At 39.6% G+C, this 72,089-nt stretch overlaps 3 protein-coding genes and 1 pseudogene across 3 annotated transcripts; all 4 read right to left on the bottom strand.

Moving 5' to 3' along the window:
- Nucleotides 1-14,934: 14,934 nt before the first annotated feature.
- On the bottom strand, nt 14,935-16,126 carry LOC135230616 (olfactory receptor 7G2-like). The gene has a single exon (XM_064280548.1). It carries the CDS (start codon nt 15,884-15,886, stop codon nt 14,966-14,968), a length of 921 nt encoding a protein of 306 aa, XP_064136618.1. The 5' UTR covers nt 15,887-16,126; the 3' UTR covers nt 14,935-14,965.
- A 10,116-nt stretch (nt 16,127-26,242) lies between these two features.
- On the bottom strand, nt 26,243-26,929 carry LOC135230498 (olfactory receptor 7G2-like). Its single transcript, XM_064279851.1, has one exon. The coding sequence runs from the start codon at nt 26,927-26,929 to the stop codon at nt 26,243-26,245; it is 687 nt and encodes a 228-aa protein (XP_064135921.1).
- Nucleotides 26,930-37,161: 10,232 nt separating this feature from the next.
- Nucleotides 37,162-41,528, bottom strand: LOC135230615 (olfactory receptor 7G3-like). Its single transcript, XM_064280547.1, has one exon. It carries the CDS (start codon nt 38,331-38,333, stop codon nt 37,395-37,397), a length of 939 nt encoding a protein of 312 aa, XP_064136617.1. The 5' UTR covers nt 38,334-41,528; the 3' UTR covers nt 37,162-37,394.
- Nucleotides 41,529-58,108: 16,580 nt separating this feature from the next.
- Nucleotides 58,109-60,634, bottom strand: LOC135230871 (olfactory receptor 7G3-like; annotated as a pseudogene).
- Between the last annotated feature and the right edge of the window lie 11,455 nt (nt 60,635-72,089).

Here is a 72,089-nt window from a genome sequence, read left to right as displayed (position 1 = left end):
CCGTCTTCCCCAACCTCCGAGTCCCCGCCCAGTACGTTCCCAGGAGGAACCGGAAGTGGAAGTGCGGGTTCGCCAGGCGGCGGCCTTCTCACGTGAGTCTTAGGGGCGGTTTGAGGTAAGTTTTCACCTCTCCGGGCGTCGGCCCAGTCCACCTGGAGCCCTGAGGGAGCGGGAGGATCTGGAGGAGCAGGTGCGGGTCAGAGGGCACCGTTCCAGGCCCGGCGGCGCGCTTTGTCGGCAGCACCTTCCTCCTGTGGAAGCTGCTCGGCCCCTCAGAGAGGCCTCTCGGCTGAGCCCGCGCCCGTCAGGGCCGCCGGTGCAGGCGCCGCCCGGAGCGTAGGTCCCTTCTGGAAAAGGCGGGATGGGAAGTGGGGTCAGGGCGCCTTTGGCCGGTCCTTTTCGTTTGCCGTGCTTTACACTTCACCAGTTGCCATCGAGTAGATTCCGACTCACAGCGACTCTATAGGACAGAGTAGAGCTGCCCCAAAGCGTTTCCAAGACTTCCACATCTTTCTCTCGTGGAGCGGCTGGTGGGCTCAGCTGCAGACCTTTCCATTAGTAGCAGATCACTTTAACTCCTGCGCCACCAGGGCTCTTTACCGCTGTCTTTAAAAGCCGGTAGAGCATTTGTGGCCTTTCTCCAGAGTAAAAACCCTCTCGTCGTTTGGATCACCGACACTCCGGCCCCAGCTTCGAGTTGTTCTGCTGACCTGGCAATTCTGGCCTGTTGCAGTGAACACAGAGTGGAATCGCTTTGGCTGTGGTATCATTTACTGGCCCTAAAATCCCACCACCCACCTCAGTCTGGCGCCGCCATTCACCTTTGTTTTCTATGCTGCTTGAATGGCTGTTAATTGTGGATCCAAGTAAAATGAAATCCTTGACAACTTGAGTCTTTTCTCTGTTTCTCATGATGTTGCTTGTTGGTCCAGTTGTGAGGATTTTTGTTTTCTTTATGTTGAGGTGAGTAAAGAATGAGCATAGATGTTTGATTTTTAGGAGCTCCCTGTTATCTAGTTTTTCTTCTCCATTGTTAATAATGTTTAGTATACAGTTTATGACATGTATTAGGGCTCCTAGCATTGTTACTATTTTTTCTTCCATGATCTCTATTGTTTTAGATTTTATATTTAGGTCTTTGATCCATTTTGAGTTAGTTTTTTCAATGATGTAAGGTATGTATCTTGTTTCTTTTCTTTTTTTTTTCCAGATTGATACCCAGTTATGCCAGCAGCATTTGTTAAAAACATTGTCTTTTCCCCGTTTAACTGACTTTGGGCCTTTGTCAAATATCAGCCGCACATATGTGGTTGGATTTATGTCTGGATTCTCAATTCTGTTCCATTGGTTTATGTATCTGTTGTTGTACCAGTACCAGGCTGTTTTTACTACCGTGATGGTATAATATGTTCTAAAATCAGGTAGAGTGAGGCCTCCCACCTTGTCCTTTTTCAGTAACGCTTTACTTATCTAGGGCCTCTTTCCCTTCCTTATGCAGTTGGTGATTTGTTTCTCCATCTCATTAAAAAATTGTCATTGGTATTTGGATCAAAATTGCATTGTATCTATAGAAAGGTTTTGGTGGAATAGACATTTTTACAATGTTACGTCTTCCTATCCATGAGCAAGCTATATTTCTTCACTTACGTAGTTCTCTTTTGGTTTCTTGCAGTACTGTCTTGTAGTTTTCTATGTATAGGTCTTTTACATCTCTGGTAAGATTTATTCCTAAGTATTTTATCTTCTTGGGGACTACTGTAAATCGTATTGATTTGGTGATTTCCTCTTCAGTGTTCTTTTTGTTGGTGTAGAGGAAGCCATCTGATTTTTGTATGTTTATCTTGTATCCTGATCCTCTGCTGAACTCTTCTATTAGTTTCAGTAGTTTTCTTGAGGATTCTTTAGGGTTTTCTGTGTATAAGATCATGTCATCTGCAAATAGAGATACTTTTATTTCTTCCTTACCAATCTGGATGCGCTTTATTTCTTTATCTAGCCTAATTGCTCTGGCTAGGAACTCCAGCACAATGTTGAATAGAGTGGTAATAAAGGGCATCTTTGTCTGGTTCCTGATCTCAAGTGGAATGCTTTCAGACTCTCTCCATTTAGGATGATGTTGGCCGTTGCCTGTTGGCTTTGTATAAATTTCAGCTATTATGTTGAGGAATTCTCCTTCTGTTCCTATTTTGCTGAGAGTTCTTACCATGAATGGGTGTCGAATTTTGTCAAATGCCAAAGGCATTTGACAAAATTTGACACCCATTCATGATAAGAACAGTTGATAAGTTGATAAGATCATGTGGTTCTTGTCTTTTTTTTTTTATTTATATGACGGATTCCATTAATTGTTTTTCTAATGTTGAACCATTCCTGCATACTTGGTATGAATCCCACTTGGTCATGGTGAGTTATTATTATTATTTTGATGTGTTGAATTGTATTGGCTAGAAGTTTTTTAAGGATTTTTGCATCCAAGTTCATGAGGGATATATTTCTGTAATTTTCTTTTTTTGTGGCGTCTTCACCTGATTTTGGTATCAGGGATATGCTGACTGCATAGAATAAGTTTGGGAGTATTCTGTCCTTTTCTATGTCTGAAATACCTTTAGCAGAAGTGGTATTAGCTCTTCTCTGAAAGTTTGGTAGAACTCTGCAGTGAAGCTGTCCAGCCTAGGGCTTGTTGTTGTTGTTGCTGGGAGTTTTTTGATTACCTTTTCAATCTCTTCTTTTGTTATGGGTTTATTTCGTTGTTCTACCTCTGTTTGTGTTAGCTTAGGTAAGTAGTGTGTTTCTAGGAATTCATTCATTTCTTCTAGGTTTTCAGATTTTGTTAGAGTGCAATTTTTTCTAGTAATCCGATATAATTCTTTTATTTTCAGTTGCGTCTGTTGTAATATCGCCATCTCATTTCTTATTTGTGTGATTTGCTTCCTCTCCTATTTTTCTTTTGTCAGTTTGGTCAATGGTTTATCAATTTTGTTGATTTTTTCTCAGAAACAACTTTTGGTCTTCTTAACTCTTTTGATTGTTTTTCTGTTTTCTATTTCATTTAATTCTGCTCTAATTTTTATTATTTCCTTTCTTCTAGTGCCTGAGGGTTTCTTTTTTTGTTCTTTTTCTATTTGTTCAAGCTGTAGGGATTATTCTTTGATTTTGGCCCTTTCTTCTTTTTGTATATGTGCATTTATTGACATAAAGTAACCTCTGGGCACTGCTTTCGCTGTGTCCCAAAGGATATCAGAGGATGTGGTTTCATTCTCATTGGATTCTGTGAATTTGTTTATTCCATCCTTCATGTCTTCTATGACCCAGCCATTTTTGAGCAGGATATTGTTCAGTTTCCAAGTATTTGATTTCTTTTCCCTGCTTTTTCTGTTACTGATTTCTACTTCTGTGACCCTATGGTCAGAGAAGATACTTTGTAATATTTCAGTGTTTTGGATTCTGCTAAGGCTTGCTTTATGACCTAATACGTGGTCTATTCTGGAGACTGTTCTGTGAGCACTAGAAAAGAAAGCCTACTCGGCTGCTGTTGGGTGGAGTGTTCTGTATGTGTCTGTGAGGTCAAGTTTCTTGTTGGGGCATTTAGATCTTCCATGTCTCTAGTGAGCTTCTTTCTCGGTGTCCAGTTCTTCACCAAAAGTGGTGTTCTGAAGTCTCCTTCTATAATTGTGGAGCTGCCTATCTCACTTTCCAATTCTGTTAGAGTTTGTTTTACGTATCTCGCAGTCCTGTCATTGGATGCATAAATACTTAATATGGTTATATCCTCCCAGCATATTGTCCCTTTAATCATTATTTGGTGTCCTTCCTTATCCTTTGTTGTGGATTTAACTTTAAATTCTAGTTTGTCAGAAATTAATATTGCCACTCCTGCTCTTTTTTGATTGTTGTTTGCTTGATACACTGATATCTTCTTTTCCATCCTTTGAATTTTAGTTTATTTGTGTCACTAAGTCTAAGGTGTGTCTCTTGTACTGAGCATATAGACAGATTTTTTTTTTTAAATCCAGTCTGCCACTCTCTGTCTCTTTACTGGCGCATTTAGTCCATTTACATTCAGCGTAATTATGGATGGGTATTTTTATGAGTTTAGTGCTGTCATTTTGATGTCTTTTTTTGTGTGTTGTTGACAGTTTCTATTTTCCACTTTTTTTGTGTGCCGAGTAGTTTATCTTTATATATTGCCTTTTCCTCTTCCTCGTTGTTGATTTTGTTTCTGCTGAGTCTCTATTTTTTTCTTGTATTTTATTTTGATGAATAGGAGAGTTAGTCACCTTTTTGGTTACCTTAATATTTACCCCTATTTTTTAAAGTTTAAACCTGTCTTTTCTTTCCTTGTATCGCCTTGTCTTCCTCTCCATGTGAAAGATCTACGACTACATTTCTTAGTCCCTCTTTACTGTTGTATTGTTGTCCTCTTTTACACAATGACATCGCTGTGTCCTTGTTTTGAACATTGTCTTTAATCCTGATTTACTCCTGTCCTTTCCCTGTCGGGATGGACATCTGATTGCTCCGTCCAGTTTCCTAGTCTTGGGTTGAGATCTGATATTATTTTCCAACCAAAGAAGTCCCGTTAGTATTTCTTGTAGTTTCGGTTTGGTTTTTACAAATTCCCTAAACTTCTGTTTATCTGGAAATGTCTTAATTTCACCTGCATATCTGAGAGACAGTTCTGCTGGATATATGATTTTTGGCTGGCAGTTGTAAGTCATCCCAGTGCTTTCTTGCCTGCGTGGTTTCTGCCAAGGAGTCCGATTTTATTCTTACGGACTCTCCTTTGTAGGTGACTGTTTGTTTATCTCCAGCTGCTCTTAAAGTTCTCTCTTTATCTTTGGTTTTGGCAGGTTTGGTTATAGTATGCCTTGGTGACCTTCTTTTGAGATCTGCCTTATGTGGTGTTCAATGAGCATCTTGGACAGAAATCTTTCATGCTATCGGGGAAGCTTTCTGCCAAAAAATCTTCAACAATTCTCTCTGTTTTTTCTATTATCCCTTCCTGTTCTGGTACTGCAGTTACTCATAGGTTATGTCTCCTGATAGAGTCCCGCATGATTCTTAGGGTTTCTTCTCTTTTTTTTAATTCTTTTATCTGATTTTCCACCAAATATATTGGTGCCAAGTGCTTTATCTTCAATCTCACCAATTCTGCCTTCCAGTTGCTCAGTTCTGCTCCTCTGTCTTTCTATTGAGTTGTCTCATTCTGTAATTTTATTGTTAATCTTCTGAATTTCTGATTTCTGTCTCTCTATGGATTCTTGCAGCTTATTAAATTTTTCATTATTTTCCTGAATAACCTCTTTAATTTCTTCAAGTGCTTTACCTGTGTGTTCCTTGGCTTGTTCTGCATATTGCCTGACCTCCTTCCTGATCTCGTTCCCGATATCTTGAAGAGTTCTGTATATGAATCTTTTGTATTCTGCATCTGGTAATTCCAGGAAGGCACCTTCATCCAGAAAATCCCTTGATTTTTTGTTTTGAGAGCTTGTTGTAGCGATTGCAGTCTGCCTCTTTGTGTGATTTGGTATTGACTGTTGTCTCTGAGCCATCTATAACTTATTGTATTAGTTTCTTTTATGTTTGCTTACTGTCTCCTAGCTTCTCACATTGTTTTGTTTTGTTGTGCCCAAATAAGTTGCTTGAATGAGCTAGCTTGATTATTTTTGCCTTTGAAGCTCCAATGTCCTGTCACCAGATGGGTAGAGCTTTTATCAGGTGTATCAGTCTAGGAGTCCATTCACCCTTCTTGTATGCATTCAGTTCATGTGTCCAGGCAGCTGATTATCAAGTGTGTGGTACAGGCTCTGTCCTACAGTCTTAAAGGGTCAGGGGTGGTTAGTGTATTTACCAGTATCTGATTGCAGCAGGGGGTCACATTCTGAACAAGGCCTAGGGCTGACAACCATCCCCTGAGGGTCTGTGAGGAAAGTGCATGCCTGTTCCCTAAAGCACATATGTAGTTGGTTCTGCAGAAGGACCATGGGCACCCAGTGCTTTGGTTGTAAGAACTGGGAGATACCAATTATTTTTGGACCTCTGTCATGGGTGGCTGGATTCCCTGGGTAGAGCCACCAGTCCTTAAGGCCCTGATGTGGGTAGGTGAGGATGCTGTTTAATAGGCAAAGTGGTGTCAAACATTAAACACCCACCTCTCCACCACACAGCTGAAACAGTTGCAATCTTCCAACAAGGACCTGTTCTCCTGAAATAGCCCCACACAAGTCCATGCAGGGTGAAAATGTGTTAGAAGTCCACGGATCATTTATGCCTGGACAGGAGCTGCTTCTGTCCTGAGCTCCCCAGGTTAGTGGAGCTGGCAGATTATCTTTTTTCCCAGTTGAGAATTTATCCCTTTTCCAAGGCTGAGAGAATGGCTCAGGTCACTCATCAGAGTCTATCTCGTCCCAGGGAAATCAACAGCCACTGAAGGCAGCTTGGGTCCTGGGAGCATGGAAAAATATATGCAAGTACTTAGCTTTTGCTGAGAACACCATTATTCTCTGGTTCCAGAGGTGTGAGTAGGCTCTGAGGCTAGCTGTTTCTTCCTGAGGAAACTGCTCCTGGAATGCTACCACCAGCCTGGTGCTGTCACTCCTGGGAATGGTGTCTGCAGGTTCCCAGTGATTCAACTCTGGCAACTCCTCTCCGCTTCCAAACTGTCTCTCCCTCCCCCTGCTACTCAGTCCATTTTCTAACTTTGCCTTTGATGTTCAGGGCTCCTAGCTTGTCAAAAATATAATTGTTTCACTTGTTTCTTCAGGTCTTTGTTGTCAGAGGATCACCGGGAGGTTCTGACTACTCCACCTTCTTGACCCCCAACTCATGGACAGTTTTATTTATAAATAAGTTGTATTACAAAGAATGGGTCCATATTCAATAAAAATAAAGACCTCATTGGAAATACCATAAACATATACTTCCCAAAGAAGGGAAAATAAATGGAATATAGTGTATGAAGGAGCTCTAAACCTCATAATAAATAGTATTATGTAATAACAATTTATTCCCTCTAAATTCCTATAATAAATGAAAATGTCTTGGTGATGACATGAAGCAACACGGACTTCTAATGGGGGTTTAAACTAGCTCATTGACTTTGGAAAACTCTTTGAAAGTACACGGAGAATAGGCTGAATATTATAGCATCCCAGTATAAAACTCTAGCTCATTTGCATCAGGAACATGTATAAAAATACTTAACTTTATTCACAATAGCAAAACATTAGTTACCAAAAGTTTCATTTACATCAGAGAGGGAACTATTTTTTTTTTATATCCTGCATAATGTCCCAATGTATCTGTTAATTTTGTCATACTGTGATGGCTGAAATGAACTGGTATTGGCCGTTTTAATCAATCATATGGTCTACCATGTCAGGAATGACAAATTGAAGAGGAATGGCATTGCATTCATCATCAAAAAGAACATTTCAAGATCTATGTTGAGGTACAATTCTGGTAGTGATAGGATAATATCCATATGTCTACTAGGAATTCCAGTTAATATGACTATTATTAATTTTACCCATCAACCTCTAAGGCCAAACTTGGAGAAACTGAAGATTTTTACCAATTTCTGCAGTCTGAAATTGATCAAAGATGCAATCAAGATGCATTGATAATTACTGTTAATGGACTGTGAAAATTGGAAACAAAAAAGAGGGATCCGTAGTTGGAAAATATGATCTTTGTGATAGAAATGATGCCAGAGATGGCGTGATAGATTTTTGCAAGACCAATAACTTCTTCATGGCAAATACCTTTTTTCAACAACATAAATGGTGACTATTCACATGGACCTCGTCTGATGGAATACACAGGAATCAAATCGACTACATCTGTAGAAAGACACTATGGAAAAGCTCAATATCATCAGTCAGACCAATGTCAGGGGACTAAGAGTAGAATAGATCATTAATTACTCATATACAAGCTCAAGTTGAAGAAAATTAGAACAGGTCAGTGAGAGACAAATTATGACCTTGAGTATATGTCACCTGAAATTAGACACCATCTCAAGAATAGATTTAATCCATTGAACTAATGACTGAAGACCAGATGAGTTGTGGAATGACATCAAGAACATCATACATGAAGAAAGCAAGAGGTCATTAAAAAGACAGGAAAGAAAGAAAAGACCAAAGTGGATATCAGAAGACACTCTGAACTTGCTCTCGAGTGTAGAACAGCTAAAGTGAATGGAAGAAATGATGAAGTAAAAGAGCTGAACAGAAGATTTCAAAGGGTGGCTCGAGAAGACAAAGTAAAGCATTATAAGGAAAAATGCAAAGACCTGGAGTTAGAAAACCAAAAGGGAAGAATACACTCTACATTTCTCAAGCTGAAAGAAGTGAAGAAAAAATCCAAGTCTTGACTTGCAATATTGAAGAATTCTATGGGTAAAGTAGAAGCAACGATGGGAGACTATGTTTCACGTACTTTGGACATGTTATCAGGACAGATCAGTCCCTAGAGAAGGACATCATGCTTTGTAAAGTAGAGGGTCAGTGAAAAAGACAAGATCCTCAACGAGATGGTTTTGAAATAGTGGCTGCAACAATGCACTCAAGCATAACAACAATTGTGAGGAAGGTGCAGAACTGGACAGTGTTTTGTTCCGTTGTACATAGGGTAGCCGAGAGTCAGAACTTACTTGACAGCACCTAACAACAACAACGATGGGGAAAATATTAAATGATGCAGGAAGTATCTAAAGAAGATAGAAGGAATACACAGAGTCACTGTAACAACAACAACAAAAAAAATCAACATTCAAACATTTCAGGAGGAAGCGCATGATCAAGGACCAATGGTGCTGAAGGAAGAAGTCCAAGCTGCACTGAGGACATTGGTGAAAAACCAGGTTCCAGAAATTGATGGAATACCAATTAATGTTTCAACAAAGGGGTATAGTGCAAGAGGTGCTCACTCGTCTAAGCCAAGAAATTTGGAAGACGGCTACCCTACCAATGGACTAGAAGAGATGCATGTTTGTGCCCTTTCCCAACAAGGATGATCCAACAGAATGTGGACATAAACAATATCATTAATATAACACACAAGTAAAATTTTGCTGAAGTTCATTCAAATGCAGTTACAGCAATACATGGACAGGGTACTGCCAGAAATTCAAGCCAAATTCACAAGAGGATGTGGAACCAGGGATATCATTGCTGATGTCAGTTCAATCCTGGCCGAAAGCAGAGAATACCAGGTAGATGTTTACCTGTGTTTTATTGACTATGTTAAGGCATTTGTCTATGTGGATCATAACAAATTATGGATGACACTGCAGAGAATGAGAATTCTGGAACACTTAATTGTGCTCATGAGGAATCTGTACATGGATCAAGAGGCAATCATTCAAACAGAACAAGGGAATACCGCGTGGTTTAAAGTCAGGAAAGGTGTGTGTCAGGGTATCCTTTCATCATACCTATTCAATCTGTATGCTGAGCAAATAATCCCAGAAGCTGGGCTATATGAAGAAGAAGGGGGCATCAGGATCAGGGGAAGACTCATTAACAACCTGTGTTATGCAGATAGCACAACCTTGCTTGCTGAAGGTGAAGAGGACTTGAAGCACTTACTGATGAAGGTTAAAGACTACAGCCTTCAGTATGGATTACATCTCAACATAAAACAAAAATCCTCACGAATGGACCAATAAACAACATTATGATAAATGCAGAAAAGATTGAGGTTGTCAATGGTTTCATTTTACTTGGATCCATAATTAACAGCCATGGAAGCAGCAGTCGAGAAATCAAAAGATGCATTGCATTGGGCAAATCGACTGCCAGAGACATTTTTAAAGTGTTAAAAAGCAAAGATGTCGCCTCGAGGACTAAGGTGCACCTGGCTCAAGCCATGGTGTTTTCAACTGCCTCATATGCATACGAAAGCTGGACAATGAATATGGAAGACTGAAGAATTGACAGTTTTGAATTGTGGTGTGGAGAAGAGTATTGAATATACCACGGATTGCCAAAAGAACAACAACAAAAAAAAATCTGTCTTGGAAGAAGCACAACCAGAGTGCTTCTTAGAAGCAAGGATGGTGAGGCTTTCTCTCACATTCTTTGGATATTTTATCAGAAGGGACTGAAGCCTGGAGAAGGGCATCATGCTTGATCAAGTAGAGGACCAGTGAAAAAAGGAAGACCCTCAATGAGATGGATTGACACAGTGGCTGCAACTGTGGGCTCAAGCCTAGCAACAATTGTGAGGATGGCGCAGGGCCGGGCAGTGTTTCGTTCTGTTGTACATAGGGTTGCCATGAGTCAGAACCGCCTTGATAGAACCTAAGAACAATGGGGAACAACAGTGATAAAAATATACTAGTGAATACTTTGAAAATGCCGGATTATAAGGTGAAAATGACCAACTTCGAAATTCCATAGAATCCAACCTAATAGAAAAACATCAAAGAAAAGGTTAAATACAGAATTCAGGATAGTAGTTATCACTAGACACAGGAAGGGTGATGTGATTAGCTGTTCTAATGGTATCTACGTGATGGTAATGCGTTCTTTCTTAACCCAGTGATGAGCATATGTGTTTTTACTAGATTACTACACTGTAAGAACTACAGATACATTTTATATACTACATTATACATGTTTTTTTATTAAAATAAACAACAAAACTTACACCATCTCAATAATTTCTGTATGTACAGTTCAGTGACATTGATCACATCTTTCAAGTTGTGCAACCATTCTCCGTATCCTTTTCCAGTTTATTCCACCACCTTTAACATAAACTTAACAGGCCCCTAAGCAAAACTTTCCCCTTCCCCTCCATGTCTGGTATCAACTAATAATTCTTCCTTTTCTGTATATTTGCTTATTTCATATACGTGAGATCATACAATATTTGTCTTTTTACAACTGACTTATTCCGCTCAACATGATGTTTTCAAGATTCATCCATGTAATGGCATGCGTCAAAGCTTCATTTCTCTTTATGGCTGAGTCATAGTCCACTTTATGGGTATACCACATTTTGTTTATCCATTTGTCTGTTGATGGAGGTTTTGTTTTTTTCCACCTTTTGGCTATTGTGAAAAGTGCTGGAATGAACCTTGGTGTACAGTTTATATAGATATCATACAAAGTAAAGTTGAGGAAAGTCCTTTTATATTCTATATTATAAATACATTCTCCCATGTTCTTCTAATATTAGCACCTCCCTTCTCAGACCTCAGAGTTCATAAGAATTTCCAGAAGTGTTTATTTCATCATCTCATCCTTCAGGCATCTCCCCAGAAATTCAAAGTCAGTATTTTTTGGATAACGTCCATGACCCTGCAGTATGAACAAGGGTCTCAGGTGATGCATGCCTGAAGGTGCTCTGTGGATGTCAACGGAGGGAGGTCTACACTAGAAGATACCTTGAGTCAGGGTAGGGATTAGTCCTCCAGCTTGCTAAAAACAATCTCCCTCCTTCACCCCAGTGATGACCAGAATAGAAGGCTCTCAACGGCTTCTTGATTCTCCTGCGAGACCTTCATTATTCTCCTCCCACACCCTTAGAGATGATTCTCACTGATGGCCCCCCTTTGTCTGTGTGTGTGTGTGTGTGTGTGTGTGTGTGTGGAAAATGTGGTCCCCCTAGCCCTACCAACTTTTCTTTTCTCCCACCATATTTACAACTCCTTTTCAAAGTAAAGTTCTCCTTCATAGAAAAACTGTTTTCTTCCCAAAGAAACATTAAAAGGTTTTCTTGAGAGACCTAAGACTACAGCCAACCCTCTAAGACATCAGCGATTTATTATTCAACTATGTTTCTGTGTGTGGCTTCCACATGAGTAAGAAACACAGCAAGATGAGATGACTAAGTAGAAAAGAAAAAACTCAGATGTATTCTTATCAATAAATCAGCGAGAAGGAATCAAAGCAAAAAAGTACAAGAGAAAGGTTATCAAGCTTTAAGTACAAGAGAAAGGTTATCAAACTTTGCAATGCCTACCCTACTCACTTGATTATTTTACTCAGATTTTGTTGTTGTTTCTGTTAGGTACCTTCGAGTTGGTTCTGACTCATAGCAACCCTCTGTTCAACAGAACAAAACATTGCCCAGTCCTGAGCCATCCTCAAGATCATTGTTACGCTTGAGGCCATTGTTGCAGCCACTGTGCCAATCCATCTCATTAAGGGTCTTCCTCCCTCTCACTGGCCCTCTACTTTACCAACCATGATATCCTTGCCAAAAAGAGGTACAAAGTATGTGAGATGAAGTCTCACCACCCTCAGTTCTAAGGAACATTCTGGCTGTGCTTCTTCCAAGACAGATTTGTTCCTTCTTTTGGCAGTCCATGGTATATTCAACATTCCTCGCCAACACCATAACTCAAAGGCATTAATTCTTCAGTCTTCCTTATTCAGTGTTCAGCTTTTGCATGCATATGAGGTGACTGAAAACACTATGGCTTGGGTCAGGTGCACCTTAGTCCTTAAAGTGATATCTTTGCTTTTTAACACTTTAAAGAGGTCCTTTGCAACACATTTGCCTGATGCAAAGTGTCTTTTCATTTCTTGACTGCTTCTTCCATGGGCGTTCATTGTGGATTCAAGTAAAATGAAATCCTTGACAACTTCAAACTTTTCTCCGTTTGTCATGATGTTGTTTATTGTTACCTTTGTGAGGATTTTTGTTTTCTTTTTGTTGAGATGTAATCCATGCTGAAGCCTGTAGCCTTTGATCTTCCTCAGTGCTTCAAGTCCTTTTCATTTTAAAAAAAAAAACAAGGTTGTGTCACCCCTGCATATCGCAGGCTCTTAAAGAGACTTCCTCCAATCCTGATGCCCAGTTCTTCATATAGTCCAACTTCTTGGACTATTTGCTCAGCATACAGATCGAATAATTATAATGAAAAGATATAACCCTCATGCCCACCTTTCCTGACTTTAAAGCTTGAAGTATCCCCTTGTTACGTTTGAATTACTGCCTCTTGATACATGTACAGGTTCTTCATCACCACAATTAAGTGTCCTGAAATTCCAGTTCTTCACAATGTTTTCAATAATGTGTGATGATCCACACAAAAGAACGCCTTTGCCTAGTCCATAAAACACAGGTAAACCTCCTTAGGATATTCTCTGCTTTCAGCCAGGATCCATTTGACATCAGCAATGACATCCCCAGCTCTATGTCCTCTTCTCCATCCAGCCTGAATTTCCGGCAGTTCCCTGTCAATATACTGGTGTAGCTGCTTTTGAATGATCTTCAGCAAAATTTTACTTATGTGTGATATTAATGACATTGTTCGATAATTTCCGCATTCTGTGGGCTCACCTTTCTTGGGAATAGGCATAAATATGGATCTCTTCCAGGCGGTTGGCCAGGTAGCTGTCCTCCAAATTTCTCAGTGTAGACGAGTGAGCACTTTCACCACTGCATCCATGTGTTGAAACATCTCAGCTGGTATTCCGTCAGTTCCTGGAGCCTTGTTTTTCACCAGTGCCTTCAGTGCTGCTTGAACTCTTCCTTCAGTATCATTGATTCTTATTAAGAAACGGTGATTATTCAGGTTAGAGGAATAAAAGCTGCTGAGAATTATTACAATGAGGGTAAACAAATACAACCACTGGAGCAAGTGGCAAAAATATGTGAGAGCCAAATGATTAGAATACTTATGAATATAGACAAGACATGGACTACAATGACCATTTAAAGTTTTATTGAACATTTACCACTGTGCCAGGCATTTTTGGTAGGTACTCCTTTTGGTCATAGTGGTTAACACCCCAGCAGGAATTATACTTCAAATCATCAGCCTAAGGTTCTCATGGTAATCTTCCCCCCACCCCAACACCAGGAATTAGGTTAAAAAGGGGCCTGTGATTCTACTCTCAGTAATGAGACGGGAAGGAACGTCACTTGATGATACTGATGCTGCTTCGAACAAATATGGCTTACCAGTGATATGTCTCAGTTATGACTAAATTAGGACATGAAAAAAGAGCTGTCTTGCCTCACAGGCAGCTTAAGTCTGGATTTCCAATCGTATTTCTCTATTCATAGAATCAGGCTAAATCTAATGTCTAGCTATGACCACAACTCTGTTTACATAATTTCCCTGCCCTATCCACGTTCTCCTGTTTTCATTCTTTCCTAGACCACTGCCCCGAAAATCATGTAATAAGAACACCTGCCTCAGGCTCTGCTTTTATGGCACCTGACAAAAAAACTGAGCTTAGAGAGTTTACCAAACAGCACAGAGCTACATAAAGAGAAAAACCAAGTTTCAACTCCAAGTTGAAATGTGTTGTTGTTGTTACGTGCCATCAAGTCAGTCATGCACAATAAATAAAATACTGCCTGGTCCTGCACCACCATCACAATTATTGCTATGTTTGAGCCCACTCTTGTAGCCACTGTGTAAATCCATCTCATTGAAGGTGTTCCTCTTTTTCACAGACCCTATTGGAAACCTTTTGGCGTAGAAGGTAAGTGCTATGGCTGCACTTCTTCCAAACAGATGTGTTCATTTTCTGGCAGTCCATGGTGTATTCAGTATTCTTCACCATCAGCACAATTCAAAGGCATCAATTCTTTTTCAGTCTTCCTTATTTATTGTCCAGCTCTGCCGTGCATATGAGGTGATTGAAAATAGTCTAGCTTGGATGTGGTATACCTTAGTCCTCAAAGTGACATCTTTGCTTTTTAACACATTAAAGAAGTCTTTTATAGCAGATTTCCCCAATGCAGTATGTCATTTGATTTCTTGACTGCTGCTTCCATAGGCATTGATTGTGGATCCAAGTAAAATGAAATTATTGACAACTTCAGTATTTTCTCACTCATCATGAATAAGTTGAAATGTACCTAGCCATTATATTATCTAATCATTTTAGAAGAACTTGCTCATGAAACAGTAAGGCATCCTTGATCAGCAGTATTCCTTCCACTTTGACCCATCCTAGAGTCCCAAGCCCAAAAACAGGTGACACAATCACTAAAATGATAGTATTCTACTGATGAATGTCCTCAAGGGTCCCCTTATGTCTCTGTTCCTCAGGCTGTAGATAAAGGGATTCATCATTTGAGGGACCAAACTGTACATCACTGAAGCTACTGCTATCTTCCTGGGAGAATGTGTAAATGCAGAACTGATGTACACACCAAAGATTGTTCCATAGAATAAGGACACAACTGAAAGGTGAGACCTGCAGGTGGGAAAAGCTTTATATTTTGCACCCACTGATGGCATTCTCAAAACAGAGGAGAAAATCTGAGTGTAAGAGAAAATGATTCCAGAGAGAGGAACACCACCCCATACAGTAGCCACAAAATACACTAGGATGTAATTGATGCGGGTATCAGAACAGGCGAGCTTGAGAATCTGAGCAAGTTCACAGAAGAAATGAGGGATTTCCAGGTCTATGCAGAAGGACAAATGCAGCACCAACAGACTGTGAAGGAGGGCGTTCACAATGCTAGTTAGTAAGGAGAGTAGGGAGAGCAAGCCACAGCAGTGGAGGTTCATGATGATGGTGTACCTCAGTGGGTGGCAGATGGCCACATAGCGGTCATAGGCCATTACTGCAAGGAGACAATTTTCCAAACCAGTAAATATCATTACAAAACAGACCTGGGTCAGGCAGCCTACATAAGTGATGATTTGATTCTGTGCTTGGATGTTCACCAGCATGTTCGGGAAACAGATATCAACGAAGGAGAGATTGGAAAGAAAGAAGTACATGGGGTTGTGGAGGTGGGAGTCAGAGCTGACAACCAGGACAATAAGTAGGTTTCCCAGGAGGGTGGCCAGGTACATAGATACAAACAAACTGAATAAGACAGGCTGCAGTTCTGGATCCTCTGTAAGTCCCAGAAGAAGAAATTCTGAAACATCTGTTTGGTTTCTAGGTTCCATATTGTTGGTGAATCTGATGGAAAAGATGGGATGACAGATAATCAAATGTGTGGCTCCTGGATGCCCAGCAAGAGCATCACCTGGGATCTTTTTAGAAATATAAGTTTTTCAAACTCACTCTGGACTTACTGATGATAAACTCTGGGATGAAGTTCAGCCGTTTGTGTTTCAACAAGACTTCCATGTATTTTGATGTATGCTAAAGTTTGAAAACCACCCCTGCTACAGTGTTCAGCATATGGGGCCTCACAATGACATGTCCTATTGTGATTGTGTGTGTGTGTGTGTGTGTGTGTATGTCATGGATTAAATCATATTCCCCCAAAAATGTGTGTATCAATTTGGCTGGGCCATAATTTCCAGTATTGTGTGATTTCCCTATATATTGTAAATCCTGCCTCTATGATGGTACTGAAGGTGGGTGGGTGGCACCTGTGTCAGTGAGGCAGGACTCAACCTAAAGACTGGATTGTGTCTTAAGGTAATTTCTTGAGATATAAAAGAGAGAAGCAAGCAGAGAGACAGGAGGACCTCACACCACCAAGAAAGCAGTGCTGGGAGCAGAGTGAGTCCTTTGGACCCAGGGTACCTGGGCAAAGAAGCTCCTAGTCTGGGGGAATATTTATGAGAAGGTTGACAGAGTGAGAAAGGCTTCCCCTGGAGCAGACACCCTGAATTTGAACTTTTAGCCTACTTTACTGTGAAGAAATAAATTTCTCTTCATTAAAGCCATCCCATCCACTTGTGGTATTTCTGTTATAGCAGCATTAGATGATGAAGACAGTGTGTGTGTCATGAACAATAGCACCTGGCATCTTTTACTTCTGGTACAGTGCTCAGCATATGGGGCCCTCACAGTGACATGTCCTGTTGTGATTGTATGTGTGTGTGTGTGTGTGTGTGTCATGAACAATAGTACCAGGCATCTTTTACTCCTAGGACAGAAGTGGTGAACAGTGCAGTTGAGGGAAGACAAAATGAGAGAACATTCCTAGCATAATAAATGCTAACTTCAGGGAAGAATTTATATGGGAATCCAGCTCATGTAGAGAAGCAGAAGGAAGAAATACCCTAAATGAACATCAGTGATATCAATATTCATTTGGTATGGATGGGTTGATGAAATATATAGCAATGAAAAAGAATAAATTAGGTCTAGATCAACACACATAATGAAATCCTTGCAGAGGAAAAAAAAAATTGTATGACAAGAAGTCTACAGCATGAATTTTTTTTTATTATTTTTTAAAATCTACTCAAGTGTCACGGATTGAATTGTGTTCCCAAAAATTATGTGTCAACTTGGTTAGGCCATGATTCCCAGTATTGTATGATTGTCTACCATATTGTCATTTGATGTGATTTCCTTATGTGTTATACATTCTATCACTATGATGTTAATTAAATGAATCAGTGGCAGTTATATCAATGAGATCTACAAGATTAGATAATGTTTTAAGCCAATCTCTTTTGAGATATAAAAGAGAGAAGGAAGCAGAGAGACAAGGGGACCTCATATCACCAAGAAAGCAGCACCAGGAGCAAAGCGCATCCTTTGGACCCAGGGTCCCTGAGTCTGAGATGCTCATCCATCAGGGGAAGATTAATGACAGGGACCTTCCTCCAGAGCTGCCCGAGAGAGAAAGCCTTCCTGTGGAGCTAGTGCCCTGAATATGGACTTGTATCCTACTAGACTGTGAAGGAATAAATTTCTCTTTGTTTAAGGCATTCACTTGTTATATTTGTTATAGCAGCACTAGATGACTGAGACACCTAGTGAGTTTTTTTTTTAATTGATAATTCAAGCACAATGAAAAATACAGAGAATAACAGTGAAAGGTTGGGCACCTACCAGTCCACTGGTAATTGCCACACGTCACCACCCTTGCTTTAGATATTTTTATTGCACAAAATAATGCAGAAATATTTGAGGCTCCCCACATCATGTATTTCGCACAATATTGATTCTTTTCCTTCTCCAGGGCTAAACAGTACATTAACTTGATTGACCTTATTCCTCTGCACTTTTTACTACATGTAGTATAATTCTTCCATAGAATTGCACAGTTTGTGTTTTTTAAAGCTTTATATAAACAGAATTGTACTGTATATGTCATTTTACATTTGGCTTTCTTGGTATGTTTTTTTAATGAATGTTGATACCTTTAATTGTGCTTCATTAATTTTAACTACAATAGGGTATTCCACTATATTATTACACCACAATATATTTCTTCATTCTCTAATTGACAGCTATTTTACTAATTGCTCTCCAACTGTCTATCCATCTACTGCCTTATGTGTATATCTATATCTATCTATATCTATATCTATATCTATATCTATATCTATATCTATATCTATATCCCAGTGACGTCGATTCAATTCTGACTCATAGTGATGCACTGGGTTTGGTTTGGTTTATATATGTGTGTGTGTGTGTGTGTGTGTGTGTACGTACATATACAGAGAGAGAGAAATATACATGTAGAATATAAAACCATGACTGGGGGATACCATAACATCCAAGATGCTGCTGATTCTGGGAGGAAAAGAGGGCAACAGAGAGGATTGCAAAGGAGATGTTTTCTGTATACATATTATTTTGTCACTTAAAAAAAATACTTCAAGCTGCTACAGCAGAACATCAACAATGTGAATTCTGGAAGGTGTAACAGGTGTTTTTATTTGGTTGGTTGTTTCATTATACTGCCTGTAGTATTCTAATTGAAAATATTTGTTAGTTTTATAAAGAGAAACAAATAACCTAGCGAGGCAGCTTGCTAAGTCTGCCTGGGTCTTTGCTTCTTCCCCCAGAGCTCTCAGAGCCTGGCACCAGGGATAATACCAAAACTTTCCTAAAGATGGTATATCAAGTACCAGGGATAGGAAGATAAAGTGAAGCTCAACAACTCTCCTCACCACCACCAGCACAAGAATACAAGTAAATGTCAGGGAATTTTCTAATACTCAATGTTTGAGAAGGGGTAGTTTTCTGCACAGAAAGAATTTGATCCTTGCCATTGTAGAGACACAGTAAGAGACTAGCTGAGTAAGAGCTGCCTGATTCGGGTACAAAGAAACAAGGAAACATGTTAGGAAGATGGGAGAAATGTAGGAGTCCATAGGTGACTTGGTTCTAATCATTTCATGCATGTACTGTCTTCACACCTTCCCCTGGATGAAGCTACAGAGAAACGTTTCTCCTCATTTCCAAACATTAACTAAGGGATTTAGGTTACCTGGCTGGCATCACTGAGGAATGATGCTTCACATCTGCCCTGGATGTTGGATGATGTAGCCAGAACGTCAGTACTCAGGAAAGGCAGAGGTACCAAGGGAGGCTCCAGGCTCCTGGCATGAGAAGCATCTCTGAATGGAGTCTCAGGGGCATTGCTTTTTGGCTGGAGAAGGACTTTTGAGTGAAGTGGTCACAGGTAGACTACTTACAGCCTCTGTGTCTCTAGGGACTCAATATCCAAAGCTCCTCATTAACCAAACCCTTTTATTATCATTCTATTCCCAGGGTAGTGTAAATCCTGAAAGACCAAGCCAATGCAAACCAAGCGAATCTACTGCTGACAAGTCAATTCCAACTCACAGCAACCCTGTAGGACAGAGTAGAATTGCCCCACAGGGTTTCCAAGGGTGTGATCTTTAAGGGAGCAGACCGCCACATCTTTCTCCTGTATAGCAGCTGGTTGGTGTGAATACCAACTTTTCTGTTAGCAGCTGAGCACTTAACCATTGAACCCTCAGGGCTCCCTGACAACGAAAATGTTGCAGATGTTGTTAGGTGCTGTCGAGTTGGTTCTACCTCACAGCGACCCTATGCAAAACAGAACGAAACACTGCCCGGTCCTGAGCCATCCTTATAATCGTCGTTATGCTTTAGCTTGTTGTTGCAGCCACTGTGTCAATCCAACTCATTGAGGGTCTTCTTCTTTTTCACTGACCCTGTACTCTGCCAAGCATGATGTCCTCCTCCAGGGACTGATCCCTCCTGACAACATGTCCAAAGTATATAAGACGCAGTCTCCCCTTCCTTGCTCCTAAGGAGCATTCTGGTTGTACTTCTTCTAAGAAAGATTTGTTCATTCTTTTGGCAGCCCATGGTATGGTCAATATTCCTTGCCAACACCACAATTCAAAGGCATCAATTCTTCTTTGGTCTTCCTTATTCATCTTCCAGCTTTCACAGGCATACAATGCAATTGAAAATACCATGGCTTGGGTCAGGGGCACCTTAGTCTTCAAGGTGATATCTTTGCTCTTCAACACGTTAAACAAGGTTGCCCACTGCATATCGCACTTTGTTGATGAGTCTTCCTCCAATTTTGATGCCCAGTTTTTCTTCATGTAGTTCCGTTACTTGGATTATTTGCTCAGCATACAGATTGAATAAATATGGTGAAAGGATGCAACCATGATGCACAGCTTTCCTGACTTTAAAGCACACATTATGCCCTTGTTCTGTTCGAATGACTGTCTCTTGATCCATGTACAGGAAAATTAACTTTTCTGAAATGAGAACAATTAACCATTCCAGGATTTCCATTCTTCACAATCTTATCCATAATTTGTTATGATTCACACAGTCAAATGCCTTTGCATGGTGAATAAAATACAGGTAAACATCTTTCTGGTGTTTTCTGCTTTCAGCCAGGATCCATCTGACATCAGCCATGATATCCCTGCTTCCATGTCCTCTTCTGAATCTAGCTTGAATTTCTGGCAGTTCTATGTTGATATATTGCTGCAACCACTTTGGAAGGATCTTTAGCAAAATATTACTTGAGTGTGATATTAACAATATTTTTCTATAATTTTTGCATTTTTTTGGATCACCTTTCTTTGGAATAGGCATGAATATGGATCTCTTTCAGTCAGTTGGCCAGGTAGCTGTCTTCCAAATTCCTTGGCATAGACAAGCAAGCACTTCTAAAACTGTATCCATTTGACAGACCCCCACATGTCTGTCAGTTTGTAGTACTGTGGGGCTTGCCTGTTGCTGTGATAGTGGAAGCTATGCCACTGGTATTCAAATACCAGAAGGCCACCCATGGTGGACGGGTTTCAGCTGAGCTCCTATATTAAGACAGGCTAGGAAGAAGGACTGAGCAGTCTCCTTCTGAAAAGAATTACCTAATGAAAACCTTTTGAATACCAGCAGAACAATGTTTGATATAGTGCCAGAAGATGAGCCACTCAAGTTGGAAGACTCTCAAAATACAACTTAGGAAAAGCTGCCTCTTCAAAGTAGAGATGGCCTTAACAATCTGGATGGAGCCAAGCTTCTGGACCTTCATTTGCTGATGTGGCACAACTCAAAATGAGAACAACTACAAACATTCATTTATAATAAGAACATGGAATGTATTAAGTATGAAACTAGGAAAATTGGAAATCATCAAAAATGAAATGGAACATATAAACTTAGATATCCTAGGCATTAGTGAGCTGAAATGGACTGGTATAGGCCATTTTGAATTGGATATGCATATGGTTTACTACGCCGGGAATGACGACTTGAAGAGGAATGGCATTGCATTCATTGTGAAAAAAGAACATTTCCAGATCTATCCTGAAAGACAATGCTGTCAGTGATAGGGTAATATCCATATACTTACAAGGAAGATCAGTTACTACTACTACTATTCAAATTTACACACCAACCACTAAGGCCAAAGATGAGGAAATTGAAGATTTTTACCAACTTCTGCAGTCTGAAATTGATCAAACATGCAATCAGAACGCATTGATAATTACTGGCCCTTGGAATGCAAAAGTTGAAAACAAAGAAGAATCAGTAGTTGGAAAACATGGCCTTGATGATAGAAACAATGCCAGAGATTGCATGATATAATTTTGCAAGACCAACTTCTTCATCGAAAATAACATTTTCAGCAGCATAAATGGTGACTATACATGTGGACCTCGCCAGATGGAATAGACAGGAATCAAACTGACTACACCTGTGGGAAGAGAAGATGTAAATGCTCTATATCATTAGTCAGAACAAGGCCAGGGGCCGACTGCAGAACAGACCACCAATTACACATATGCAAGCTCAAGTCGAAACTGAAGAAAATTAGAACAAGTCCATGAGAGCCAAAGTATGACTTGAGTATACCCCACCTGAATTTAGAGACCACCTCAAGAATAGATTTGATGCATTGAACACTAATGACCAAAGACCAGATGAGCTGTAGAATGACATCAAGGACTTCATATGCTAAGAAAGCAAAAAGTCATTAAAAAGGCAGGAAAGAAAGAAAAGACCAAAATGGATGTCAAAAGAGACTCTGAAACTTGATCTTGAATGTTGAGTATCTAAAGCAAAAGGATGAAATGGTGAAGTAGAAGAGCAGAACAGAAGACCTCAAAGGGCAGCTTGAGAAGACAAAGTAAAGTATTATAATGAATGACATGTGCAAAGACCTGGAGATAGAAAACCAAAAGGGAAGAATACACTTGGTGTTTCTCAGGCTGAAAGAACTGGAGAAAAAATTCAAGCCTCCAATCGCAATATTGCTGGTTTCTATGGGAAAAATATTAAATGATGCAGGAAGCATCAAATGAAGATAGAAAGAATACACAGTCAGTAATTGTTGAGTAATTGGTAGACTTTCAACCATTTTAGGAGGTAGCATACGATCAAGAACTGATGGTATTGAAGGAAGAAGCCCGAGCTCCACTGAAGGCACTGGTGAAAAACAAGCTACCAGGAACTGATGGAATATCTTTTTTTTTTTTTTTTTAATTGAGGGATAGCAAGTGGGAAGTTGGATATATAAGTCTGGCATTCGGGGAAGTGCTCCTTTCTACCTATAAATTTAGGATTCATTTGTCTTCAGATGAATTTTAAATCTATGAGTCTGGATGCTGTTGCAAAGGATTGAATGTAGCTGGAGAAGAAGAGGTCTGAGGACTAAAAGAGGAGGCCCTCCAGTGTTTAGAGACTGGAAAGATGAGAAGACACATCAAGAGAAATAGTAGCTGGTCAGGTAGGAATAAAGTCAAAACAATATATGGTGCTGAAAGCCAAGTGACGGAAGTGTGTCAATATGTAATAAACTGAGACAATGTGGTTGAAAAGAGAAGGACAGAGAATTAACTGACCTGGACTGGGTTGGACTTGTTAAGGTAGAGAACACTGGCAGCTCCTCAAAAGCACTCTCTGTAAAGTGTTGGGGCAAAGGCCTGACTGCATAGACCTCAAGAGTAAATAGAGAGAGAAGAATTGGGGAGAGTGAGTGGAGACATCTCTTTTGAGGAGTTTTGCTATATGAAGAGGGCAGAGAAATGAATCTACTGGTAGAGCAAAATGAAGGGTTCAGGGAACTTTATTTTTTCTTTCTTTTTTGTAAGATTTGAGGAATTCAAATATCTTGCATGCTATTGAAAATGAACAAGTCAAAGGGAGAAACCTGATGATGCAAGAGGGAGATGGGAGAATTACCAGAGTTATGTCCTAACATAGGCAGGCGAGATTGAATTCTATGCACAAGTGGAAGTGTTGGTCTTAGTTAAATCCACCTGACTGTAATTCTTTCAAGCAGAAGCAGAAAGCAAGTAACCTTGGAAACATTAAAAAAAAATGAAGTACTCATTAATATAATTTGTCCCAAAACACAAACTGAGATATGCAGTTTTACAGGAACATTCTTCAAAGCACTCAAGGGAGTTAATTTAAAGATTAAAGGAAGGTTTCAGAAAATGTTAGGGGCCGGATATTCTTTATCTCTCTTTATAAGGCCAGCACAACCTTAGTGCCCAAAGCAGACCAGGTTAGCACAAGAAAGAAAAATCCCAGGGTTCAAAAGTTTTGTACAAGAACAAGGAGAAACAACATCTACCTTGATGGCAAATAAGAACAATGGGGACTATTTGCCTTACCAACTATCAAGATATATCATGGATCTATAATGAGTAAAACAGGATGGTTCTAGTATACTATTGAAAGATAGAACTAACAGAATCTTCATCTATATGAACACTTATCAAAGACAGAAGCATCAGACATTTTATTTGTGACAATAGGGCATTGCAGAGAAAGGATGGTATCATTCAGGAAATAGTCTGAGATCAGTTTTTATCCATATGGAAAGCAAATGAAATTGGATTCTCCATCACATCATATTCAAAGATAATTCCAATGCCTTTTAAACACAAAAGTAAAAATGATTAAATGTTTACAAGACAATATAGGCGGACATTTTTATGAGATTGGAAGAGTTAATCACTTCGTAAATGAAGATACGACATGCACAATCCAAAAGGGAAAACACTGATCAATCCAACCAACTTAAAAATAAGCCACTAAAACAAGTACTTGAGAATGAAAATTTCAAGTTTTCTTTCAGGATAAGAAAGAGAACACAGCAGGACAAATAAACATCCAATGAAGTATTTCCAAATACAGCATTGCCTACACCACAAGTATCAATTGCTAATACATATTCAAACTAGTAAACTAGGATAATGGCTGAAGTAAGTGCTTAAAATATAGGAAAGAGAAGGAATTACAAAAGGAGAAAGAGAGTGCTACACTTGTAAATCAATTGTGCTGACTCACATTCATTAGGTAAATTCATTTAATTCTATGTGGCAGGCATTGTTCTAAACATTTGTAATCATTGTAGCACTTAACCCCACTTCACACTTTTCTAATCAGAGCATTCATTTTGTCCTTCCAAGGTAATGAAATTTCTCTTGACAGTAATTATTTTTAGAAGGGGCATATGCCCCAATTCAAGCTGATGATATAGGATGTTCTCTTGATGATTCCTAGGAAAGATTATCTCTTTATTGTTACTCTTGTTGTTAGGGGTCATCAAGTCAATTCAGCAGAATGAAACACTGCCCAGTCCTGTCCAATTTTCACAATCATTGCTATGTGTTGAAGCTCATTGATGCAACCACTGTCAGTCCATCTCTTTCAGTGGCTACCTATTTCTCCCTGACCCTCTATTTTACCAAGCACGATGTCCTCCAGGGTCTGATCCCTCCTAATAACATGTCCGAAGTACATGAGACACAGTCTCTCCATCCTCGCTTCTAAGGAGCATTCTGGCTGTACTTCTTCCAAGACACATTTATTTGTTCTTCTGGCAGCCCATGGTATGTTCAAGACTCTGTCAACACCGTAATTCAAAGGCATCAATTCTTCTTTCATCTTCTGCATTCATTCCACAGCTTTCATATGCATATGAGCCAATTGAAAATACCTTGGCTTCGGTGAGGTACACCTTAATCTTCAAAGTGACATCTTTGTTTTTTAACATTTTAAAGAATTTTTTGCATCAGATTTGCCCAATGCAATATGTCATTTGATTTCCAGACTGCTGTTTCCACGGGTGTTGATTGTGGATCCAAGTAAAATGAAAGTCTTGATAAGTTTAATATTTTTCTCCATTTATCATGAATTAACTGAAATGTACCTAGCCGTTATGTTACCCAGTTGTTTTAGAAGAATATGCTGATTGAACAGTCAGACATCTTGGATCACCAGTTGCCTTAGTTATCTAGTGCTGCTATAACAGAAATACCAAAAGTGGGTGCCTTCAACAAACAAAAGTTTATTTTCTCACAGTATAGTAGGCTAGAAGTCCAAATTCAGGGCATCGGCTGCAGAGTAAGGCTTTCTCTCTCCACAAGTTCTGGAGGAAGGTCCTTCTTGTCAATCTTCCCTTGGTCTAGGAGCTTCCCTGCTCAGGAACCCCCAATCCAAAGAACATCCTCTGCTCCCAGCACTGTTTTCCTGGTGGTATGAGGTACCTCTGCCTCTCTGCCAGCTTCCCTCTTTTAGATTTCAAAAGAGATTTAATCAAGGCAAATCTAATCTTGTAAATTGAGTCCTGCTTCATAAACATAACTGCCTCTAATCCCATCTCATCAGCATCATAGACATAGATTTTACAACACATAGGAAAATCACATCAGATGACAAAATGGTGAGCAATCACGCAATACTGGGAATGTTCGCCTAACCAAATTCATACACATATTTTTAGGAGATAAAATTCAATCCATGTCAGCAGTATTCCTTCCCCATTGACCCATCCTATCCCAAGCCCGAAACAGAAGACACAGTTAACTTAAATGATGGTATCCTACTGATGATTTTCCTCAAGGCTCCTGTCATGTCCCTGTTCCTCAGGCTGTGGATCAAAGGGTTCATCATTTGAGGGAACACACTGTACATCACTGAGGCTACTGCTGTCTTGCTGGAAGAGTGTGTAAATGCAGAACTGATGTACACACCAAAGCCTGTCTCAAAGAATAAGGAAACAACTGAGAGGTGAGACCCACGAGTGGAAAAAGCTTTATACTTTGCACCGACTGATGGCATTCTCATAGTAGAGGAGACAATCTGAGTGTAAGAGAAAATGATTCCAGAGAGAGGAACACCACCACAAAAAAGAAAAAAGAAGCCACAAAATACACTAGGATGTAATTGATAATGGTATCAGAACAGGCGAGCTTGAGAATCTGATCAAGTTCACAGAAGAAACGAGGGATTTCCAGGTCTGTGCAGAAGGACAGATGCAACACCATCAGACTGTGAGTTAGGACATTCGCAATGCTGATTAATAAGGAGAGTAGGGAGAGCAAGCCACAGAGGCAGGTGTTCATGATGGTGGTGTATATCAGTGGGTGGCAGATGGCCACATAGAGGTCATAGCCTACTGTTGCAAGGAGAAAATTATCTAAACTGGTAAATACCAGGACAAAGCAGACCTGGGTGAGGTATCCTATGTAAATGATGCTATGATTCTGTGCTTGGATGTTCACCAGCATGTTCGGGATCATGGTTGTACTGAAACAGATATCAGTGAAGGAGAGACTAGAGACAAAGAAGTACATGGGGGTGTGGAGGTGGGAGGCAGAGCTGACAGCCAGGATGATGAGGAGGTTTCCCAGGAGGGCAACCAGGTATATGGACAGAAATAGGCTAAAGAGGAGGGGCTGCAATTCTGGATCCTTTGTAAGTCCCAGAAAAATGAATTTTAAAACACCTCTTTGATTTCTGGGTTCCATATTGTTGGTGAATCTGATGGAGAAGATGGAGTGACAGATGATCAAAAGTGTGGTTCCTTGATACCCAGCAAGATCATTACCTGAAATCCTGTAAAAATGTAAGTTCTTGGGCCCGCTCCAGACTTACTGATGATAAACTCTGGAATGAAGACTAGCAGTTTATGTTTTAACAAGACTTCCACGTGATTCTGATGTATGCTGAAGTTTGAAAACCACTACTTCAGAAAGAAATGTTCTTGTCTACATTATGAACCTAAGGAAATATTCAAATCTTTCTTTCCACTTACTCCTCTTTCTTCGTCTCCCTCTAATCCTTCTGAAGGTTCAAATTTTATTTGAGCACCCACTCTACTTCAACACATTGTACCAAGTTATGAAGATGAAATAAAGAATAAGGCATGGCCTTTTCCCTTCAGAATTATTCCATGCCGTCAAACGGATTAAAACAATGAAATCCATTTACAGAGCAATGGTTGTCAAACTTTGGAATCCTTCAGAATCCCCTGAAGAGCTTGTCAGTGATGAATTAGTTCATACTGTCACCACCATCAACCTGGGGGTACACTTGGGAGAGGTGGTGTTATGTCATAGACACAACGTGCAAAGTGAGTGAGTAACAGTGATTGTGTCTGAGCTCAGATTACCTAACTGCCGAGATGATTCTCTTGCTGTCGCTCTGTTAATGTCTCCAAATAGTACACAATTAATACCCCTAGTCACTCAGATTTCATAATTCCCCTTAAAAAATTCTAGTATCTCCTTCGAATAAAGTCTTCAGGGTATTTCCACCTCTGCCTACGAAGTTAGTACGTAGCCGATGGGATGGCATCCAACCAGGTCCACACTTTGGATCTGGAGTGAAGATTAGAAAATGTTATCTATAAACCTGAACCTCAAAAGACTTCCTCATGGAAACATAAGTCCTCTGCATTAGTGACTGAATCCAAGAAAAGCTAGGCAACTAAGTAGATGAGATTCTCTGTTCTCCCAATTATAGGAAGTGTTAAAAAATTCTTCCCTGGACATGATAGGTGACATATCATTCTCTTTAAAGCCTATTTCATCAAAGAGGACATTCCAATGGCAAACAACCACATGAAAGGATGCTCAAAGTCATCCATTAGGGAGATGCAAATCAAAACCACAATGAGATATCCCTTCACCCCTATTATAATGACAATGTTAAAAAAAAGAAAACAATAAACATTGCAGAGGATGTGGAGAAATTGGAAACCTCATCTATTCCTGTGGAAATGCAAAATGGTATAGTTGCTGTGGAAAACAGTTTGGCCATCCTTCAAAAGGTTGAACATGGGACAACTACATGACCCAGCAACCCCAATACTAGACCAATTGCTATCAAGTCAATCCAAATACATTCCCAGAAGAAGTGAAGTTAGAAATGCAAACAGATACCTGTACACTGATGCTCCTTGCAGGACGTTTCACAATAGCCAAAGGTGGAAATAACTGAAATGGTCAACTGATGAATGGATAAACAAAGTATGATATATACACGATTGAATACTTTGTTGGTGTCCAGCCTAATTCCAACTCATAACAACCCTACGAGAAGAAGTAGGACTGCCCCATAGAGTTTCCGAGGCTATAATCTTTATAGAAGCAGGTTGACACATCTTTCTCCCATAGAGTGGCTGTTGGATTCAAACCACCGATTTCTGAGTTAGCAGACATTTGCTTAATCACTGTGCCAACATGGTTCCTTTTGGATAAACCTAGAAAACATGCTGGGGAAATAAGTCAGTCACAAAGGGACAGACAGTGTATAAAGTCATTTATATAAAGTAAGCAAATATAGATAAACCAAAGCTTATTAATGGTTCCCAGGGGTGGAAGGACTGGGACGAGAGAGTTTTTGATTAGAAGGCATTGAATGTATGTTTCTGGTGGTGAGGTAATTTGGAAAAAGATACCTAGAATGGTTGCACAACTCGAAGGATGTAAACAGTGTCACTGAACTGAATTTCAGTGTCACTGAAATTGCTGAATTCCTGTATGTTTTGTTGTGTATATTTGTACCACGATAAAAAATTAAAAAACAAAAACTTATGGAGATGTTGCAGTGATAAGAAATGAGCAGGCACAAGGCAATTGGTACAGTGCTCAGCATATGGGGCCCTCACAAAGGTATGTCCTATTATGATTGTGTGTGTGATGAATATTAGCACCTGGCATCTGTTACTCCTAGGACAGAAGTGATGAACAGGGCAGTTGAGGGAAGACAGAGAGAACATTCCTGGCATAATAACTGCAAACTTCAGGGAAGAATTTATTTGTGAAAATGCCTACTGGGAATCTTGCTCATGTAGAGAAGCAGAAGAAGGAAACACCCTGAATGAACATCAACGATATCAATATTCATTTGGCATGGACAGCTGCAGAAATATATAACAATGAAAACAAATACATTAGGTCTAGATGCATCAACACAAATAATGACAACCTAGTGGAGAAAAAAAAATTGAGAAGAATTCTACCTACAACATGAAAAAACTTTGATTTTTTTTTTAAACCTAAGAAGGTATTTTCGTATTATGGATACTTCAAGAAAAATGAGAAGTACAGAGAATAACAATGAAGGGTTGGGTACCCACCAGTCAACACTATCAATTCACACACTTCACCACCCTTGCTTTAGATATTCTTATTGCAAGAAAATAATGTATGTATATTTGAGATTCCCCACATCATGTATTTTACACAATATTGATTCTTTTCCTTCCTCAGTGCTAAGCACTACATTAACTTGCTTGGCATTGTTCCTCTGCACTTTTTACTATATTTAATACTATTCACCACAAAATAGTATTTTTTCCATTTTTAAAAGCTTCCTATAAACGGAATCATACTGAATATGTCCTTTTACAATTGGTTCTCTTAATGTTTTGTTCTGAATTAATGCCGATACATTTAATTCTGCTTAATTTTTTTAAGTACAATAGAGTAGGTATTTTGCTATGTTATTACACCACAATTTGTTTCCTCATTTCCTAACTGATAGTTATTATAGTTATTGCCTCCTAGCTGCCTATCCACTGGGATGCTCCTTAGAAGCAAGGATGGCGAGACTTGGTTCACATCCATGTTATCAGGGGAGAACAGGCTTGGAGAAGGACATCAGGCTTTGTAGAGTAGAGGGTCAGCAAAAGAGAGAAAGAGCCTCAATGAAATGGATTGACACAGTGGCTCCAACAATGGGCTCAAGCATAACAATGATTGTGAAGATGGTGCAGGACTGGGCAATGTTTTGTTCTGTCATACATAGCATTGCTATGAGTTGAAACTGACTCAATGGCACCTAACAAACACATGTATATACATATACACAGATAGACAGATACGTACATTTAGAATATAAAACTATGAACGCTGCTTCTGGAACGGAAAGAGAACAGAAAGGATTACGAAAGGTATGCTTCCTGTATACACATTATTTTGCCACTTTAAAAAGAATACTTGAAGTTGCTACAGCAGAACGTCAACAATTGTCAATTCTGGAAATGTGTAAGAGGTGGTCTTTTTTTTTCTTACACTGTCTATATTGTTCTAATTTTAAATATTTTGTAATCTTATAAAGAGAAACAGACAAACTAGTGAGGTACCTAAGTCTGTGTCTCCAATTGCTTCCCTGGAGCCTCAAAGTATAATACCAAAACTTTCCCAAAGATGGTATATCAATAACCAGTTATAGGAAGATAAAGTGAAGCTCACCAACTCTCCTCCCACCGGCAGCACAAGAATACAAGTAAACGACAAGGAATTTTCTAGCGGTCACATTTGAGAAGGGCAAATTTCTGCTCCAGAAGAAAATGATCCTTGCCATTGTAGAGAGAGAGTAAGAGATTAGCTGAATAAATGCTGCTTGATATTGCTGCAAAGATACGAGGAAATATGTCAGAAAGATGGGAGACAGGCAGGATTCCATGGGTGAGTTGGCTCTAATCATTTCATGCATGTACTCACTTCACAGTTTCCCCTGGATGAAGCTATAAGGAAACACCTGTCCTAATTTCCAAACATTAACTAAGGGATTTAGGTTACCTGGCTGGCATCACCAGGAATGATGCTTGACATCTGCCCTGGATGTTGGGTGCTGTAGCCAGAAAATCTGTACTCAGGAAAGGCAGAGAGACCAAGGGAGGCACCAGGCTCCTGGGCATGAAGACCATCTGTGGGCGGAGTTTCAGGTGCACTGCTCCTTGACTAGAGAAGGACTTTTGAGTGAAGTTGTCACTGGAAGACTATTTGCAACCTCTGTATCCCTGGCGGCTCAATATCCAAAGCTCCGTTAATCACTTTTGTTGTCATTCTGATCCCAGGGCAGTGCAAATTCTGATAGACCAAGACAATCCAAGCCAACCAAATCCACTGCCATCGAGTCAATTCTGACTCCTAGTGACCCTTTAGTACAGAGTAGAACTGCCCTATAAGATTTCCAAAGCTGTGAAACTTTACGGAAGCAGACTTCCACGTCTTTCTTCTGCAGAGTGGATGATGGGTTTGAACCTCCAGCTTTTTGGTTAGCAGCCGAGTGTTTAATCGCTTTACGACCAGGGCTCCCTGACCAAGACAATAATAAATGGGAATTCAGGAAGGCTGATTTCCTGACCCTTAGAGGCCAGGTGACTGCCATTTACTTTTCTTCACCTGTTCCTGCTCATCTCCAATTCACACAGCTTGCACATCAATCTTCCCTTTTTCCATACAACTGAAAGCATGTCTTTCTCATTAATGATATTAGGAAGTCTGATTCCAATTTAAGGTGTAAAAATATAGTTTATATAGGTGAACATATTATATTTATAATAGCTAAAATACGTAAAAATGTAAATACCTAGGAATTTATCTAGTGTCATTGAATGTTTCCTGAACCTTAATCTTCAGTCTGCATGTTTCATAAAGCAGATTCTAATCTATTCTTTGTGGTCAATTCTGGCTGCAAACAGTATAGACAGAACTGTCACTTCCTGTTTTGATTTTCGTAACCACCTTTTACAATTTTGTCAAAATTGTTTCAATGTGTATCCCTCTTTTCACTCAGGGGCTATGAATTGAAAGTGTGGTTCTTCCTTTTTAATAGAGTTGTGAGAAATCACAGTGTCACTGGCTAGGACCAGTTTGCAGGTTTATCTGTACTCAGTAAGTTTAGGTAAATGACAACTATTATTTTATAGGTGAAGATGGTGTTCCAAGTTAATATTCACTTAAAAACATTTTGTCTTTTTTTTAAATCTCAAATTGTCTTTTTTTTTAATATTGTACGATTTTGCACTCTATAAATAATGTCCCAGTGCTATCCTGACATACCTCCTTAGGTTGAGCCTTTACTACTATTCGCCGTCAACATGTCAGTCACTTTGGTGTGAGCTACCTGCATTTAGTGGCACACTTTTTTTTCTGGTCCTTGCTTATGGGCTGTTGTGCCCCTTTAGTCTCATTCTGTTTTATAGGCCTGTCTAATCTTTGGCTGAAGGGTGAAGCTCAGGAGTGACTTCATTACTGAGCTAAAAGGTGTCTGGGAGCCATACTCTCCAAGTTTCTCCAATCACTGTCAGGCCAGGAAGTCTATAAACCTTTCATCTTTAAATGAATTCAATATTTTCATGTATTTATCAATTTATTTTACCACACGTTAACTGTTTCCATATGAACTTTGTTAATCTATGGTATTCTCGACATGCCTTTTTGAAAAAAAAATCACATTTTAAAGTCACCCTTTGCCATCCTAACACTATCATTCAAACACATGAAATAATAGATAAAATACAACAAGGTGTAGTGGGAGCATCTTAGAGAAGAGAGAGTGCACACATTTGGAAAGAGACAGACAGAAAAAACAACTACAAAACCCTTATCATCATTCTGCATATTATGATTTAAACAGCCAGGAATGAAAATCATTGAAAAACAAAAACAGGGAGCCAACAAAATCAATGATCAACATATGGAGACCAGCAGGACTATAATAGAATGAATGATGGGGAAAATAGAAACATGAAATCAAAGAGGTAGTGTGAGTATATTATATAAACAGCCTCCTGAAGATGGCAATGGCAGATGCAGGGAGGCCATGGAAAGTACTTTTGTACAAATCTTAAAATGATAGTGGCTTGGGTCATGGTGATAACAGTGAAGGTGGTGAGATTTGCCTGAATTCTGGATACGTTTTCTCAGTATAGATTACTGAGTTTTCTGAAAGGTTGGACACAGGGTACAAGAGGAATAGAAGAATCAAAGATGGTGCTCAGTGAGAGAAATCTACCTAACACCTGAAAGAATAGAGTTGTCATTCACTGTGATAGGTAAGGTCACTGTGTGGTGCAAAAGTTTACATGCTCAGCTACTAACAAAAAGCTGGGTGGTTGAAATCCACCCAGAGGAATCTTAGATGCATGGCCTGGTGATGTACTTCCAAAAGGTCACTGGTATTGAAAACTCTATGGAAGACAGTTCTGCTTCACATGTAGGATTGCCCTGAGTTGGAATGAACTTGACAGTAAATGATTCTGCTTTGGTTTTGTTTTTTTGTTTGTTTGTTTTTGTTTTTTTGAGATAGGTAAGGCTGTATGATGAGCAAATAATTACCAAAGCCAGATTATATGAAGAAGAATGCAGCATCAGGTTTGGAGGAAGACTCATTAACAACCTGTAATATGCAGGTGGTACAACGTTGTTTGCTGAAAGCTAAGAGGATTTGAAGAACTTACTGATGAAACTGATAGATGAAGGCCTTCAGTATGGATTACGCCTCAACATAAAGAAAACAAAAATCCTCACAACTGATCAATAAGTAATATTGTCATAAATGGAGATAGGATTGAAGTTGTCAAAGATTTCATTTTATTTGGATCCACAATCAATGCCCATGGAAGCAAAATCAAGAAATCAAACGAGTTATTGCATTAGCACATTTTCTACAAAACAGCTCTTTAAATTGTTTAAAAAAAAAAAAGCAAGATGCCATTTTTAGGACTAAGGTGCATGGGACCCAAGCCATGGTGCTTTCAATTGCCTTATATGCATGTGAAAAATGGACATCGAATGAGGAAGACCTAAGAAGATCTGAAAGCTTTGAGTTTTGCTGTTGGCAAAGAATATTGAGTATACCGTAGACTGACAGAACAATTGCCAAAAAACTGGCTTGGAAGAAGTACAGAGAGGATGCTCCTTAGAAGCCAGGATGGCAAGACTTCATCTCACATACTTTGAACATGCTATCAGGAGGGTCAGTTCCCAGAGAAAGACATCCTGCTTGGTAAAGTAGAGGGTCAGTGAAAAAGAAGACCCTCAACAAGATGGATTGACAGCATGGCCGTAAAAATGGGCTCAAACATAACAATGATTGTGAGGATGGTACAGGACCGGGCAGTGTTTTGTTTTGTTGTACATAGTGTTACTATGAGTCAGAACCAAAAATACGGCACCTAACAACAATAATAACAACAAGAAGGCTGGGGGCAAGGTATACTGAGGAATAGCAAGTGGAAAGTTGGATATACACGTCTGGGATTCAAAGGAGAATTCCTCTCTAAATACTAATTTGGGGCTTATTTGTGTTCAGATGACTTTTAAATCAATGAGTCTGGATGCTTTCACAAAGGAGTGAAGTTAGCTGCAGAAGAAGAGGTCTGAGGACTGAAATGGGAGACCCTCCAGTGTTTCAAGATTAAAAAACACATTAAAGGACACTGAGAAATAGTAGCTAGTGAGGTAGGAGTGAAACCAAAATAATGTGTGGTGTTGAAATCCAAGTGAAGAAAGTGTTTCTGTAGGTAATAAACTAAGTCGTTGTGGTTGACAAGTCAAGTAAGAGAAAGACAGAAAATTAACTGACCTGGACTGGACCAGACTTAACAAGGTAGATAATGCTGGTGGCTCTTCAAGAGCACCCTTCATGAATTGTTGGGGAAAAGGCCTGATTGCATTGACCTCAGGAGTAAATGGAAGGAGAAAAATTGAAAAAAGCAAGTGGAGACATGTCTTTTGAAGAGTTTTATGGTAAAGGAAGCAGATAAATGAAGATACTGCTAGAGCAAGATGAGGGGGTCCCTAGAGGTTTTTCGTTTGTTTGTTTTTTAAGATTTGAGGAACTCAAATATATTGGATGCTATTGAACATGAACAAATCAAAGGGAGAACCTGATGATGCAAGAGAGAGATGGGAGAATTACCAGAGTTATGTCCTACCATAGGCAGGAAAGATTGAGTTCTATGCACAAGTGGAAGTGTTGGTCTTGGTTAAATCCGAGAGGCCACACTCCTCTCAAGAAGAAATAGAAAGCAAGTAACCATGGATACTTTCAATAAATTAAAATCCTCAATAACATAATTTGTCATGAAACACACCCTGAGATACACAGTTTTACAGGCAAGTTCTTCCAAGCACTCAATGGAGCTAATTTCAAGATTAAAGGAAGGCTTTCAGAAAATATAAGTGAAGAGATATTCTTTATCTTATTTTATAAGGCCGGCACAAACTTAGTGCTCAAACCAGACCAGGTTAGCACAAGAAAGAGGAATTCCAGTGTTTAAAAATTATATGCAAGAATAATGGAGAAACAATATTTACCCTGATGGCAAATGAGAGCAATGGAAAGTATTTGCCTCACTGACTGTCAAGATATATCATGGAGCTATAATATCTAAAATGATATGGTTCTAGTATAGGACAGGAAAATAGAACTAAGAGCATCCTCATGTATATGAAGAATTATTAAGTACAGAGGAGGAATCAGTCACTTTATTTATAAAATGTAGCATTTCAGGGAATAAAAACAAAAAACTGAACCCATTGCCATCATCGATTGTGACTCATAGCAACACTACACAACAGAACAGAACAGAACCACCCCATAACGTTTTCAAGAAGCAGCTGGTGGATTTGAACTGCCAACCCTTTGGTTAGCAACTGAGCTCTTAACCACTGCACCACCATGGCTTCATGGATGGTATTATTCAGAAAATTGTGCTGAAATCGTTGTTTGTCCATATGGAAATAAAATGAAATTGGATTCTCCATCACACCATATTCAAAAATCATTCCAACGTCTTTTAAACACAAAAGAAAAAATAATTAAATGTTTATGAACTGTATAAGAAAATATCTTTATTAGATTGGAGGAGTTGATCAGTTCTTGAATGAGATGTAACACACACAGTCCAAAAGGGAAAAAGTAGATCAATTCAACGATTTAAAATTAAGTTACTGGAAAATGAAAATCCAAAGTTCTTTCAATGTAACAAAACGAAGACAGCAGGACAGATAAACATTCAATGAAGTATTTCCAAATGTGGTTTTGCCTACAACATAAGTATTAACTGCTGATAAATATTTACATTAATAAGCTAGGATTATGACTAAGGCAATTGCCCAAATGTGTAAAAGCAGAAGGAATCGAAAAAGGAGAGAGTGCTACTCTTGGAAATAAATTGTGCTGGCTCACATTCATCTAATACATTCATTGAGTAACTTATTAGGTGGCAGGCATTGTACTGAACACTTGTAATTGTTGTAGCACTTGATCCCACCTCAGACTTTTCTAATCAGACATTTGTCTAATCCTTTCAAGGTAATGAAATTCCTCTTACTTGTAATTAGTTTTAGAAGGAGCACATGCCCCAACTCAGGATGATGACATAGAATGTGTTCTGGAGGACTCCTTGAAAAGGTTATTTCTCTAATACTGAGACTGAATAAAGAACAGTCAGTTTTCCATCCCTGGTTATTGTATCTTAAATGACCACTGTGCTGCTGCAGCCATTGATGACCATCACAGGAACAGCTTTAGGAAAAAAACAATATATGGAGCTGTGAAATGTAGCCCTGTGGTTCTGGAGGCTCTGGACCTACCCTACCTCTGAAACCTTTGTTTTTATATTTGGTGCTATGTGAGTTTAGACTTTTCCCTCAGTATACCTGAAAGTATCCTCACTCTTAGAGTTGAACTATATCAAATCTAAATGGAAAAAAGTGAATGAATATAATTATGCCAAATGTATAGATGAGTAAACTGAGCTTATGGTTGCTGTTAGCTGCCCTCAAGTTGATTCTAACTCATGGCGACCCCATGTGTTGCAGAGTAGAGCCACTCCATAAGGTTTTCTTAGCTTTAAACTTTAAAGAAGCAGATTGCCAGAACTTTTCTTCTATGGTATCTGAGTAGATTTGAACCACCAGCCTTTAGCACTTGAGTGCAAACCATTTGTGCCACCTAGGGACCTTTCAACTGAACTTAGAAAGCTGAAATAAATATACAAAGTTCACATAGCTATTACAGAGAAGAGGTAGAATTCAAACCCAAGTGTTCTGACTCCAAATTTTCTCCCTTAACCATTATAATTTCTGAACTCCTACTATTCAAAGAACTTAATCAGGTTCTCTGAATCAGTGTTATTTATTTCACTCAGGCATATTCCAACAGCTTAAGCCCAAAGCAGGTGAAACATTAATGAAAAGAAGATATTCTAGAGATGAGTTTCCTCAAAGCACCCATTATGTCCTTGTTCCTTAGACTGTAGATGAAGGGGTTCAGCATGGGTGTGACCATGGTGTACATCACTGATGCAATTGCACTCTTCCTAGAGGGTAGAGTAGCTGCAGAGCTAAGGTACACCCCAAAACCTGTCCCATAGAACAAGGAAACAACTGAGAGGTGAGATCCACAGGTAGAAAAAGCTTTGTACATTCCACCTGTTGATGGCATTTTCAGGAGAGAAGAGACAATTTGTATGTAGGAGAAAATAATCCCAAGGAAGAGTCCACCACCCAAGATACTAGTCATAAAATATAGCAAGATGTTATTAAAGAGGGTATCAGAACAGGCAAGCTTGAGGACCTGAGGAAGTTCACAGAAAAACTGGGGGATTTCCAGGTCTATGCAGAAGGACAGATGCAGCACCATCAGACTGTGGAGCAGGGCATTCATGATGCTAATGACCAAGGAGAATAGAATCAGCAGGCCACAGAGGTGGGGGTTCACGATGATTGTATACCTCAGAGGGTGACAAATGGCCACATAACGGTCATAGGCCATTACTGCAAGGAGACAATTATCCAAACAAGCAAAAACCAGGACAAAGCAGATCTGGGTGAGGCAGCCTGTGTAACTGATGGATTTGCTCTGTGTCTGAATGTTCACCAGCATCTTGGGAGTCATGGTGGTGCTGAAACAGATGTCAGTGAAGGACAGATTGGAGAGAAAGAAGTACATGGGGGTGTGAAGGTGGGAGTCTGAGCTGATGGCCAGGATGATGAGTAGGTTCCCAGCCACAGTGATCAGGTATAAGGTCAGGAACATTCCAAAAAGAAGGGGCTGAAGTTCTGGATTCTCTGAAAAGCCCAGGAGGAGGAATTCTGCTAAGCCTGTTTGGTTTTCTGATTCCATGTTTGTTGATGATTCTGGTAGAAAGAATAGAGACGAGATATACAACAGATGTACAAAGGTCCCTTATTTTACAGAAACACTCTAATCTATAATGTCACATGAAATTAATATTATAAATCATTACTGTGGTTCTCTCTTTGTTTCTCTCTCCCCCTCCTCTTCTTTCTCCTCTATCCTTTTCTCTCTCCTTCTCTGTTCTCTTTCCTCCTACACTCTCATTTCTGCTGTCCTCCTTTCACCTGCTCTACCACATCTTTTCCAGTTATGTTTAAGTACCTACTCTTTTTACACATTTGCCAACTAACATGAATATAATATCAGCGGTACATATTTTTTTCTTAAGAGTTTTCTGAACTCTGAAAATTAGCAGGAAAATCAAAATCATATGATATTAAATGTGTATTTTACAGGAGTGGTTCTTGAACTTCCTTGCATCAGAGCGAGGTGGTGAGTTGCTAAAATGCTGATTGCTGAGCATCAATTTCAGAGTATCAGATCGAGAAGATAGGGCATTAGGCCTCCAAAGTGTGCCTCTATAACAAATTTCCAAATGCTGCTGCTGCTCACCTGGGAACCACACACTGAGGACCAATATTCTAGAACACAGAGTTGGAGCAGACCTGGTGCAGTCCCTGAGGAGGTAATGACCTGGCTCATCAACACACTACAAAGTGGATCAGGAGTTCAAGTCCATGACTCAGCCCTTTTTCGATGGGTCTTCACAATTTGTCCTTTTAGTTCTGCACTTTCATTTCAACATTGCATTCTTTGGATCCTCATCACAAAACACTTGCCTAATTGTTCTAACTAATAATAGTATTAGCAGGAGTCCTTGGTTGGCACAAATGGTTAGGCAGCTAAGGAAAATGTTGGAGGTTCAAGTCTACCCTGTGACACCTCAGAAGAAAGGCCTGGTGATCTACTTCTGAAAAACCAGCCATTGAAAACCCTATGGAGCTCAGTTCTACTCTGACACACGTGGAGTCGCAGTAAGTTGGAATTGATTTGATGGCAACTGATTTGGTTTTTGATTTGATTAACAGATATTATAGTAATAAATATAATATCTATTATAAACTTCTACAACTATGTCACTAACACAGAGCTCTGAGTATTAGCATATAAAATACTCGTTATTTATATGAACTCCTTTTATTCTCTCTACGGATCTGTGACTTAGGTGCTTCTATCATCCTTCATTTTACCCATGATCTCAAGTAGGTAACATGAGGTTAAGTTATGGATACAAGATACAAGATCTTCTTGTAAGAACTGGTGAAAGCATTTGAACTTAGAATGTCAGATCAGAGTGGACCTCTTACCACCACGTGATATGACCTTTGAGTAGGACAGGATCAGGCACTAGAAGGGTCAACAGATTCCATTGCTTGCCTCTTGAAAACTTCCATGTGAGTACAAAACCAAGTGTTTCCCTAGTCTTCAAAGTCACCTACTCTCTGACCACAGAGGTAGTATCTAGCAGGTGACATTATCAAAGCAGGACCCACAGTCAAGACTTGAGGTCAGTTTTGGAGTATGGTCCCTAAAATCTCAAGCTGTTGTGGCTATTATGTCAATAAGATTCTCTTTTCTCACAATACTCAAAATTACATGTAGCACTTATTTTTCCCCCTAAAACAGAGGAATGGGAGGAAGAATGAAATGCATGAGGTCTTTAAATCACTAAAGAAAAGATAAATAATTTGTTGGTGTATCCTAAATGGAATTTTAGGTAGGAAAGACACAATCTAACAACACAGGCATTCTGTCAGGCATGGCCCCACAGTAGTAGATAGAGGGGGAGTAGAAGTTTGCCAAGTCAGCCTTAGGAGGGAAAAAGGAACTTGAGCAAAGTACATCTGGACACCTCAAACGCCTTTATAGTTTCAGGACTAAACATTTAATCAAAACAAATTGTCTAGTAAGGAGCCTGGCATCTGCTGAGTGTTAGGAGACTTATCAGTTAAGGTGTGAAGTACTTGTGATTTAAGATGTCCATTTCAATTGGACAAGATAATAAAGCCTTAGTTTTAAAAATTCCTTATGTTATACATACCATACACAGGCAAAGTAGGAAATAAACACACATACTCTTTTCTGTTTAACTACCTCTTACATTTGTTCATGAAAAGTGATAGAAAAAAACACCATACGATTTTAAATTTGAAGAGCCATAACTAATCTTCATTAATAAATTATTACTTTTCCTTTTCTTTACTCACTTCCTAGGTATCTTACTAAAATGTGTCCCTCCCTTCCTACCTTTTTGTGGCAGATTATGGAAATAATTTATCCCTTTCTACTTAGGAGCTTGATGCATTCCCTATTCCTTTCATGTTTTGACTCATTGTCTCCATTGTACAATTAGCAGATAATGTTACAAAAAGAAATCTTGAGAATCAATCATGAAAAGTCATATCCTCCTTTCTTTTGTTTCTGGTTAAGCCCATCAAAGCCTGAGTCTGGCAGCCTTGGGAACTGGCTTCTATGGGAATCCCAAGGTTGTGTGCCAGGATCAACTCCAGAACACTCCCATTTCCTGTGTTAAGATGAGGTCCCCGAGAATATGATCACTGGATTCTCAAACACAGGCAAGAATTGATTGTATAAGTCCTGGGCACATTTATGTGTTTACCCTTTATTTCCATGAACCAATGATTTAGAAATGGTCTCTAAAGGAATCTCACAAGTGAACAGCTCATTAGGATGTTTATGTTCAGAGTAAATGCCCCTTGACAAATACTGCTTCACCAACAAGGAAACCTGGGGCCCTAAGCATGGGGTCATAAGAACAAGCAACCCTAACAAAATCAATCATTTGCTGGAAGGTTTGGAATCAAACAACCCTGAGTTTACTCCCAACTCTAGCACTTGTTTTGTGAATGAGGAAACTTTTATAACTGTTCAGGAAGCCTCAGACTTCTTTGTATAATGGGACCTATCATGGAACATTATCGGGATATTGTAAAAATGAGAAATGAATAGAAAAACTCATCAAGCACAGTGTTCAACATATTACACCCTCTCGATATTTCCTGTTGTGATTTGTTCTGCATGGGCACAGCTTGGCGTTGTTCATTACAGAAGGGAAGTGACAGGCGGGGCCAGAGGAAAGAGGATCAATGAAAGTTAAAAGAGCCAAAACCAAACCCAGTGCCGTCGAGTCAATTCCGACTCATAGTTAGAACATTCCTAAGGTGACAATGACAAATTTTAGGGAAGAAAAATGTAGCAAAACTCTACAGGGAATCTTGCTCATCTAGAGAAGCAGGAGGAGAGAACAAGCCAAATGAACATCACTGATATCAGTGAAAAAGAAGCCCTGGTCTGGTGGCAGTGTTTAAGTGTTTGGCTGCTAACCAGAAGTCGGCTGTTCAAACCCACCAGCCACCCTGCAGGAGAAAGATGAGGCAGTCTGCTTCTGGAAAGATTTCAGCCTTGGAAACCCCTTAGGGCAGTTCTACTCTGTCCTCTAGGGTTGCTATGAGTTGGAATCAACTCGACGGCAACAGGTTAATGAGATATCAATGTTCATTTGGCGTGGACATAGGATGAAATATCTAGCAATTAAAATGAATAAATTAGACCTAGATGTACCATGACAAAGAATGAAAACTTAAAAAACAAACGTTAATTTCTCTAACAAGACATCTACAAGAAAAAAGAAAAAAACAAGACATCTATAGTATGGGAAAACTAAAAAGTTTTAAAATTACACATACATAAATTTCTATTTTTTAATATGAAATATTTCAAGCACACTGAAAAGTACAGGGAAAACAACAAAGGCCTAATTATCCACCACTCAGCACCATCAAACTAAAATATATCACCATACTTGCATTATGTGCTTTTTGAAATTATGATTCTTTCCCTTTTTGTATGAGCTTAAATCCTTTATTCTGTGAGTTATTTTTAAATTTTTTGTGATGTATTCAGTATTTTTTAAGAAAAAAATGCATATCTATTTGAATACCTCCCCCTTTATTTTTTCACAAATCTGTCTTCTCTCCACCTGAACCACAACAATGAACTTGGTATGTATTATTCTCCTGTCTTTTCATTACTTTCAGTCTAATTCAATCAATAAACAATGCTATTGTTTTACATTTTAATACTTTAGGTACTGTGGGTGTCATTTTACAATTGGTCTCTTAAAATAATGCATTTAACCTTATCAGTCTTATTACAGTTCAGTCTGGTTCATTAACTTTAACTGCTTTAAGGTATTTCACTCTGTTATTACATCAGAACGTATTTATCCCTTCTCCAGGTGATGGGCATTTTCATTGTGGCGCACACACACACACACACACATAAAGGATGGGAATGGAGTGGAATAAAAAGGGCTTATCATTTTTTTGTTTACTATCTTGTTACTTTAAGAATAGAACTGTTATGGCAAAATGTCAACATTTATTAATTCTGAAAGCTTTGATATATGACTATTTGTCCTACTACCCTGAGCTAATCTGTCTTAAAATATTTCATAGGTTAATAAAGAGACACCGGTAGATACAGGTATGTAGCCTGTGGAGTCAGACTGGTTCTCCACTTCCTCACTGCTAGTCCTCATAGCCAGGTCAAAGATCTCCCTTAAAAATGCGTATCGAGAACCACGTAAGAAGCTGACTGAACACACCTGCCCCCTGCCAAAGAAATACAAGAATTGTTTATAGAATTCTAGAAAATTGAGCAAGGGCATATTTCTATTTAGGATGGAAAAATTCCCTGGAAATTTAGGTTCAGAGTAGGTGAGTAGCAGAATGAGAGAAGCTCAAGTATTGGTGCAAAAATACAAGGAAACATGTCAAGAAGGTTATGGACAATTAGGCAGGCATCGCACAAGTAACTCCATTCTGCTCATCTTCTGCATGTACTCACCTCACAGCTGCCCCAGATGGACTTGAAGACAAAGACATCTCCCTATTTGCAAAAGATAAACTAGGGGACTTCAGATTACCTGAGTGCCAGCATTAAGAAATGACATTCGATTCTCCCCTGAAGGCTGAATGATAAAAATGGAAGCTCTGGACTCACGGAGCACAGAAAACAAAGGACCAGGATCCTATGGGAAGTGATGGAGACAAGGCTGAGGTGTGCTGCATCCTGACCTGGGCAAGGTTATTGAGTGGATGGTCACAGGCAGACTCTTTGATATCTCTGTGCCCCTTGGGGTTTCAATACCCAAAGCTCCTCATTAGTCAGACTCTTTTGCTGTCATTCTGATTCCAGGGCAGTACAAACTCTTAAGGAGCAAGCCTAAGAGAAGGAAAAACTAATATTGAATGATTCCATTATCCTAAGAGCCCAGGCATATGCCATCCTCTTTGCCTCATCTCATTCTGCTCATACTCATTTCAAGTGCCTTGTATACATGGATATACCTCCCTTCTGTAATTGTATTAGTCTTCTCTCTTTATATTCAAAGGTGCCCATAATCTAACAGCAAGATTAGGAAAATTGACACCATGTTTAGGCTAAAAATATATACTTTATTATGTGAGGATGTGTATTCTACACAAATATGAACAATAATATAATAGATGTATCCTAAAAAGGCAGATTCTAAGGGTTAATTCTTCGATGGCACATGGATCCTTTTCCTGCATCTAATATCCAGCAGTTTCTAATCTAGCCTCTGTAATCAAACGTAATTGAGCATGTAACAGGTATTTAACCTCCTTTTTAATATTTCAATATCAACATTTCCAAATTTTACAGACGTAACTTCAATATCCACCACTCATCTGTCAGTTTGTCACAGTGTGGTGGCTTGTATGTTATTGTGATGCTGGAAGCTATGCCACCAGTATTTCAAATACCAGCAGGGTCACCAATAGTGGACAGATTTCAGCAGAGCTTCCAGACTAAGACAGAATAAGAGGAATAACTTGGGGATCTACTTCTAAAAAAAAAAAAAAACTGACCACTAAAACCCTTATGAATAGCAGTGAGAGATTGATATAGTGCTGGAAGATGAACCTCTCAAACTGGAAGACACTTGTGGTCATTAAGATTGTGTGTCCACTTGGCTGGACCATAATTCTCATTGGTTTGGCAGTTATAATGTAGTCTGGCAGTTCTATAATGATGTGATCATCTCCATGATGAGATTTGATATAATGTGACCACCTTCAAGATAAGATCTGCTGTGAATAGCCAATCAGTTGAAGGGGGAGTTTCCTTGGGAGTGTGGCCTGCATTCAATATATGTGGACTTTTTGGCAAGGCTCGTGGGCTTTTCTTTGTTTTGGATTCTGCAGCTGGTGCCTGTTCCTCTGAACTTCGGCCCTTAGAACTTGAGCTAGAGTCATGTGTTGTCTTGCCTGCTGATCTTGGGATTCATCAGCCTGTGAGCCAGAGCCCTGTTGTCTGACTTGCTGATCTTGGATTCACCATCCCCTGAAGCTATGTGAATCAGAAGAAGCCTTCAACCTGACTCACCGCTTGGGACAATGTTCCAGCTTCTAAAACTGCGTGAGCAATTTCCTTAATATAAACATCTCTCTACGTGTATATTTATACACTTTACTAGTCTTGCTTCTCTAGAGAACCTAGCCTAAGACATTTGATACAGAGAGTGGTTCTAGAGAAACAAAACTGTAAGGATGACTTTTCCAAATTGGTTTTCAAGTCTGATTGGTATTAAAGACGTTAATGACTGCTTCCAGTAATGAAGTGGGCACTGCCAATCCACGGTTGTTTTAGGCTGGGTTCTCTAGAGAAGCAAAACCAGTAATGTGCATAAATATAGACTGAGAGATTTATATTAAGGAAACAGCTCATACCATTGCTAGGGTTAGAACTTCCCAAGTCCTTGGATCAGGATACAGTCCTTTCCCAATTCATGAAGCTGCAGAAGCTGGTGAACCCAAGATGAGCAGGTTGGAGAGCATGGATCCTGCTCACAAGTCGTGACGGTCAAGGAATCCCCAAGGTCAGCAGGCAATACCATGTGTGTCTACTGAGTAAGCTGCAGGGGCTGGAGAAACCAAAAGAGGCAGGTCAGGGAGCAGGACTCTTGCTCGCAGGCCACGATGATCGACAAATCCCAGGATGCGTGGGTAAACTGCTAGCTCAAGTCCCAAGAACAAGAAGTCAGACAAGAAACAGCTGTTGGATCTAGAACAAGCCAACAACTTTTGCAAGGTGAGCAGGAAAAAGGAAGTAGCCAGTGGAAGGTAGAGAGATGAAGGCTGAGGGGGCAGTGAGCTACCACAGGCCCCACCTCCACTGCTACCACTCAACAGATTCTATCATGGAGGTAATCATATATCAAATTTCAACAGGAAAGTGATCACAACATTACACAACTGCCAAAACACTGAGAATCATGGCCCACCCAAGTTGACACACTATCTTAACCATCACAGTGGTGTAAGGTGGCAATAGAAATATTTTGATCACCTATTGGTAAAGGTGAGGCTCTGGGTGATCACGTTTGACACTTTTGAAGTTTTGTAATAATGGGAAGTATAAGGAAGCTGGTTGCTTGGTCCTACATTCCCTAGACAAAGTGATGAAGGAAAGAAATGAGCTCAGAGCTTCAGAGTCACAACTCAAGTGCCACATAAACAACCTCAAACTTTTCACATGTGTCTTGAAAGAAAGCCTGATTTCTTGTAGTAACAGACCTGATATTGCCAGAAAACAAACCCAGAGTCCTATCGTAAGAGTGGCTGAATTACAGTGCCAGCTGAATTCCCAATCTTCAGTGGTGTCTGCAGTTAAAGTGAGGGCACTGATTGGGAAGAAATGGGATCATGAAACTTGGGATGGGGACATGTTTCTAGGTGCCATCAAGTCGATCCCAACTCATAATGACCCTATGTACAACAGACCAAGACACTGCCTGGTCCTGCACCATCCTCACAATCGTTATGCTTGAGCCCATTGTTGCAGCAATTGTGCCAATCCATCTCATTGAGGGTGCTCCTCTTTTTCATCGACCTTCTACTTTACCAAGCACGACGTACTTCTGCAGGGATTGATCCCTCTTGATAACATGTCCAAAGAATGTGAAACGTAGTCTCACCATCCTTGCTTCCAAGAAGCATTCTGGTTGCACTTCTTCCAGGACAAATTTGTTCTATATGTGGACATATAGGCAGGTAGTCAGGAAGCTGGGGACACTGAACCCCTAAATTCCATTATGCCACTCCTACCAACAGAACCTTCCCTCTCATTCCCATCTGAAGAAATTATCCCATTTTTATTTGCTAAACCGCCCTCCCTGGTAGAACCCACTTCCACTCAACCTGATGAGATTAAAGCAGCTGTGCCTGAAAAGCCTTTGTCTGAGTCATTATGCCTGGCATGTTGCCTGAGGCAGATGTCTTACAAGGCAATGCTGAATGGTCTCAAAAACACAACCCCACCACCTATTTTGGCTTCTAGACCTAGCTGACATCCCAGTGAGCAACAAAAGGTGAAGTACAAAGTGTGCCATCAGCAGACGATTTTTAACAATCAAGTGGATAGGACGATGCATTCTGTGGAAACCAGTCATCCTCTTTTCCAGCTACGCCTGTCATTGCTCAATGGGCTTATGAACAAAGTGGTCATGATGGCAAGGATGGAGATTATGCAAGGGTTCAGAAACACTCATAAGGCCAACTTGGCTACACCACAGCTGAGTGCCCATTCTGCTAACAGTAGGGACCAGACGTGAATTTCCAATATGGCACCACTCCTCAAGGTGATCAGCCAGCAACATGGTGGCAGGCTGATTACATTGGGCCTCTTCCATCATGGAAAGTGTGGCATTTTGTTCCTACAGGAATAGACACTCTGAATATGAATATGTTTCCCTGAACACAATGCTTCTGCCAATACTACCATCCACGGACTTACAGAATGCCTTATTCACAGTTGTGGTATCCCATACAACCTCATATCAGATCAAGAGACTCACTTCACAGCAATTGAAGTGCTGCAGTGGGCCCATGTCCATGGAATTTACTGGTTTTACCATGTTCCCGTCATCCTGAAGCAGCTGGTTTAATAGAATGATGGAATGGCCTTCTAAAGACGCAATTATGGTTGCAGCTACGTAGCAGTACCTTGCAGGACTGGGGCAATGTTCTCCAGGACGCTTTATAGGCTCTAAACTAGCATCCAATATATGGTGCTGTTTCTCCCATAGCCAAGATACATGGGTCCAGGAATCAAGGGGTGGAAATGGGAGCAGCACCATTCACTAGAACTGGAGATAGAAAACCAAAAGGGAAGAATGTGCTTGGTATTTCTCAAGCTGAAAGAACTGAAGAAAAAATTCAAGCCTCAAGTTGCAATAGTGAAGGATTCTATGTGGAAAATATTAAATGACACAGGAAGCATCAAAAGGAGATGGAAGGAATACACAGAATCATTACACTAAAAAAAAAATGAGTCATAATTCAAACATTTCAAGAGGTAGCATATGATCAGGAACCAATGGCACTGAAGGAAGAAGTCCAACCTGCACTGAAGGCGCTGGCGAAAAACAAGGCTCCAAGAATCGATGGAATATCAGCTGAGATGTTTCAACGTACAGATGTAGCACTGGAAATGCTCACTCATCTATGCCAAGAAATTTGAAAGAGAGCTACCTAGCCAGCTGACTGGAAGAGATTCATATTTATGCCTATTCCCAAGAAAGGTAATCCAACTGAAAGCAGAAATTATACAATGATATGGTCAATATCACATGTAAGCAAAATTTTTGCTGATGATCATTCAACAGTGGCTGCAGCAGTATGTCTCAGGGAACTGCCAGAAATCCATGCTAGATTCAGCAGAGGGCATAGATCCAGGGATATCATTGCTGATGCCAGATGGATTCTGGCTGAAAGCAGAGAATACCAGAAGCATGTTTACCTGTGTTTTATTGACTATGCCAAGGTATTCGGCTGTGTGGATCATAACAAATTATGGAGAACATTACAAAGAATGGGAATTCCAGAACACTTAATTGTACTCATGAGGAACCTGTACATAGATCAAGAAACAGTTGTTGGGACAGAACAAGGGGATGCTGAGTGGTTTAAAGTCAAAAAAGGTGTGTGTCAGGGTTCTGTCATTTCACCATACCTATTCAATTTGTGTACTGAGCAAATAATCCTAGAAGCTGGACTATTCAAAGAACAATGGAGCATCAGGATTGGATGAAGACTCATTAACAACCTGCGTTACGGAGATGACACAAACTTGCTTGCTGAAGGTGAAGAGGACTTGAAGCACTTACTGATGAACATCAAAGACCAGAGCCTTCAGTATGGATCACACCTCAACATAAAGAAAACAAAAATCCTCACAACTGGGCCAATAATCAATATCATGATAAACGAAGTAAAGATTGACGTTGTCAAGGATTTCATTTAACTTGGATCCATAATCAACACCCATGGAAGCACCAGGCAAGAAATCAAAAGACACATTTCATTGGGCAAATCTGCTGCAAAGGATCTCTTTAAAGTGTTGAAAAGCAAAGATGTCACCTTGAAGACTAAGGTGTGCCTGACCCAAGCCATGGTATTTTCAATTCCATCATATGCATGTGAAAGCTGGATAATGAATAAAGAAGAGTGAAGAAGAAATGATGCCTTTCAACTGTGGTGTTGAAAAAGAATATTGAATATACCGCAGACTGCCAAAAGAAGAAACAAATCTGTCTTGGAAAAAGTACGACCAGAATGCTCCTTAGAAGCAAGGATGGTGAGGCTGCGTCTTAAATACTTTGGACATGTTTTCAGGAAGGCTCAGTCCCTGGAGAAGGACATTATGCTTGGTAAAGTACAAGGTCAGTGGAAAAGAGGAGGACCCTCGAAGAGATGAATTGACACAGTGGCTGCAACAATGGGCTCAAGCATAATAACTATTATGAGCCTGGCACAGGACGGGGCCGTGTTTTGTTCTGTGGTACATAGGGTCGCTATGTGCCAGAGCTTACTTGACAGCACCTAATAACAACAACAACAGCAACCATTCATTATTACCCCTATGACCCACTCGCAAAATTTTTTGCTTCCTGTCCCCTCAACCCTATGCTCTGCAGGTCTAGAGGTCTCAGTTCCAAAGGGACTGGAGACACATTACTGATTCAGTTGAAATAGAAGTTAAGAATGCCACCTGGCCACTTTGGGCTCCTTATTCCTCTGGATCAACAGGCAAAGAAGGGAGTTATCGTACTGCCTGGTGTGGTTGATCCTGATTACCAAAAGGAAATTGAATTGATATTACATGATGGAGGTAAAGAAGAGAATGCCTGGAATGCAGGAGATCCTTTGGGGGCATTTCTTAGTACTACCATGCCTTGTGATTAAAGTCAATGGAAAACCACAGCAACCCAATTCTGACATGGTCCACCAGGAGTGAAGGTTTGAATCATCACACCAGGCAAAGAACTATGATCAGCTGAGGTGCTTGCTGAGGGCAAAGGTAATATGGAATGGATGGTGAAGGAAGGTATTCTAAACACCAGTTACAACCACGTGACCAGTTGCAGAAACATGGACTATAATTGTTCTGACTATTTATGTTTTGTATGTGTGCATCTAATATTTTTGTTTTCCTCACTTATAAAACAGAAGATATAAAGAGGGCTAATGCATTTTTGGTCATATGTGTGCTAGTTGTGTCATGTTGGACACAAATATGACTTTATAATTATCTTTATTCAGAGATTTCATGTTGTTTAAGGAGATATGTATAGGCGTCAAGTTGATAAGGCACAGACTGTGATCATTAAGATTGCGTGTCAACTTGGCTAGGCCAATATTCTCATTGGTTTGGCAGTTATGATGTGGTTTGATAGTTGTATAGTGATGTGATCATCTCCATGATGAGATTTGACATAATGTGATCACCACCATGATGGGATCTGCTGTGAGTAGACAATCAGTTGGAGGGGGAGTTTCCTTGACAGTGTTGCCTGCATCCAATATAGATGGACTTTATGGCAAAGCTCCTGTGCTTTTGCTCGAACTGGCTCCTGCAGGTGGCACCTGTTCATCTGGTCTTTGCTTCTTGGGACTTGAGCTAGCAGTTTACCAGCTGTCTTGCCTGCCAATCTTGGGATTCATCGGTCTTCACTGCCTGTGAGCCAGAGCCCAGATGACTTGCCATTCTTGGATTCTCTAGCTCCTGCAGCTATGTAACTAAGGAGGATCCTCCAGCCTGACACACAGAGTTGAGATGTTCCAGCCTCTACAACCACGTGAGCCATTTCTTTTATACAAATCTATCTCTACAGATATATTTATGCACTTTACTGGTTTTGCTTCTCTGGAGAACTCAGCCTAAGACAACACTCAAAATATGACAGGGGAAACGTTTCCCTTCAAAGTAGAGTTGACCCTAATGAAATGGATGGAGTAAGGCTTCTGGGACTGTCATTTGCTGTTGTGGCATGACTCAAAATGAAAACAAACAGCTGCAAATATCCATTAATAATCGGAATATGGTATGTAGGAAATACGAATCTAGGAAATTGGAAGTTGTCAAAAATGAATTAGAATACATGAAGACTGGTATCTGAGGCATTACTGAGCTGAAATGGACTGGTATTGGCCATTTAAAAATGGACAATTATGTGCTCTACTATGCCAGGAATGAAAAATAGAAGAGGAATGGCAAAAAGAACATTTCAAGATCGATCCTGAAGTACAACGCTGTCAGTGATAGGATAATATCCATACACCAACAAGACCAGTTAATACAACTATTTAAATTTATGCACCAACCACTATAGTCAAAGAAGAAACTGAAGATTTTTTACCAATTGCAGCAGTGTGAAATTGATCAAACATAAAATCAAGATTCACAGATAATTACTGGTGATTGGAATATGAAAGATGGAAGCAAAGAAGGAGGATTAGTAGTTGAAATATATGGCCTTTGTAATAGAAATGACGCTGAAAATCCTATGAGAGAATTTTGCAAGTCCCACACGACTTATTCATTGCGAATAACTTTTTCAATGACATAAACAGCTACTATACATGTGGACCTCACAGGATGGAATACACAGAAATCAATTCGACTACATCTGTGGAAAGAGATGATAGAGAAGCTCAATATCATCAGTCAGAACAAGGCCAAGCGCTGACAGCAAAAAAGACCATCTACTACTCATATGCAAGTTCAAGTCAAAGCCGGAGGAAATTTATAAAGTTCACAAGAGCTAAAGTACAACCGTGAGTATACACCAACTGATTTTAGTGCAATCTCAAGAAGAGATTTGACACCTTTGAAAGTTAACAAATGAACACTAGACCAGTTGTGAGATGATATCAAGAGCATCATACATGAAGAAAGCAAAAGGTCATTTAAAAGACAGGAAAGAAAGAAAAGACCAAAAAGGATGTCAGAAGAGACTCTGAAACTTGCCCTTGAATGTCAAGTAGCTAAAGCAAATGGAAGAAATGATGAAGTAAAAGAACTGAACAAGAGATTTTGAAGGTTGGCTTGAGAAGACAAAGTATGATAATGAAATGTGCGAAGACCTTGAGTTAGAAAATCAACAGGGCAAGACACGCTTGACATTTCTAAAGCTGAAACAAATGAAGAAAAAATTCAAGCCTCGAGTTGCAATATTTAAAGATCGTATGGGCAAAATATTGAATGACACTGAAAGCATCAAATGAAGATAGAAGGAATATGCAGTGATTGTGCCAAAAACAATTGATTGCTGTTCAATCATTTCAGAAGGAAGCATATGGTCAAGAAACAATGGTGTTGAAGGAAGACATCCAAGCTGCACTGAAGGCGCTGGTGAAAAACAAGGCTCCAGGAATTGACAAAATACCAATTGAGATGTTTCAACAAGCGGATGCAGCACTGGAAGCACTCATTCTCCTATGCCAAGAAATTTGAAAGACAGCTTCCTCGCCACCGACTGGAAGAGAGATCTGTGTTTGAGCCCATTCCAAAGAAAGGTGATCCAACAGAATGTGGAAATTATCAAACAATATCATTAATATCGCACACAAGTAAAATTTTGCTGAAGGTAACTCCAAAATGGTTCCAGCAGTAAATGGACAGGGAGCTGCCAGAAATTTAGGCAGGATTCAGAAGAGGCCATGGAATGAGGATTACCACTGCTGATGTCAGATGGATCTTGGCTGAAAACAGAGAATACCAGAAAGATGTTTACCAGTGTTTTATTGACTATGCAAATGCATTTGATTGTGTGGATTGTAACAAATTACGGTAACATTTTGAAAAATGGGAATTCCAGAACACTAATTCATGCTCATGAGGAACCTGTATATAAACCAAGAGGCAGTCATTCAAACAGAACAAGGGGATACTGTGTGGTTTAAAATAAGGAAATTTGTTCATCAGGGGTGTATCATTTCACCACACTTATTCAATCTGTATGCTGAGCACATAATCCAAGAAGCTTAGCTATCTGAAGAAAAGTATGCTATCACGATTGGAGGAAGACTCATTAACAAGCTGTGATATGCAGATGACACAACCTTGCTTGCTGAAAGCAAAAATGACTTAAGCGCTTATTGATGAAGATCAAAGACCACAGCCTTCAATATAGATTACAGCTCAACATAAAGAAAATACAAAAATCGTCACAACTGGACCAATAAGATCTCATGATCAATGGAGAAAATATAGAAGTTGTCATGGATTTCATTTTACTTGGGTCCACAATCAATGCCCATGGAAACAGCAGCCAAGAAATCAAACAGCATATTGCTTTGGGAAAACCTGCTGCAAAAGGCCTCTCTTAAGTGCTAAAAAGCAAAGATGTCACTTTGAGGACTAAGGTGGGCTTGACCCTAGCCAGAGTATTTTCAATTGCCTCATATGCATGCAAAGGTTTGACAATGAATAAAGAATATTGAAGAAGATTTGATGCCTTTGAATTACAGTATTGGCAAAGAATATTGAATATACCATGGACTGCCAGAAGAACAAACAAATCTATCCTGGTAGAAGTATAGCCAGAATGCTCCTTAGAATTGAAGATCATAAGACCTCATCTCACTTACTTTGATCATATTATCAGGAGGAACCTGTCCCTGGAGAATGGCATCACAGTTGGAAAAGAGGAGGATCAGTGAAAAAGAGTAAGGCCCTCAATGAGTTGGATTGACACAGTGGCCACAACAGTAGGCTTAGGACCGGGCAGTGTTTCATTCTGTTGTACGTAGGGTTGCTATGAGTAAGAACTGACTTGAGGACACCTACCGAGAACAACAACTTCAACATACACTTTTTCACATTATAATCCATGGGTTGAAATTACTGCTCTTAGTCATCAACATTGTTGAGAAAATTGCAAATGATTAAATAAACAGCCAACCTGTGATACAATATATCTTTTTGGCTATAACCAACTATGGATTTGGGCTTGTTCAGTAGAACAACAAACTTATTTTGAGCAGAAAAAGACCAACACACAAATGTGTAGTTTATTTAATGCAGAACTGGTACTACAATGAATGAATGGATTTATTAATAAAAGCCACTGGGACATAAAATGAATTTGGATTCTTGCTCACACCAATGGCAAAAATAGACTCCAAGCAGATAAATGACAAAAATGTAAAATGCACACTATAAATCCCTTAGATTGAGGTAGGTTGGGTTTGCATAAACAAGATCTATTGAGATGATCCAAAGGAATGTGGAAATTATTGAACAATATCATTAATACCACAAGCAAGCAAATTTTTGCTGAAGATCATTCAAATTGACTTCAGCAGCCTATCAGCAGGGAACTGCCAGAAATTCATGCCGGAGTCAAAAGAGGACGTGGAACCAGGGATATCATCGCTGATGTCAGATGGATCCTGGCTGAAAGCAGTGAATACCAGAAAGATGTTTACCTGGGTTTTTACGGACTATGCTAAAGCATTTAACTGTGTGGATCATAAAAAATCATGGATAACGTTGCAGAGAACGGGAATTCCGGCACACTAAATTGTGCTCATGAAGAATCCGTACCTGGATCGAGAGGCAGTTGTTCAAACAGAACAAAGGGGACACTGCATGGTTTAAAGTCAGGAAGGACGTGCATCAGGCTTGTATCCTTTCATCATACCTATTCAATCTGTGTGCTGAGCAAATAATCCTAGAAGACAGACCATATGAAGAAGAATGGGACACTGGGATGGGAGGAAAACTAATTAACAACTTTCATTATGCAGATGATACAACCTTGCTTGCTGAAAGTGAAGGGGACCTGAAGCACTTACTAATGAACACCAAAGACCACAGCCTTCAGGATGGATTACACCTCAACACAAAGAAAGCAAAAGCCCTCACAACTGGACCAATAAGCCACATCATGATAAACAGAGAAAAGATTGAGATTGTCAAGGGGTTCGTTTCACTTGGATCCACAATCAACACCCGTGGAAGCAGCAATCAAGAAATCAAAAGACTCATTGCATTGGGTAAATGGCCTGTGAGAGATCTCCTTAAAGAGTTATAAAACAAAGATGTCTTCTTGAGGACTAAGGTGTGCCTCATCAAAGCCAAGGTGTTTTCAATTGCCTCATATGAACAAAGAATAAGGAAGATGAAGAGAATTAACACCTTTAAATTGTGGTATTGGCAAAGAATATTGAATGGTTAGGCCAGGATTCTCAGTAGTCTGTGGTTGTCTTCCATTTTGTGACTGTAATTTTATGTTAAAGAGGATTAGGGTGGGATTTTAACACCACCCTTTTTTTTTTTTTTTTATTTTACCCAGGCCACATCCTTAGTCTAAAGTAAAGGAAGTTTCCCTTGGGTGTGGCCTGCACCACCTTTTATCTCTCAAGAGATAAAAGGAAAGGAAGGCAAGTAAAGAGTTGGAGACCTCATACTACCAAGGCAGCAGCACCAGGAGCAGAGCATGTCCTTTGGACATGGGGATCCTGCACCTGAGGAGCTCCTCCACCAGGGGAAGATTAAGGACAAGGCCCTTCCTCCAGAGCTGACAGAGAGAGAAAGCCTTCCCCTGGAGTCAACACCCTGAATTTGGACTTGGGACCTACTAGACTGTGAGAAAACAAATTTCTCTTTGTCAAAGCCATCCACTTGTGGTATTTCTGTTATGGCAGCACTAGATGACTAAGACAGAATTTTGTACTGAAAGAGTGGGGCGTGGCTCTAACAGACACCTATAACATGGGAAAGTTTTTGAAACTATGAATGGATAGAATTGCGACAGCAGCAGAGGACCAGCACAGCAGAGAACCTGCAGCAGCAAAGAAGCTGCAAAAGCAGAGAAGCAGCAGCAAAAGCAGGAGACCAGCACGAGGTGGCACTGGAGCCCACCCACGGAACCAGAGAGCTGAGTGCCTGTGTGCAGGAGGCTTCCTGGCAGAGTGGGTTGCCTCCAGGTGCTTACTGATGGAGCTACTGAGCTTTGGAACACTTGCTCCAGCAAGGCAGATGCAGGTGTGAGGCCCAAGGAGCTGAGAGGCCAAGAAACCATGAAGCAGAAGCTGAAGAGACAAGGAACACAAGAAACTGAGCTGCCTCAGCCTCAAAAGGCAACACCAAGACCTCAGGGGTTTCGAAGGGTGGAGCCATGGCCTCTGGTGTTTCTAAGGGTGGAGTTGCCACTCAGATGGTTGAGGAGAATGGTGGTGCATCTAAAGCCTGAGGGAGCAGAGTTGCTGTCCCAGTGGGCCTGGAAGGCGCAGTTGAAGCCCAGGGCCGAGGGGCCTCTACTCAGAATCTGGAGAGTGTGGCCAAAGCCTAGAGTCCAGAGGCCAGGGTTATTGTGTAAATTGTCTCAGAGAACAGAAGATTATTTTCAAAGCTTTGAGGGCTAATGTAGTGTGTTCTACTGACTTCCTTGGTGCCTGTTATGCCTTCTAACAGGAGTGTAAATTGGTTCTATCACTTAGGAAGACTTCTTTTTAACTACCAGTAGGAGAATAGGCACTCCACTATACACAATAACTTCACCCAAGCATGAGACTCTTTTTCTACCAGGAGACATGTATGAGAATATTCCAACAATTTTATTCATAATGTTACAGGGTAGGGCTTCCCAGCTCGAGACTAAGCCCTGCTTAGGTTCTTACCTTCTTCTGACCAAGAATGACCTGAAGAGGCTCAGAGATTCTACACAAACAAAGGTTCGTTAGGGACAGAGCAAAAGGCTCACAAGGGACAGAGAGAGAGGGTTTCCACCTACGCTAGCCTCCAGTCTCTCACTGAACAAAGGATTTCATAGGGCTTATAAAAGTTCTTAGGCAGGAAAAAGACATTATTTTTATTCATTAGATGAGTGGAGATTTCTAGGAGAAGGGAAGGGATTATGAAAATCAAATGCTCACACAGTTAGAATTTAAGATGGACTTCCTTGCAGAGACTGCTGGAACCAAGAGGGAGTCTGTCACAAAGGCTGCCGGGATGTTGAAAAGGACTTATTCTGGGACGTCGTGTATGCGTGATGCCTCTGGACCTTGGTTCAAGCCCAGCGAGGGGACTCTGTTCATGTTAGTCTCGTGTGGAATGTCATTCATAGTCCACGTGGATCTTTGCTGTGCATGCTATGCAGCTGGTGGGGCCTTGAAAAACAACTCAGAAGGATTAGCAGTCATTTATAGCTGGTCAACCACACAGGGCCTTGAAATGTAGCCCTTTATCTTGTCTAAGCACCTAGTTTGTTAATCACAGGTAGTTTTCCTGTGCCAGCAGCAAAAGTTATGTGGTGATCTGCACTTAGTTTTACATCCAGAGACTATTTAATTATAGCTGATTAAGCACAGAGGGCCTTGAAATGTAGCCCTTCTTTAATTCAGCCAGCCTGATCTCTCCCCTGTCTCAATAATAGCAGAACACTAGTTATCAAAAGTTCCATCAACATTAGAAAGGATAACATTTAAAAGTATATGGCATTGAAAATAAACAAATGAATATATCCAACAACAAGATTGAATCTGAAAAGCACACTGGGGAGAAAAGGTATCAAGACACAAATTCATACATTAATACTAAAAGTTTAACAAGTTCAAAAAGGGACATTTAAGAAACTGCGTAAAAAAAAAAAAAAAACCCATTGCTGTCAAGTTGACTCCAACTCATGGTGACCCTATAGGACAGAGTAGAACTGCCCCATACGGTTTTCAAGGAGTGCCTGGTGGATTCGAACTGCCGACCTTTTGGTTAGTATCTGTAGCTCTTAACCTCTACACAACCATGGTTTCCAATAAACTGTGTAGGGATACATAAACTTGTCATAAAAAGACGTGGTCAAATCTCATGAAAACACCGGTTTTGTAGAGCAAAAATTATCAAATAATGGCAACTTCATAGGATTCAACATAATAGAAGGATATCAAAGAAAATGATAAATACAGAATTCAGGATCAATACAGAATTCAACAAAAAGGAAAACAACCCAATCAAAAAACTGGCAAAAAACTTGAAAAGATACGTCACCAAAAAGGATATACAGATGGCTAACAAACTCATGAAAAGATGCTCACAACATTAACCATTGTTGTTGTTGTTGTTAGGTGCCATCTAGTCCATTCTTTTTTGTTTCTTTTTTAACCATAGCTACCCTAGTGGGTTTTTTTTTTTTTTTTTAGTGGGGTTAAGGTGGTATCTCATTGTGGTTTTGATTTTCATCTCCCTAATGATTATTTTTTTTTAATGATTATAAAAAAAAAATTTTTTTTTTTTTTTTTTAATGGTTAATGTCCTCCATGTATCTGTCAGTTTGGGAGACATTAACCATTAACCATTAGGGAGATGAAAATCAAAACCACAATGAGATACCACTTCATCCCCACTGGGATAGCTACAATTAATAAACAAACAAAAAAAATGGAAATAACAGTTGTTGGTGAGGATGTGGAGAAATTGGAATTTTCATCCATTGCTGGTGGAACTGTAAAATAGTACAGCAACTGTGGAAAAGTTCAGCAGCTCCTCGAAAGTTCAACATTGAATTACCATATGATCCAGGAATCCTAATCCTAGATAAACACCCAAAAGAATTGTTGTAAGCAGGAATACAAGCAGAGACCAATATTCATTGCAGAACTATTCATATAGCCAAAGGATCCCAATCTTTTGGCCTTAGCCCAGAAAAAATGATTTCAGACATCTGACCTTCAGAACTATAAGACAATACATCTGTGCTGTTTTAAGCCACTACACTCGTAATTCATTACAGCAGGAAAAGGAAGCTAATGCATGGCATATGTCCCAATTCACGGTGATGATGAACAGAACGTCTTCTGGATGACACATTGGAAATATCATCTCTCCATTACAAAGACACCAAGGAGAGGCGATCATTTTTCTGTGTCTGGAAATGATCCATGCACTGTTGCAGCCATTTGTGAACATCAAGGGAAAAACCTTAGGAGGAAGCCAACACACGAGGGAGTAAAAAACACCCCGGTGGTTCTGTGCCTAAACTTACCCTACCTGTAAACTCTTTGTTAGGAAAGATGATACTTGTTTTTATTGTATGTCCCTATTTTAGTTGAGACTTTTCCCTCTTACAACTAAAAGCATCCTCACTGATAAAGTATCTCAGATCTTCCCAAATTTTGCCAAAGATGTGAGCTAATATAATTATGCCAGCTTTATAGATAACTGACCTTAGAGAGTTGAAATCGATTTTCAAACATCACAGAGCTATGACAGAACAAAGGATTCAAACCAAGGTGGTCTGATTCCAAAGTTCTCACCGTTAACCATTACAGTCTCTGGTCTCCTGTTTTCAAAGAACTTGGTCAGACTTTATGAATCTCTCATTATTTACTTCTTTCTGGTATGTTCCAGCAGCTTAAGGCTAAAGCCCCTGGCACGTCAATGGAAAGAGAATATTCTAGAGATGAGTTTCCTCAAAGCCCCTATCATGTCCTTGTTCCTCAGGCTGTAGATAAAGGGGTTCACCAGAGGGGTGACCACAGTGTACATTACTGAGGCTACTGCACTGTTCCTAGAGGAGTGAGTAGCTGCAGAACTAAGGTACACCCCAAAACCTGTTCCATAGAATAAAGGAACAACTATTAAGTGTGACCCACATATGGAGAAAGCCTTATACTTTCCACCAGCTGATGACATTTTCAGGACAGAGGAGATAATTCGAGTATAAGAAAAAACTATCCCAGAGAGAGGAACAACACCCAAAAGACTGGTCGCTACATAGACCAAGATGTTACTAATGAGGATATCAGAGCAGGCAAGCTCGAGAACATGAGCTAGTTCACAAAAGAAGTGGGGTATTTCCAGATCTGTGCAGAAGGACAGCCGCAGTGCCATCAGAGTGTGCAGCGGGCATCAAGGACACCAAAGAGGAAGGACAACAGAACCAGCAGCTCACAGAGTGTAGGACTCATAATGGCCGTGTACTTCGGTGGGTGGCAGATGGCCACAAATCTGTCATAAGCCATCATTACTAGAATTCCATTTTCCAGTCCAGCAAAAGTCAGGACAAAGCAGATCCGGGTGCGGCAGCCTGTGTAACTGATGGATTTCCTCTGTGTCTGGGTGTTCGCCAGCACCTTGGGGATCGTGGTGGTGGTGAAACAGATGTGTACAAAGGACAGGCTGGAGAGGAAGAAGTACATGGGGGTGTGGAGGTGAGAGTCAGAGACGATGGCCAGGATGATTAGCAGGTTTCCAGCTACAGTGATCAGGTGTAGGGACAGGAACAGCCCAGAGAGGAGGGGCTGCAGTTCTGGACCCTCTGAGAGCCCCAAGAGGAGGAATTCTGTAGCGTCTGACAGGTTCCCTGGTGTCATGTTGTTGATAGGTCTGATAGAAAAGATGGGGGTGACAACAAAATCAAATGTAAGAAAAATCTTAATTTTTATTATCTGATCCTTTACAGAAGAACTTGCTTGATTAGATTTAGGTACAATTTTTGGCAAACATTCTTATGTACTTTCATTAGGACCCACATACTGACTGCTTCTCCTATTTTTTTTTAATGATAATTATTACCTGGAATCCATTAATTTATTGGGGTTTACAAAATGCTGATATTCTATTTTTTTCAATTATTGGCTGAAATACTCCCATAAAGAGGAAACCATATCAGTTATACATATTTCCTTCTGCTTCTCTTTCTCCTCTCTCCTCTCCTTTATTTACCTTTTATTCCCCTCACCACTTCTCCTCGTTCCCAAGTTTTTATTCACCACACATTCTTTGTCTAGGGGTCCCTGAGTGGTGCAAATCGTTAAGCACTGGACTACTAACTTAAGGATGGTGGTTCTAACCCACCCAGAATCTCCTTGGCAAGAAAGGGCTGATGATCTAACTCTGAAAAAAAAAATCAGCCATTTAAAACCCTATGGAGCATAGTTCTGCTCTGCCAAACACAGGGTCACCATGAGTCAAAGCTGACTCACTGGCAACTAGTTTGGTTTCAGTTTGATATTCTTTGTCAAGTAGGGCTACTTGCTGAAAATAGAATAGGAACAAGACATTTTGCTAACCCTTAGGATTATAGCAGGACTTCCAGCAAATAATCAATCCAGGATGAAATTACTAAGGCTGTATTCCAGAACACAGGTTGGCAAAATTGAGCTTATGGGTCAAGCCCCGCTGGCTTTTGTAAATAGTTTTATCGAAAGACAGCCATTTGTTTCCACACAGTCCATGGCTTTTATGTGCTACAGCAGCAGAGTTGAGTAGCTGTGACAGAGGCCTAAAATATTTATTATCTAGATCTTTAAGGGAAAAATTTGCTTGATTAGATTTAGGTACAATTTTTGGCAAACACCCTATGTATTTTCATGAGGAAGCACATACTGACTGCTTTTCCTATTTTTTAATGATAAATATTGCCTGGATCCATTATGTTATTGGGGTTACAAAATGCTGATATTCTCATTTTTTTTTCATTTATTGGCTGAAATACTTCCATAAAGAGGAATTTTCCCTAATCAAATATATGATTACCTTGAGGTACAGTTATTATAGGCAAAGCAGACTATACCTTGATTTCTGTATCCATCACTTTTTAAAATAGTAAATTAGTTCCCAGCATTATACAAAGGCAAACACTATATCATTATGAACTCTAGGATTGTAAATACATTTGATGCATTTCAACTCATTTCAGTTATTATTCATATTAATTCTCAAATTTCCCCATCTTTGGCCAGTGGGAACTTCTTCACCTTGCTTCCTCAGTCCTTCTGAAATGAGCCTAGCAATCTCATATCTCCCTTAACTTTGGTATGAAAGATGTTCTAGGCCCATCTTATGCATTTCCTATCCCAGATCTTGAACCAACCATTTCTCCAGGAAGCCATGGTTCTTTTTAGTGGTAAATGATATTTAGAGACCACAGTCTGGCCACTATAGGGTTTTCAGTGCTGTTGAGTTGGTCATTGTTTTTAGCCTTTTCCATTGGGCAGAGCCATAAAATAGTTTTTTTTTGTTTTTAATAGTAACACATTTAACCCTTGTGTATGTTTTTTTTAAAAGGTTAGGTTTCACTTTCTTCTATTTATGCTTGAGGAAACTGGGCAAGGGGATATTTAGTAACCTACGCAAAGACCCAGCTAGTGAGTAACATAGCTGAGATTTGATCCAGAAAGTCTTATTCCAGAACAGGCATGCTTAAACATTATGTGGTAATGCCTCCCAAAAGTCTGTAATTCAGCTTCCTATGAAATTGTTCAGATTTCCTTTGAATAACTCTAGTGACTTAGTAAATAAAATCCTGAGCACAGTCCTCGATCTTCAATCTTCCATGTCCTGGCCCACATAGTTAGTGTGTTTCAGGTGACAACACCAAAAAGGGGAAATCTTCAGGACCTGATGAAGATTAGAAAATGCTGCCTGATAGAATAGAGGCTTGTATGAATCTGTTACAGGCCAGACAAGCTACTTGCCTTTGTGATTGATTTTAAGAGATGCTGGTAACTAGGGGCTCTGCTCCACAGACTCACTTAGGGACCCAAGCTAATAGAGATTCTGCTGCCTTGAAGTTGCATCACATAGAACATGTCCCTGTTTCAGTCCTGAGTGTAGCAACTGTAGAATGTGTCCACAAATTCCTTGATATTTCTCCTTAAGGAAAGAAGGGGAGATGCTGGGCAAATATATTGCTGCAACTTTCTCATTATTTGAAGACTAAATGTCCTTCTCTGAAGTAGGATGAGGCCACTTTTCCATAGCAGAATGGTGGAGGAAACTTGTCTACATGGGTGTTATAGATTGGATTGAGTCCCCCAAAAAAGATATGTTTAAGTCCTAACTTCCAGTATCTGTGACACTGACTTTGTTTGGAAATGGGGACTTTGAAGATGTTATCAGTTATCAATTAACATGAGGTCATAGTGGAGTAGAGTGGATCACACTCTAATATGAGTGGTGTCCTTATAAAAGATAAGAGACGGGGAGAGACACAAAGGGATGACAGCCATGTGAAGATGAAGGCAGAAATTGAAGTGATGCATCTATAAGGCAAGGAACACCAAGAATCATCAGCAGCCACCAGAAGCTAGGAGAAAGGCATGGAATAGATTCTACCTCAGTGCCCTCAGAAGGCATAAACATAGCCAACAGCCTGATTCCAGACTTTTAGCCTCCAGAACTCTGAGAAAATAAATTTCTGTTTTTATAAGCCACCCAGTACTTTGTTATGGTAGCCCTAGGAAAACAATACAGTAGAGTCTTCAGTACGTAAAACAAAGTAGCAATAAGTTTTAAGTTTAATCTTCAGGGTCCTAAGCAGAAAAGGTCTTAACCCTGATATTCAGGCCACTTAATAGGTAAGTTGCCAACATGCCTGGTGAAGGGATAAACGGAAGTTGAAGTAAATACACCTGGGTAATTACACTTACAGAGTAATGTTGGGACTCACAGTAATAAGTGCAAAGTATTTGGCATAGAGCACACTCACAGTAAAAAACCTCAGCACTTGCTCCTTGGTGTTAACCTTATGTTTGAGAGAGAAGACGAAACACTTGGGTTTTTAAATTCCTTAAGTCTTCCTCACTGTTACAGTTTCTATAGTAAAAACCCATGATCTTTTCTGTTTAACTGTCTTTAACTACATGAATGAAAGCAAAAAAAAAAAAAAATTGAAAAAATATTCAAATGTTAACAGGAGGCACAATTAATTTCCATAAATAGTCAAGCTAGGTTCATTTGCCCTTTACTTTCTTCATATGTATCCCATCAGTGTCTTTCTCCCTATCATTTTTCCTTTCTTATTACAGTTTTTTATTACAGTTTGTGAAAATAATTAGTCCCTCTATATGCCGTGGAGTCAGTCCCTGGGAGTTGGAGATAACACACTTGGCTGCTAACCAAAAGATTGGAGGTAAGAGCTCATCCAGAGATACCTAAAAGAAAGGCCTGGCAATCTGCTTCTTAATTTTATTTGTCTCAGCCCATCATTTTCATTTGCATAATTAATAGATAATACTAGAAAAGAAAATGTTGAGAGTAAAAGTCACAGAATATCAGACCGTGCCTCGTATTGTTCCTAGTGCCACCACCTCAGCCTCCAGTTCAGGCTTGGCACTGATTCCTGGAGAAGTTCCCAGTGAACCATCTCAGGACTAGCTCCAGGCCTCTCTTATCCCCTATGGCTTATCAAGTTTCTTGATAAATTGATCCTGGAGTCCCCAAAAGAGACAATAAGGAGTTACTGTGCACTGGCAATGTCAAAGCATCTGTTCACTGTTTTTATAAGCTAATTATTAGCAATTTCTTTAATAGCGTCTCAAATTAGGGCAAACGTTATCTTGAATCCCAGCATGTGTGTAGTGAAAGGTACAGTGATTTCACATAACCCAGCCCATTGCTTCACAGATTGAGGCCCTGAATAGGGAGTTGATTTCTCCTGGAGAAAAACAAGTGATCATAAAAATGTCAACCATATAGAGATAAGGTCAGGACTCAGACACACCCTGATTCAATCATGGACCCTCTGTGCTAGCTCTGTGACATAGAAAGGTCTCTGATCCTCGATGAGCAGACTCAAATTTTTTCAGTTGTAAAATGGAAACTACTATAAAAATAGAAGACCCTGGGTGGTACAAATGGTTAACATACTCAGCTGCAACCAAAAGTTTGAAGTTCAAGCCTACCCAGAGGTGCCTCACAAGAAAGGCCTGGTGATCTACTTCTGAAAAATCAGCCATTGAAACCCCTGTGGAGCCCAGTTCTACTCTGACATACATGGGATTGGCATGAGTCAGAGCCAACTCAATAGCAACTGGCTCCTATAAAAATATACAGGGCTGTTGCAGGGATAAGAAATAAGGAAAAGCACCAAGCACAGTGCTCAGCCCTGCCCTGCCATGACTTTTACGATCCATCATTATTGTTTTTAGCTGTGGCCAATTGCTGGTGCCCAGGGGGGAAGTGGAAGGTAGAACAGAAATGAAAGAGGAAGAAGGAGGAAAGGAGGGAAGATACCCCAGGAATAATGTCCTAGGACTGGGCAAAGGAGAGATGTTCTCCAGCTCCCACTGGAAGCCCTCCTAGTGTAATGAAGCAGAGGGAGGAAAGAACCTCAACACACATCAGTGTGGGGATAGATACACAAAATATGGCAATGTCAGGTGATGGAATAGTCTGAAAATGTTACTTTAATATTACTTCATCATATTTAAATTAACTTGTAAAAAGTATTCCAAATCAAAATATTTAAATTATTTCCAGATGTATAAAATTAAGCAAGGAAAAAAAATGAAGAGAGGAAACTAATTTGACAAATAAGAGCTATAGCACAGTGAAATTTATAGAAATATAAATACACCCCAAAATAACTATCATTTATTTTTATATTTCAAGCATCTTGAAAATTATAAAAGATGACAATGAAGGGCTTGAACCCACCAGCCAGTATGAACAAATTCAAGCACTGTGTCTTACTTTCCTGTTTTTTTTTTTAATAAGTAAAACAATGCAGAACTTCTTGAAGCCTTTGGGTATTCCTGCACAATCTCAATCCTGACCTTCCCTCCCCACAAAGCTCTGACTCCTTAATTCTAACATCCATCATCACATTTAGATGTGTTACAGTTTTCTGTTTGTTTTTTTAATAGCAGAGAAGTATTTGGTAGACACATTCAAATGAAACAACATGCTAAACTAAGGATGGTCAATACCCACCAAATTCCAGAGAGTAGTGACCTATGGGAAGGAAAGGAGGAGGAAGAAAGAAAAATAAATAGCACTCCGTGGGTATGTGTAATATTTTCTTATTTTTGAAAAAGTGTCAGTATTAATTAATTCTGGAAGGTGATTGCATGGCTGTTTTATGGTTCACTGTGCTGCTCTGTTTTAAAACATTCCATAGTACTTTTTGTTTTGTTTAAAGAAAAACAAAAATACTGGAAAGGTAGAACAACAATTCTACATGGGTCTCAACCTCCTTTCCCAGGGTACTCACAGTGTGGTGACAGGGAGGAGATAGGGTTCTCTAAGTGTGAATTCTGGAACCAGGAATGGGAAATTTGGAAAGGCAACTTCACCACATCCCAGCCCCACTCCTGGCCAAAGAAATGAGAGAATGATAGAACATTTATCAAATTTTTGGAAGGGCTAATTCGTGTGTGGGTAGAGAAAAAGTCCTTGGAATTTAGAACACATAGTAGGGAGATGGGACTAATGAAAGCTGCTTGTAAATTGGATGCAAGGGGGATAGTAAATATTAGCAAAAAGAGGATCATAGTTTAACTTGAGGTCTCCTCTATAAGGTAAACTCATTGAACTTTCTCTTACCTCTCAAATGTCCTCCAGATAGGCTGGTAAAAAGAAAGACCTGTTCAGTTTCCCACAGCATTATGAAATGCTAATCAGGGCACTTCAGTAGACCTTGGAGCCATCGGTGAAGGATTCTTCAGTGTTCTTCTGGATATTGAAGGAGGAAGATGGAAAACCTGTCCTCAGGAAGGGGAGATGGACAGAGTGAGGCACATGGCTCTTGGGTGAGAGGGATCATTTCTGGGAGGAGACTCAGGTGTCCTTTTCCTGCCCTAAGCAGGGCCGTTGAGCGGGATGGTCAAAGGAAAACAATTTGCGGTTTCTGTGGTCCTGAGGGCTCAATTTCCAAAGCTCCTCACTATATTTTTTACTATCATTGCTTTCCCAAGGAAGCTCCAATTCTTAAGCAGCAGAGCTCACAGAAGGAGAGAACTCCTCGATGGCTGACTCCCTGATCCTGAGAGGCCAGGTATAAGCCATCCTCTTCCCACCATGATTTCTTTCCCCTGTGGGGAAGCCCTCTCCCGTATCCTTGCGTCTGACCTCCAGGGAGCTGGTGAGATTCTCCTTAGACCAGATTCCAGCTGTCTCTGAGCCAGAAGTGATCATTGAAGGGCTATAGAAGCACAGTAGTGTCAGTCCCAAGAGGGACAGAGGCTCAGGGATGTGTCATGGGATCATCTCCACAAAGTCACACTTCAAAATGTTTCTCTTTTCTTAATCTCCCTTCATGAATGAGCTTATTATAAGAAAGAGGCAGCAAAGAAATCAGCCAGTTTACTAGTTACTGGAGCAGGTTTTTAGGAGTTGTCTGAAAAATACAGACATCAAAACCAATGATCTTAAGGCCTATCCTCTGCTCAATCTATGATAAAGTCACTCTTGAAAAAATTTTAATTCAAGCTGAGGAAGGAATGAAATTCCCTGGAGGCCATTTAATTGCACTGTTATAGACTTTAGCAGTTTAAACATTAATACTCTGTAAAAAAAAAAAAAACTGGAAGAGATTTGGATAAATCAGTGGTAGGAGGTGGAAGAGAGAACACACTATGGAGATTGATGACTTGGCTTAGACAATCACAGAGGCATGTGTGTTTGTTCAAGAAAGTGATTTTTAAACTCTAGCCCTGACACAGCGTGCTGAGTGAATGCTTTAGGTCTGCAAGAATTTTATAAAAGTTAGATGTAGGAATTGTCATATATTTAGCTGTATTTTAAAGGTATAATAAAACCTTGAATGTTCAAAAAAATTAAAACAAAAATCAATGATCTGATTGAGGAGGCCACAAAAAAGAATAACTATAAAGGAAGCAGTTGATAAATTCATTACATTAACAATGTGAACCTTTGAGGGGTATGCAGAAACTATCTGTACTATCTTTGCAACTTTTCTAAGTTTAAAATTAACTGAAAATAAAATCTGAGGTTTTTTTTTTTTTAAACTAAAATAACAAAACATGGTACCAGTACATACTTATCAAAATGGCCAAAATGAAAAAGACAGACATAAAATATTGGCAAGGTGCTGGAGATGTAAATTGATGCAGCCACTTTGGAAAATTGTTTAGCAGTATCAAACAAATCTGACCTATGTATTCCCTATGAGCCAGAAATCCCACTCCTGTGTATAAACCCAAGAAAAACATGTACACCTGACAAAAACATCCATCTTATGGCAAACCCATGCACAAGAAAACAATATTGTGCTCTGCCTGGTCACACATCATTCCCATGATCATTGTGACCACTGGCTGATTTTCAGCAGTAGGACACCAGGCCTTTCTTCCTAGTCTGTCACAGTCTAGAAGCTCCACTGAAACCTGTTCAGCATCATAGCAACACACTACAACCACAATATTTTTCTTGGGTTTAATTCACTTGTATGTCTTAAAGAATGAGTGTTCACTGAATGCCATTCCACAATGATTTTTTTAAAAGGGATTCTCTGCAGCAAGAGTTCTTTGATGATGCCTAAAGAATAAACATTTACTGAAAGCTTTCTTACAGATATTGCATTAATAGAATTTTTCTTCGGTATGTATTCTTTTATGCACAATAAGATTACACCTTATCCTAAAGTATTTTCCACATCGATTGCACTCAGAGCATGTCTCTCTAGTATGAGTTCTCATGTGTAGTTTAAGAGATACATACCTAATAAATGTTTTTCCACATTGACTACATTTAAAAGGTTTCTTCTCCTTGGTGTGATTTTTCACGTTTCCTATGAGATAAGAGATAACTGAAGACTTTCCCACATGCCTTTCATTTGTATTGTTTCATTCTCATGTGAATTTCCTTGTGCCGAATAAGGAAGCATTTCACTCTGAAGGTTTTTCCACACTGATTACATGAAAAGGGTTTTTCTCCAATGTGAATCCTCCTATTTTCTTTAAAACATGAGCAATCCCTGAAGGCTTCCCTACTGTTAATGCATTCAAAGTGTTTTACTACAGTATGAATTTTCTTGTGCATAACAAGATTAGAGCTCATCCTGAAAGTTTTCCCACATTCATCACACTTGTAAGGTTTCTCTCCAGTGTGAATTCGCAGGTGTGTCTTAAGGAATGACTGATTATTTGTTGCTTCTCCACAGTGGCTACATTTAAAATATTTATCTATAGAGGGGTTCACTTATGTCTTCTAAGGCATGGAAGAACACTGAAAGTTTTCCCACAACCAGTACATTTATAGGATTTCTCTCCAGTATGTATAATCTTGTTCATGGTAAACCTAAAGGTCCTACTGAAGGCTTTGCTGCATTGATTATATTTGTAGGGTTTTTCTCTAGAATGAATTCTTTCATGTTGTCCAAGAAGTGAGCTGTCCCAGGAGATTATTCCACAGTCATGACATTCACAGTGTTTCTCCCCAATACGATTTCTCTTGTGTCATATAAGGCAATAGCTTGAGCACAGGCTTTCTGCATTGATTACACTTGTAAGGTTTTTATCTAGGATGGGTTCTCATGTACAATTTAATGGATTAGTGGCTCTGAAATGTTTTCCCACACTGACTACATTCAAAGGACTTCCTTCTAATGTGAGTTTTCTCATGCTTCCGAAGATATAAGATTGAACTTAAGGCTTTCCTACAGTCACTGCATTCATAGGCTTTCTATTTTGTATCTTTTCTAGAGCCCAGCCTGGAGGTATGTTCATTTTGTTTACATCCAGGGGATTTTTCCCCAGGACAAATTCTATCTTGTGGTTGAAGATGTGAACAATCTCGAAAGGCTCTCCCAGAATCAAAGTATTACTGGGATTTCCCTCTAGTATGAATCGTCTTATTCAAGTACTCTTCATGCTCACGGTTAAAAAAAGTTTTATCACATTTAATGAGTTTATATACATGAATTCACCCCTGTTAATTAACATGAGTTATAAGCACAGAATTTATCATACTAATTGTATTGACCCCGTGCATCTCTCAGTTTGTCCTACTTTGGTGGCTTCTGTGTTGTTGTGATATTGGAAGCTATGCCACTAGCATTTCAAATACCAGCAAGGTCGCATGTTATACACATATTTCAGCAGAGCTTTCAAACCAAAAAAGACTAGAAAAAAGTACCTGGAAGCCTACTTCTGAAAAAATTGGCCAGTGAAAACCTCGTGAATAACAGGGGAACATTGTCAGATATAGTGCCAAAGGTGAGCCCCTTAGCTAGGAAGACACTCAAAATATGACTGGGGAACAACTGCCTCCTTAAAGTAGAGTGGAACTTAATGATGTAGATGGAGTCAAGTTTTTGGGACCTTCATTTGTTGATGTTCCATGACACAAAATGTGAAGAAATAGCTGAAAACATCCATTCATACTCGGAATCTAGAGCATACAAAATAAGACTCTAGGAAAATCGGAAGTTGTCAAAATGAGGTGGGATGCATAAGAATCAATATGCTAAGCTTTAGTGAGCAAAAATGGACTGGTATTGGCCATTTTGAGTCAAACAATCATACAAGCTACTAACCAGGAATGACGAATTGAAGAGGAATGGCTTAGCATCCACTGCCAAAAAGAAAACTTCAAGATCTATCCTAAAGTACAAGGCTGTCAGTGAAGGGATAATATCAATATGCATGCAAGAAAGACCAGTTCATATGACTATTATCCAAATTTATGCACCAACCACTAATACCAAAGACAATGAAATTGAAGATTTTTACCAACTTTTCCAGTCTGAAATTGATCAAACATGCAGTCAAGAGGCATTGATAATTACTAGTGATTAGAATGCAAAAGTTGGAAAAAAGTAGAAAGAACTGTAGTTAGAAAATATGCCCTCAATGATACAAATGACATCAGAGATCACATGAGAGAACTTTGTAAGACAAATGACTCATACATTTCAAATACCTTTTTCAACAACATAAAAAATGATGATACACACGGACTTCACTGGATAGATACACTGGAATCAAATCAACTACATATGTGGAAAGAGACAATGGAAAAGCTCAATATCATCAGTCAGAAGAAGGCCAGGAGCCAGCTGTGAAGCATACCATCCATTGGTCATCTGCAAGCTCAAGTTGAAGCTGAAGAATATTAACACAAGTCCACAAGAACCAAAATATGGTCTTAAGTATATCTCACATAAATTTGAAGACCATCTCAAGAACAGATTCAACACATTGAACACTAATGACCAAAGATCAAATGAGCTGCAGGATGGCATCAAGGACATTATACATGAAGAAAGCAAAAGGTCATTTAAAAGACAAAAAATAAAGATCAAAAAGGGTGTCAGAACAGACTCTGAAACTTGCTCTTGAACAAAGATTAGTTAAAGTGAATGGAAAAAACGATGAAGTAAAAGAGTTGAAGAGAAGTTTTCAAAAAACAGCTCAAGAAGAAAAAGTAAAGTAGTATAATGAAATGTGCAAAGAACTGGAGATAGAAAACCAAAAGAGAAGAAGACACTCAGCATTTCTCAAGCTAAAAGAACTGAAGAAAAAATTCAAGCCTTAAGTTGCAATTTTGAAGGATTCAACTGGTAAAGGATGCAGGAAGCATCAAAAGAAGAAATTCTCTGAATTTTAATTTCAAGGCATGGGTGGTTTTTCACTACAACATTCCCAGTACTCTTGTTTTCCTTCACAGTGCATGCATCTTTCACATTTAACTAAAAATTACTGTGACAGTTAAGGTTGCATGTCAACTTGGCTGGGTCTTGATTCTCAGTAATATGACAGTTACATAATGATGTAATTTGGCAGTTATGTAATGAGGTAGTCATAATCCATGTTGTGATTTTATGTGATTAGCCAACAGTCATAAGCAGAATTTCCTTGGGAGTGTGGTCTGTATTCACTATTTATATGGACATTCTGGCAAAACTTATTTGCTTCTTCTGGATCCTGATTCTGACTTATCTTCATCTGGCCTCTGGTCCTTGGGACTTGAGCCAGCAGCCTTCCATACTGCCTGCTGATCTTGAGATTCGTATGTCTCTACAGCCTGTGAGCCAGCAGCCTGCCATCTGACCTCCCAATCTTGGGTTTGTCAGTGCCTGCAACTACGGGAGTCTGGAGAAGCCTCCAGCCTGACTCCTGAGCCATGCACTTGGGACTTGCCACCCTCTACAACTGCATGAGTCATTTCCTTGAAATAAATCTCTCTGTCTCACTATATATATATATATATTTATTTATTTATTTATATACACACACACATGACCCAGCCAAGTTGAGATACATATATATATATATCATGGACTGCCAAAAGATTGAACAAATCTGTCTTAGAAGAAGTACAGCCAGAATGCTCCTTAGAAGCAAGCATGGTGAGAATACACCTCACATACTGCGGACATGTTATCAGGAGGGATCAGTTCCTGGAGAAAGACATCATGCTCAGTAAAGTAGAGGGTCAGGGAACAAGAGGAAGACCCTCAATGAGATGGATTGACACAGTGGCTGCAGCAATAGGCTCAAGCATAACAAAGATTGTGAGGATGGCATAAGACCAGGCAATATTTCATTCTGTTGTACATTTGATATTTATGATTTGGAACTGACTGGACGGCACCTAGCAACAACAACAAAATATATATATATATATATATATATATATCCACACACACACATATGTATGTATGTA

This window comes from Loxodonta africana, chromosome 3 (genome assembly GCF_030014295.1).
Source record: "Loxodonta africana isolate mLoxAfr1 chromosome 3, mLoxAfr1.hap2, whole genome shotgun sequence".
Classification (NCBI taxonomy): Eukaryota; Metazoa; Chordata; class Mammalia; order Proboscidea; family Elephantidae; genus Loxodonta; species Loxodonta africana.
This window is presented reverse-complemented; position numbering and strand designations above follow the sequence as displayed.

Bases quoted from the DNA above. Each gene is read 5' to 3' on its own strand.
- LOC135230615 (XM_064280547.1), bottom strand. From the start codon at position 38,333: ATGGAATCAGAAAACCAAACAGGCTTAGCAGAATTCCTCCTCCTGGGC.
- LOC135230616 (XM_064280548.1), bottom strand. From the start codon at position 15,886: ATGGAACCTAGAAACCAAACAGATGTTTCAGAATTTCTTCTTCTGGGA.
- LOC135230498 (XM_064279851.1), bottom strand. From the start codon at position 26,929: ATGGAACCCAGAAATCAAAGAGGTGTTTTAAAATTCATTTTTCTGGGA.